This window comes from Dendrobates tinctorius, unplaced genomic scaffold, assembly GCF_039654945.1.
Source record: "Dendrobates tinctorius isolate UK_male_01 unplaced genomic scaffold, ASM3965494v1 ptg000014l, whole genome shotgun sequence".
Taxonomy (NCBI): Eukaryota; Metazoa; Chordata; class Amphibia; order Anura; family Dendrobatidae; genus Dendrobates; species Dendrobates tinctorius.
The window spans coordinates 18257796-18329884 of NW_027361682.1; the positions used below are offsets into that span (position 1 = coordinate 18257796).

At 44.9% G+C, this 72089-nt stretch overlaps 1 protein-coding gene across 1 annotated transcript; it reads left to right on the plus strand.

Moving 5' to 3' along the window:
- The first annotated feature begins 3726 nt into the window (after positions 1-3726).
- LOC141072471 (uncharacterized) lies at positions 3727-50904 on the plus strand. Its single transcript, XM_073559750.1, has 6 exons — positions 3727-3874; positions 37711-37817; positions 39856-40164; positions 40935-41192; positions 47168-47323; positions 48364-50904. Exons 2-6 carry the CDS (start codon positions 37742-37744, stop codon positions 48420-48422), a joined length of 858 nt encoding a protein of 285 aa, XP_073415851.1. The 5' UTR covers positions 3727-3874; positions 37711-37741; the 3' UTR covers positions 48423-50904.
- The last annotated feature ends 21185 nt before the right edge of the window (positions 50905-72089 follow it).

A 72089-nucleotide genomic window follows, 5' to 3' on the forward strand; every position in this document is an offset into this window, starting at 1 on the left:
GTAGCATGTAGTATGTATGTAGCATGCATGTAGTATGTATGTAGTATGTATGTAGCATGCATGTAGTATATATGTACTATGTATGTAGCATGTAGTATGTATGTAGCATGCATGTAGTATGTATGTATGTAGTATTTTTTTTTTTTTTTACATTTATCACATTAGCCGGATGATGGGACTACTACTGTCCCATCATTGGCTAATGTGTCAATCACTGTCATGGTAGCAGGCACCGCCCGATGGGACTTGTAGTCCCATCGGACGATGCCTGCACAGACTACCGGAGCCTGCACAAACCCCCCGGCAGGCCGGCACAGCCCCCCCGGAGCCTGCACAGCCCACCGGCAGGCCGGCACAGCCCCCCGGCTGGCCGGTACAGACCCCCACAGGGTGCACAGCCCCCCGGCAGGCCGGCACAGCCCCCCGGCAGGCCGGTACAGACCCCCACAGGGTGCACAGACCACCGGCAGGCCGGCACAGCCCCCCTGCAGGTCGGTACAGACCCCGGGCAGTCCACACAGCCCCCCGGCAGGCCGGCACAGCCCCCCGGCAGGCCGGCAGAGACCCCCGGAAGGCCCGTACAGACCCCCGAGAGGCTGTACAAGGGCAGGAAAGGGTTTTTCCAATTCCGATACCGGAAGTCTCATAGACTTGAATGGGACTTCCGGTATCGGCATCGGCGATACCGATACTTTTTTTAAAGATCGGCCGATCCATTCCGATCCGATATTTTGAAGTATCGGACGGTATCGCTCAACTCTAGTGATAGCTCTATGAGCATATTGCTCCAGTCTGGATGCACTTCTCCTACATCTCTCTGCCTCTGAACACAGGATGTGCGGGTGCCATCTTGGATGTCTGATACACCCGCTCCTTCCTCCCTGATCTTTCTTCTTCATGTCATCTTCATCACCACAGTTTGAAAAAAGCACCTGCAGGAACCATCAGCCACTGGGTAGACATCTTTTCTACCCTAAATTGCAGCTTACAGGATGTGCCTTACAGGATGAGTACAACGGGATCTCTCTGGAGACACGTCCTCACTTTATGCACAGTAGGCCATGACCCATCTTTTCCCATTTTTAACAATTCATTTTATTTTACGACTGATGGGTGTTCTGTATGGTACTTTGAGTTAAGTGGGACCACGACCACCGTCAGTTCCAGATCAAACGATTATGATTACACTGATCGTCTCCGTCCCTTGTGTCATATCTTCTCTTTCTCTGTCTATAACGTAACACTAAGATATTTCTCTCTCTGTTCATATACCCTTTGGCATTTTAATAGCATAATTTACTCCCATAAATTACTGTGGTATGTAAATCCAAGCCCCATAAGGTGCCCAGTAGTCTCTTCTTAGATGTAATTATCCTGAAGGGAGTGTACATTAAGGCATTTCAGCAAGCAGTAACAGAAAGTTACAAGCAAGTATAGAAAAACATGTTACAGACAAGTATAGACAGACATATTGTAGTGTAATTGCATTCTGATGATGCATTTATTGTTTTGGTATACTAACTAAACCTCATGGCTTTCACAACATCCCGTCCCACAGTACAATTGGCCACTATGCTTTCCTGCACCTTGAACAGAAAAGTGCCATCAAGCTGTGTGACTTCATTTTAGGGCAGCATGGTGGCTCAGTGGTTAGCGTTGCAGCGCTGGAGTCCTGGGTTCGAATCCCACCAAGGACAACATCTGCAAGGAGTTTGTATGTTCTCCCCGTGTTTGCGTGGGTTTCCTCCGGGTTCTCCGGTTTCCTCCCACATTCGAAAGACTTACTGATAGGGAATTTAGATTGTGAGCCCCATCGGGGACAGTGACGATAATGTGCGCAAAGTGTAAAGCGTTGCGGAATGTGTTAGCGCTATATAAAAATAAAGATTATTATTATTATATTTGGAACTCCAGCTGAAAAACAGGGAACATATTTGTAGAAAATGGGACTCAAGACAATTTTCTGTATAACTAACATAGATTTATATGACATGTCATTTTTACTCCATTGATAATTCAAAATTATTCCATCCATTGCCAAATATTGGTTCCATACAATGCCCATCCCAGGCAATAAACAGATTCTTGAATAAACCCCACGATGGATTGAGGCAGTAGAGGAGTTGGTGGGTAAACTGAAGTTGCTCCTGGAAGCTTACTAGGCAATTTCCCAGTTTATCACCAATTACAAATGACTCTACACCATTTAGAGCTGTAATATTTGCCTTATTGGATAATATAACTAAAAAAACTGATAAAAGAGGACAACTTCTGTAACAATGTACATTTCTAAGGAATACCTCTGCATGATTAGGAACATTGAGGTGAGAAGCAGAAGAAAGGGGGTTCATTTAATTCTTCGTTATGGAGCACACTAATATTTATGTGCACTCCTGTTGTGGACATACAACAGTAGTTTGGATAATAACCACTACAAGAAAACTCCTCTTTCTGTAGGAAGATGTGTTGATGAAGAAGAATGTTCTCAGATAGTGGAGATGAGAATAATAAAGGAAAGAGAGAAGTAAATGGATAACAATGAAGGGCAAGTAGGGGACAACAATGAGGACCGACCTCAATTGTGCCAATATTGGTGGCCACAAAAGTCTCTGGTTAAAGAGTGAGACATTTTTTTACTTAAGGTGAATTGGTTTGTGGCTACATACGTGACCTTGTTTGGAGATGCTGTGTCTCACCTGGAGAAGTGCATACTCAAAGCCTTTATTTCAGAAGAGCAGGATTACCCACCAATGTAACATAGATGCAGAATGCCACCTACCTGAATACTCATGTGGTGTCCTGCAGGCAGAGCCGGCCTGCGAAAGTGATATCACAGGGGCACACCAGGTTGATCATGGAAACCCAAGTGGAGAAGAGCAGAGGGAGACAACCAAGACACACAGAGGACACCACTTCAAAATGTATCATGTTTATACAATCCCATTTCCCAAATAGTTGTGACGCTGTGTAAAATGTAACGAAAACAAGAATGCAATCATTTGGAAGTTTCTTATATGCAAATTGCGTTCCCAACAGAATATAGAATACAACTCACAGTTCACAGACACTGATTTCTGGACATATCCCATATTTTTTTTGAAAAGTACCATGATTGCTAATAACTGTAATGGGTTCAATAGTGACCTTTTCAAAAGAAGTACAGATAAAAATAGTTTGCTACACTTCAATAGTGAGCAGCTGTATTAACCGAAAAGGGCGATACCTAAATCCCAACTTCAAAGGATCCAGAGAATTGTTACTGACCCAATATTGTGTGAACATACACTGACAGAAATGGAATCACGTTTTAATGCTAGGGGTTGTCCAACACACCCTTTGAAAAATGCAGGTTCTCGCAGACATAGGTAGTGAAGTTAAAATTCCGCAACAATTATTTTATTCAACCAGAAAAAATGTTACATACCCCTCTCTGAATTTTGCACATATGTCATCATTTTGGGGAAAGGGACTTATGGACCATCTATGCCTGGGGTACATATAGGGTTATCTGTGGCTTTGAGAGAACTTTTGGTTACAGCACCTATGGGGGCATTGTGAGGTGCAGTATTGGGGTTATAATGTGACAACTTTCCAATTCTAAATGTGTTAGTGCAGGAGACAGTCCCAGACTGAAATCCACAGAAATATGTGAGGGTTGTTACACTGTGTTATGACGCGCAGGAGAAACAAGAAGGAAAGTGAAATCAGTAGTAGAACACTTAATACTCCCGAGAACGTCAGAACACAAACCAGTCTGGTGACGAGAAATTATCACCTGCAGAGCTCCTGTGTAATCCTGCACTCTGCAACGGACCCTCACAAGGGAGAAGTAAATCCCATATCCTCTCGCCAGCACTGATCACACACATTTCAGGTAAGATACATGGAGTGTGACTTTGCAGTGAGGACACTAAACCTGCACAGTGATTAGCTGCAGCGCAGTATGAGTGGTATAATCAGACCATGTCCCTGTATGTTCAAGCACGGCCATTACACAGTAAACCGCAGCACAGGAACATTTTTTTTTAATGCATTCAATTGTGGAACTAATTTTTAGTTCAAGATTTAATGATTATAATGAACTTTGTTCGTGGAAAAACCCCTTTAACCCCTTTACCTCCAAGGGTGGTTTGCACGTTCATGACCGGGCCAATTTTTACAATTCTGACCACTGTCCCTTTATGAGGTCATAACTCTGGAACGCTTCCATGGATCCCCGTGATTCTGACATTGTTTTTCTCATGACATATTGTACTTCATGGTAGTGGTAAAATTTTATTCATATAATTTGTGAAAAAAATGGGAATTTGGAGAAAATTTTGAAATTTTACAACTTTGAATTTTTATGCCCTTAAATCACAGAGATATGGCACACAAAAACTTAATAAGCAACATTTCTAACATGTTTATTTTACATCAGCACAATTTTGGAACCAAAATTTTTTTTTGTTAGGTAGTTAAGGGTTAAAAGTTGACCAGCGATTTCTCACTTTTACAACACCATTTCTTTTTTAGGGGACCACATCACATTTGAAGTCACTTTGAGGAGTCTATATGATAGAAAATACCCAAAAGTGACACCATTCTAAAAAAACTGCACCTGTGACGGTACTCAAAACCACATTCAAAAAGTTCATTAACCCTTCAGGTGCTTCACAGGAATTTTTTGAATGTTTAAAAAAATGAACATTTAACTTTTTCACAAAAAAATTAATTCAGGTCCAATTTTTTTTATTTTACCAAGGGTAGCAGGAGAAATTGGACTGCAAAAGTTATTGTGCAATTTGTCCTGAGTTTGCTGATACCTGATATGTGGGAGGGAACCACTGTTTCGGCGCATGGCAGAGCTTGAAAGGGAAGGAGCGCCGTTTGACTTTTTCAACGAAAAATAGGCTGGAATTGAGATCGGACGCCATGTCACATTTGGAGAGTCCATGATGTGCCTAAACAGTGGAAACCCCCCACAAGTGACCCCATTTTGGAAACTAGACACCCCCAAGGAACTTATAGAGATATGTGGTGAGAACTTTGAACCCCAAGGGCTCCACAGAAGTTTATAACGTACAGCCGTACAATTAAAAAATCATTTTTTCCCCAAAAATGATCTTTTCACCCCCAATTTTTATTTTCCCAAGGGAAACAGGACCCCAAAAGTTATTGTGCAATTTGTCCTGAGTACACTGATACCTGATATATGGGGGTAAACCACTGTTTGGGTGCATGGCAGAGCTCGGAAGGGAATGAGCGCCGTTTGACTTTTTCAATGCAGAATTGGCTTGATGTCATATCGCATTTGGAGAGCCCCTGATGTGCCTAAACAGTGGAAAACCCCCACAAATGACACAATTTTGCAAACTAGACCCCCCCTAGGAACTTATCTGGATTTGTGGTGAGAACTTTGAACCCCCATGGGCATCACAGAAGTTTATAACGTACAGCCATAAAATTAAAAATCATATTTTTTCCACAAAAATGATCTTTTCACCCCTAATTGTTATTATCCCAAGGGAAACAGGACCCCAAAAGTTATTGAGCAATTTGTCCTGAGTACGCTGATACCCCATATGTGGGGGTAAACCACTGTCTGGGCGCATGGCAGAGCTTTAAGGGAGGAGCGCCGTTTGACGTAAAATTGGCTGGAATTGAGATCGGGCGCCATGTCTTGTTTGGAGTGCCCCTGATGTGCTTGAACAGTGGAAACCCCCACAAGTGACCCCATTTTGGAAACTATACCCCCCAAGGAACTTATCTACAAACATGATGTTTTAGTCCCCAACTTTTTTATTTTCTCAAGGGTAACAGGAGAAATTGGATCCCAAAAGTTGTCCAATTTGTCCTGAGTACACTGATACCACATATGTGGGAGAAAACTACTGTATGGGCACACATCAGGGCTCGGAAATGAAGTAGTGATGTTTTGGAATGCAGACTTTGATGGAATGGTCTGCGGATGTCATGTCACGTTTGGAGAGATCCTGATGTGCCTAAACTGTGGAAACCCCCCACAAGTGACCCCATTTTGGAAACTAGACCCCCAAGGAACTTATCTAGATGTGTGGTGAGCACTTTGAACCCCCAAGTGCTTCACAGAAGTTTATAAAGTAGAGCCATAAAAATAAAAAAAATATTTTTTTCAACAAAAATGATATTTTTGCTCCCAATTTTTTATTTTCCCAAGGGTAACAGGAGAAATGGAACCCCAAAAGCTGTTGTGCAATTAGTCCTGAGTAGGCTGATACCCCAAATGTGGGTGTAAAACACTGTTTGGGCGCATGGCAGAGCTTGGAAAGGAAGGAGCACCATTTGACCTTTTCAACGCAGAATTGGCTGGAATTGAGATTAGATGCCATGTTTGGAGAACCCCTGATGTGCCTAAACAGTGGAAACCCCCCCAATTCTAACTCCAACCCTAACTACAACACACCCCTAAACGTAATCTCAGCCCTAACCCTAGCCCTAATGGGAAAATGGAAATAAATACATTTTTGTAATTTTGTTATTTTTCCCTAACTAAGGGGGAGACAAAGGGGGGTTTGATTTACTATTTATGGCGGTTTTTATGTTTGGCAGATGTCATACGCTAAAAGACGCTTTTTATTGTAAAAATAATTTTTGCATCACCACATTTCGAGAGCTCTAATTTTTACTTATTTTGGCCCACAGAGTCATGTGAGGTCTTATTTTTTTGCGGGACAAGTTGACTTTTTTATTTGTACCATTTTCGGGCACGTGACATTTTTTGATCACTTTTTATTCCGATTTTTGGGACGCAGAATGAACACAAACCAGCATTTCATGAATTTATTTCGGGGGGGGCATTTACACTGTTCCACGTGTGGTAAAATTCATAAAGCAGTTTTATTGTTCGGGTTAGTATGATTACAGCGATACCTCATTTACCGTATTTTTCGATGTATAAGGCGCTCTGAATTATAAGACGCACCCCAAATTTTGAAGAGAAAAAAAGAAAAAAATATTTTTTTAATAAAATGGTGGTCTTCTTATAATCCATGCGTCTTATTGCTTACCAGGGGTGGTGACTGCGGTGAAGCAGGGCCCCAAGGTCACTGCTGGAGGAGGCAGGAGTGGGGTGATACTGCATGCCGCAGGAAGGGATGAGAGGGTCCTCCGATGTGCAGCGCACTGCCAGGGGGTCTTGTGCTGCAGTGGGTCTGTGCTGCTGCCAGGGGGGCTTGTGCTGCTGCCAGGGAGGCCTGTACTACTGCCAGGGGTGCTTGTGCTGCTGCCAGGGGGGCTTGTGCTGCTGTTGGGGGTCTGTGCTGCTGCCAGGGGGGCTTGTGCTCCTGGGGGTCTGTGCTGCTGCCAGAGAAGCTTGTTCTCCTGCCAGGGGGGCCTGTGCTACTGCCAGGGGGGCTTGTGCTGCTGCTCGGGGTCTGTGCTACTGCCAGGGGGGGCTTGTGCTGCTGCTGGGGGTCTGTGCTGCTGCTAGGGGGGCTTGTGCTGCTGCTGGGGGTCTATGCCACTGTGAGGGGGGCTTGTGCTGCTGACAGGGGGGTATGTGCAGCAGCCCGGGGCTCTGCCGACATTTACCGGGTGTAGGCCGCAGGGGTGTCCTGGTGTCTCTGGGTGTCCGGCTGGCTGTGGGTGTCTCTGGGTGCCCAGCCGTGTCTCCACGTGCCCAGCAGTGTCTCCGGTTCCCATCCCAGGGCTCTGACCACAATTGGCGACAAGCCAGAGCCCCGGGGCTCTCTCTCGGTTCCCTCTGTAATGACCCCGGCAATATGGCGGCGCATGCGCTGATGGTGATCTCGGGACTGACATCTCAAGAGATGAGATCTCTGAGATCTCTCGAGATCTGTCCCGAGATCACCATCAGCGCATGCGCCGCCCCCGGCGGCGGCCGCCATATTGCCGGAGTCAATACAGAGGGAACCGAGAGAGAGCCCCGGGGCTCTGGCCTGTCGCAAAATGTCGGCAGAGCCCCAGGATGGGAACTGGAGACACCGTTGGGCACGTGAAGACACGGCTGCGCACCCGGAGACACCCACAGCACCACCGGACACCCGGAGACACCCGGACACCCCTGCGGCCTACACCCGGTAAGGCATGTCCGCTTTGTAAGACGCACCCCCATTTTACCCCCAAGTTTGGGGGAAAAAAGTGCGTCTTACAAAGCGGAAAATACGGTATATCATTTTTTATGTTTTGGCGCTTTTATACATTAAAAACAATTTTATATAAAAAGTAATTATGTTTGCATCGCTGTATTCTGCGAGCTATAACTTTTTGATTTTTTTCGCTGATGACGCTGTATTGTGGCTCGTTCTTTTGGCGGGACAAGATGTCGTCTTCAGCGGTACCATGGTTATTTATATACTTCTTTTTCATTGCACGTTATTGCACTTTTTGTGCGGCAGTATGATGATAAAGCATTGTTTTTTGCTTTGATTTTTTTTTTTTTTTTTTGAAGGGGTCACTAAAGGGGTTAACTAGTGGGACAGTTTTATATTGTCCCAGGTGGGGACATTACTATAAAGTGTCAGATCGCTGATCTGACGTTTTGCAGTGCACTGTGTCAGATCAGCTATCTGACAGGCACTGCAGGGGCTTTCTCAGTGCCTGCTCTCAGCAGGCACTGAGAAAGCCACCTCTCTGCAGTACCCTGAAGACCCCCGCAGCCATATTGGATCTGGGGGCCTGCAGGGAGGAGGCCCTCGGAACTGCGCAATCACATCGCGCTGTTCCGAGGGTCTCAGGGAAGCACGCAGGGAGCCCCCTCCCTGTGTGATTCTTCCCTATGCCCCCGCTACACTGCGATCATGTCTGTTCGCAGTGTGCCAGGGGTTAATGTGCCGGGGGCGGTCCGTGACCACCTCTGGTACATAGTGCCGGGTGTCAGCTGTGATAATCAGCTGACTTCCGGCCGCGATCAGTGGCGCTCTCCCTGTGAGCGCCGCTGATCGCGGTGATGTACTATCCTGTCCATGGACCCACGGGCCCGGGTCACATCAACGGGATAGTACATCACATGTCAGAAAGAGGTTAAAAAATGTTACAGGCTTGAGTCCACAAATATGCAAATTGCATGAATGCAGTCACGGGTCTGTTCACTCGCAACTGCAAACCCGGGGAATCCTGACTGTGCGCACACAACGCTCTGTCCCATTTCAGAAGTCTCCAGTCATATAAAGAGCTTGCAGACGTTTATTTCAAAGCTGGACAACCCCTTTAAGCCTGGTAATGCTGCATGAATCCATCATTCATCATATACAGTACATATCTAATATATAAAGCTCAGTGTGGGTGTGTATGTTTGTGTGTGTGTGTGTATGTCCGGGATTGGCATCCGCACCGTCGCAGCTACAGCCACAAAATTTGGCACAATCGCACGTCTGGACCCCGAGAGCGTCATAGGCTATGTTGTGAGGCAAAATTTTAACCCCGCGCGTTCCAATTCACCAAACAATTTTGCTCCTATCTGCATTCTACATAATGGGGAAAAAGTGTGTGTATCAAGCCCCGCCCCTCATTATGATGTCATAATGGTTGCCATGGCGACGCTGATGTCATCATAGGTTGCAAGCCCCACCCCTCATTAAGATGTCATAATGGTTGCCATGGCGACACTAATGTTATAATAGGTTGCAATGGCGAAGATGCTGCCACAATGGTTGTCATGGTGACAATGATGTCTTAATAGGTTGCAATGGTGACGGTTATGTCTTAATAGGTTGCAATGGTGACGGTTATGTCATAACGGTTGCCATGGTGATGATGATGTCATAATGGGTATATGGGCACGGGACTATGGGATGGAGGATGTGTGATGGGTATATGGTCACTGGGATATGGGATGGAGGATATGTATGATGGGTATATGGGCACGGGACTATGGGATGGCGGATATGTATGATGGGTATATGGGCATGGGACTATGAGATGAAGGGTGTGTGATGGGTATATGGGCACTCGACTATGGGATGGCGAATATGTATGATGGGTATATGGGCATGGGACTATGGGATGAATGATGTGTGATGGGTATATGGGCATGGGACTATGGGATGGAGGATGTATGATGGGAATATGGGCACTTGACTATGGGATGGAGGATATGTATGATGGGTATATGGGCACGGGCCTATGAGATGGTGGATATGTATGATGGGTATATGGGCACGGAACTATGGGATGGAGGATAATTATAATTTGTTATAACTAACCACAGTTAGCTCCTATGCCCAGGCAACGCCGGGCTCTTCAGCTAGTATATATATATATATATGTGTATATATGCACTGCTCAAAAAACACTAAGATACCACATAGTAGATATCACTGAATTAAATATTGCAGCTGCAAATCTTTATTCATTACATAGTGGCATGCATGGAGAACAAGAAAACATAAAAATGATCAATGTAAATTAAAATGAATATCCCATGGAGGACTGGATTTGGAAGGATACTCAAAATCAAAGTGGAAAATCAAATTACAGGCTGATCCAACTTCAGTGGAAATGCCTCAAGACAAGGAAATGATGCTCAGTAGTGTGTATGGCCCCCACGTGCCTGTATGACCTCCCTACAAAGCCTGCAAATGCTCCTCATGAGACAGCGGATGGTCTCCTGAGGGATCTCCTCCCAGACCTGGACTAAAGCATCCGCCAACTCCTGGACAGTATGTGGTGCGTTGGTGGATGGAGCGAGACATGACGTCCCAGATGTGCTCAATTGATTTTAGGTCTGGGGAACGGACAGGCCTGTTCATAACTTCAATGCCTTCATCTTGCAGGAACTGCCAACACACTCCAGCCACATGAGGTCTGGCATTGTCCTGCATTAGGAGGAACCCACGGCCAACCGCACCAGCATATGGTCTCATAAAGGGTCTGAGGATCTCATCTCGGTACCTAATCGTAGTCAGGCTACCTCTGGCAAGCACATGGAGAGCTGTGTGGCCCTCCAAAGAAATGCCACCCCACACCATTAGGCTAAGTGCACACGTACCGGAACTCTCGCGGAAATTACAGCGAGAATTCCGGAATTCCATTCCGCGGGAAAATCGCATTTTAAATTCCCGCGGAAAAACTAGCATTTTACAAGCGTAATTAGCTTGCAGAATGCTAGCGTTTTTCAAGCGATCTGGAGCATCGCTTGGAGAACTGATTGACAGGTTGGTCACACTCGTCAAACATAGTGTTTGACGAGTGTGACCAACTTTTTACTACTGAGGCTGCCTATGCAGCATCAGTAGTAAAAGATAAAATGTAAAAAAAAATAAAAAATGGTGTTATTCTTACCTTCCGACGTCCCTCGCATCCGTTCCCAGTACTCCTTTGCGAAAATGCCGGCGTTGACGTCCGATCTCGCGGGATCGCGATGTCTCGCGGTCATTCGCGATGACGTCGCGCGAATGACCGCGAGACTTCGCGATCCCGCGAGAACGGACGCCATCGCGGGCATTTTCGCAAAGGATTACTGGGATCGGAAGCGTGGAGAGAGGAGGGAAGCCTGCGCGGGACGCCGGAAGGTGAGAATAACAATATTTTTTATTTTAAATTCTATTTTTTACAGGGATATGGTACCCAAAGCCCGGAGGACAGTCTCCTCTCCTCCGGACCGTGGGTACCATCCGCAAATGTTCTGCTTACTTTCCGCATGGTGGGCACAGCCACATGCGGGAAGTAAGCGGAACAATGCATTCCTATGGGTGCGGGATCGCCGCGATTCCGCAAATTAATGAGCATGCTGCGGTTTTTACCGCGAAGCGATTCCGCCGCGGTAAAAACCGCAGAATTAGCACAGCATTGCGGAATCCCACAGGAATGCATGGGATGCTTATTTTTCGCATTTTCGCGGCAAAATCGTGCGGTTAAAATCGCCGCGGAAACGTGAAAAAAACGCCACGTGTGAACTCAGCCTTACTGATCCACTGCCAAACCGGTCATGCTGAAGTATGTTGCAGGCAGCAGATCGCTCTCCACGGTGTCTCCAGACTCTGTCACATCTGTCACATGTGCTCAGTGTGAACCTGCTTTCATCTGTGAAGAGCAGTGGCAAATTTGCCAATCCTGGTGTTCTGTGGCAAATGCCAAGCGTCCTGCATGATATTGGGCTGTGAGCACAACCCACATCTGTGGACATAGGGCACTCAGACCATCATCATGGAGTCGGTTTCTAACCGTTTGTGCAGAGACATGCACATTTGTGGCCTACTGGAGGTCATTTTGCAGGGCCCTGGCAGTACTCCTGCTGTACCTCTTTGCACAATGGCTGAGGTAGCTTTCCTTCTGCTGGGTTGTTGCCTTCCTATGGCCCCCTCCACATCTCCTGGTGTGCTGGGCTGTCTCCTGGTAGCGCCTCCAGCCTCTAGACACTACGCTAGCAGACACAGCAAAGCTTCTTGCCACAGCTCGCATTGATGTGCCATCCTGGATGAGCTGCACTACCTGAGCCACTTGTGTGGGTTTTAGAGTCCGTCTCATGCTACCACGAGTGTGAAAGCACAACCAACATTCAAAAGTAACCAAAACATCAGCCAGAAAGCATTGGTGGTACTGAGATGCGGTCTGTGGTCCCAACCTGCAGAACCACTCCTCTATTGAGTGTGTCTTGTAACTGCCAATATTTTCCATCTGTTGTCTATTCCATTTGCACAACAGCATGTGAAATTGATTGTCAATCAGTGCTGCTTCCTAAGTGGACAGTTTGATTTCACAGAAGTGAGAATTACTAGGAGTTATATTCTGTTGTTTAAGTGTTCCCTTTATTTTTTGAGCAGTGCGTATATATATATATATATATATATATATATATAAAACACAGATGCATTTAAAGCAATCAACCATTTTATACTAAGGAACGTACAACACATTGTACAGGCTTCCCTTAAAGACTCCACCAGCAGAATAGTGAGTGCAGCTCTGGAGTATAATGCAGGATGTAACTCAGGATCAGTATAGGATAAGTAATGTAATGTATGTACACAGTGACTGCACCAGCAGAATAGTGAGGGCAGCTCTGGAGTATAATACAGGATGTAACTCAGGATCAGTGCAGGATAAGTAATGTAATGTATGTACATAGTGACTCCACCAGCAGAATAGTGAGTGCAGCTCTGGAGTATAATACAGGATGTATCTCAGGATCAGTACAGGATAAGGAATGTAATGTATGTACATAGAGACTGCACCAGCAGAATAGTGAGGGCAGCTCTGGAGTATAATACAGGATGTATCTCAGGATCAGTACAGGATAAGTAATGTAATGTACGTACATAGTGACTGCACCAGCAGAATAGTGAGTGCAGCTCTGGGGTATAATACAGGATGTAACTCAGGATCAGTGCAGGATAAGTAATGTATGTACACAGTGGCTCCACCACAAGAATAGTGAGAGCAGCTCTGGAGTATAGTGCAGGATGTAACTCAGGATCAGTACAGGATAAGTAATGTATGTACACAGTGACTGCACCAGCAGAACAGTGAGTACAGCTCTGGGGTATAATACAGGATGTAACTCAGGATCAGTACAGGATAAGTAATGTAATGTATGTACACAGTGACTGCACCAGCAGAATAATGAGTGCAGCTCTGGAGTATAATGCAGGATGTAACTCAGGATCAGTACAGGATAAGTAATGCAATGTAAGTACACAGTGACTGCACCAGCAGAATAGTGAGTGCAGCTCTGGAGTATAATGCAGGATGTAACTCAGGATCAGTACAGGATAAGTAATGTAATGTATGTACATAGTGACTGCACCAGCAGAATAGTGAGTGCAGCTCTGGGGTATAATCCAGGATGTAACTCAGGATCAGTACAGGATAAGTAATGTAATGTATGTACACAGAGACTGCACCAGCCGAATAGTGAGTGCAGCTCTGGGGTACAATACAGGATGTAACTCAGGATCAGTGCAGGATAAGTAATGCAATGTATGTACACAGTGACTGCACCAGCAGAATAGTGAGTGCAGCTCTGGAGTATAATACAGGATGTAACTCAGGATCAGTACAGGATAAGGAATGTAATATATGTACACAGTGACTGCACCAGAGGAATAGCGAGTGTAGCTCTGGGGTATAATACAGGATGTAACTCAGGATCAGTACAGGATAAGTAATGTTATGTTTGTACACAGTGACTGCACCAGCAGAATAGTGAGTGCAGCTCTGGAGTATAATACAGGATGTAACTCAGGATCAGTACAGGAGAAGTAATGTAATATATGTACACAGTGACTGCACCAGCAGAATAGTGAGTACAGCTCTGGGGTATAATACAGGATGTAACTCAGGATCAGTACAGGATAAGTAATGTATGTGCACAGTGACTGCACCAGCAGAATAGTGAGTGCAGCTCTGGGGTATAATACAGGATGTAACTCAGGATAAGTACAGGATAAGTAATGTAATGTATGTACACAGTGACTGCACCAGCAGAAAAGTGAGCGCAGCTATGGGGCATAATACAGGATGTAAGTCAGGATCAGTACAGGATAAGTAATGTAATGAATGTACACAGTGACTGCACCAGCAGAATAGTGAGGGCAGCTCTGGAGTATAATACAGGATGTAACTCAGGATCAGTACAGGATAAGTAATGTAATGTATGTACACAGTGACTGCACCAGCTGAATAGTGAGTGCAGCTCTGGAGTATAATACAGGATGTATCTCAGGATCAGTACAGGATAAGTAATGTAATGTATGTACACAGTGACTCCACCAGCAGAATAGTGAGTGCACCTCTGGAGTATAATACAGGATGTATCTCAGGATCAGTACAGGATAAGTAATGTAATGTATGTACATAGTGACTGCACCAGCAGAATAGTGAGTGCAGCTCTGGGGTATAATACAGGATGTAACTCAGGATCAGTACAGGATAAGTAATGTAATATATGTACACAGTGACTGCACCAGCAGAATAGGGAGTGCGACTCTGGGGTGTAATACAGGATGTAACTCAGGATCAGTACAGGATAAGTAATGTAATGTATGTACACAGTGACTGCACCAGTAGAACAGTGAGTGCGGCTCTGGGGTATAATACAGGATATAACTCAGGATAAGTAATATAATGTATGTACACAGTGACTGCACCAGCCGAGTAGTGAGTGCAGCTCTGGGGTACAATACAGGATGTAACTCAGGATCAGTACTGGATAAGTAATGTATGTACACAGTGACTGCACCAGTAGAATAGTGAGTACAGCTGTGTAGCATAATACAGGATGTAACTCAGGATATGTACAGGATAAGTAATGTAATGTATGTACACAGTGACTGCACCAGCAGAATAGAGAGTGCAGCTCTGGTGTATAATACAGGATGTAACTCAGGATCAGTACAGGATAAGTAATGTAATGTATGTACACAATGACTGCACCAGCTGAATAGTGAGTGCAGCTCTGGAGTATAATACAGGATGTAACTCAGGATCAGTACAGGATAAGTAATGTAATGTATGTACACAGTGACTGCACCAGCAGAATAGTGAGTGCAGCTCTGGAGTATAATACAGGATGTAACTCAGGATCAGTACAGGATAAGTAATGTAATGTATGTACACAGTGACTGCACCAGCAGAATAGTGAGTGCAGCTCTGGAGTACTTTATAATACAGGATGTAACTCAGGATCAGTAGAGGATAAATAATGTAATGTATGTACACAGTGACTGCACTGGATAGTGAGTGCCGCTCTGGGGTATAATACAGGATGTAACTCAGGATCAGTACAGGATAAGTAATGTAATGTATGTACACAGTGACTGCAGCAGCAGAATAGTGAGTGCAGCTCTGGAGTATAATACAGGAGGTAACTCAGGATCAGTACAGGATAAGTAATGTATGTACACAGTGACTGCACCAGCAGAATAGTGAGTGCAGCTCTGGAGTATAATACAGGATAAGTAATGTAATGTATGTAAACAGTGACTGCACCAGCAGAATAGTGAGTGCAGCTCTGGGGTATAATACAGGATGTAACTCAGGATCAGTAGAGGATAAATAATGTATTGTATGTACACAGTGACTGCACTGGATAGTGAGTACAGTATTAGTTAGTATCAAACAGGATGTAGCACAGAATCAGTAATGTGATTTGATAAAAATGTGAATTCTGCCCCTATACAGATCATGGAGACTATATTAAAGTTCCCAGTTCAAATTCGCTGCTAGTTGAGCTCCTGGAAACCCCCATATAGATTATTCTGTACTTAGGAGTCCAAAGTCTACATCTACCTTATCATGATAATAGTCTTCTTGAATTGTTAAAGGTAGAAGTAAAAGGTATGAAAGTCTGTACATCTCTACATGATTGCAACACTGGTCTATAAAACACTATTTTCACAGTGTGAATGTAAAGATAATATGTCTGAGTAGAATGTGCCGTACTGTACAGCACTAATTATAATTATAAAATGGCTCCTAGGGTGTTAAATCAATACACATCTCACAATAATATTCCATAGAGTGACCGAATACTACATACACGGAATAAAGCTGTGATGATCAGTGCCTTGCAATGCATAGATGCAATACTACATTCTGCAAAGGAAAAAGTCAACCACCAAATTAGGCTGGGTTCACACGTAGCGGAACTCTCGCGGAAATTACTGCGAGAATTCCGGAATTCCATTCCGCGGGAAATTCGCATTTTAAATTCCCGCAATTTTCCCGCGGAAAAACTAGCGTCTTGCAAGCGTAATTAACTTGCAGAATTGCTAGCGTTTTCCAAGCGATCTGGAGCATCTCTTGGAGAACTGATTGACAGGTTGGTCACACTCGTCAAACATAGCAATGGCAATGGTCTCCTAGCAGGAAGCTAATAACATTAACAACTGGATAGTAAACAAAGGGTTAATGTGACAGTCTGACATGTCAATGGCACTTATCGTGGTCTTCTCTGGTCTTCTTTCGAATACAGTCTGATTTGGGGTTGTAGTACCAGCAACGGCAGGCGTGGCATCCTTAGGTGGATCCAATAAATCACGGTCCAGCTTCTGGCGACAACGGGCAGTCACGGGTTTTACCCGTTGAGCCCCTATTCCATATATCTGTGCAGCCAATATAAGGAGCGCTGCAGGAGTGTCCATCCAACATGTGTGCTGCTGTTGCTTGTCTATCGGTAGAGGGGGACACACCTTGGGACCCTGCACCTGGGGTCCTGCCGGGTGCGCAGCGCTCTGCACACTCACTGTCTGCCTGGAGCGCTCTCTTAATCATCGCCGCGCTGTCTGCCACCCTGCAGAGCACGCCGCATGCCTCCTACTGTTCGCGCTGCCAACCGGCGACTAACTGCTGCTTCACTCACTTTCAGCTCTGTTTCCGGCTTAACCATGCCCCCTCTTCCTGGGTCATGCGGGTCATGGGACCTGTCTGGTCCCCTATTCCTTCCCCCGGGCAACATGGGACTCAGCCTTGACAGTTCCAGACCCAGCTCTATGCAGGCTCCTGCAGAGATCGCCCAGGGGAAGGGGGGTTGACTTCACTCACCTCGGGGGAAGGCGGAGAAGGACCCAGCAGGGATCGGCTCTCTGGTGCCACCACTTGCCCCAGGTCAGTCAGGGAACTGCACCGAGGGTAAATAGTCCGCGGAAAGGCTTCCCTTAGAGGTACGAGTTATTGGGGCACTCTCAGTGGTGGTGGGGGATATATATCACCAGTCCAGGCTGGGGATATATATACACATATATATATATAAACCGCCCGTCTGTCACTGCCAGAGTTCCTCACTAAAATAGTACTGTCTGCTGCCACCAGTTCTTCGTTCGAAATTAGACCCGCCCATCAGCGGGCATATAACAGGTCAGAAACCAACCCAGGTAGCGTATAATAACCAATGGAGCATGCAGACGTGGGGATTCGTGTATCGAGATAAAACAGCAGCCCAAGATTAATTTTATAGTTAATCACTGAAAGGAGCCCTAGAAATATACAGGCATATATTTACAGAACAGTATACAGGTATACAGTAAAGAGTGTAGTACAAGGATAGGGAATAGATAGGTTGCAATTACCATGTTATGTAGCATGTGACCACAGGGAGGCACTGATGAATCACAGGTCCAAATCTTACGAAGCAATCACTGACCTCCGGGAGACCAGTCACAGAAAACACTGCAGCAGCCGGCAAAGGCGCTCAATCACAGTGAAATCCTAGGTGCAATGCTCCCTGGGAAATACAAATATGCAAATAAAGTCCGTGGAGCCTCATTTAAGAGTCTCAAACACGGGACTAGCCAGATCTCCTTCCAGGGAAGGACCCAGACAAGGGGTGGCTCCTTTCGGAAACCACCATTACCACCATATTAAGTGGCCCTTTAAGTCAATATCCATCTCTTTACGAGTTTACAGATATGACAAGGGAAATACCAAGGCCAGGTATCCATCCACAAACAGCTGTTTTGGGGTGTTGCCCCTCATCAGTGTGGAGTAGGATTCTGGCTAGGTGGGAGCAATGCCTAGTAGACCAACATTACGAAACAATCACCGACCTCCGGGAGACCAGTCAAAGAAAACACTGCGGCAGCTGGCAAAGGCGCTCAATCACAGTGAAATCCTAGGTGCAATGCTCCCTGGGAAATACGAATATGCTTAAATGAGGCTCCACGGACTTTATTTGCAAGTCCAAATCTTAGTTATGGGCTTTCCTGGCCACGTCAGGTAACAGATCCTCCTGACAGTAGAAAACTAAGCTTAAGATGAAGAGCTGCCTCTTATCTCCTAGGCTACTCCCTCCCACACTCGTGTGTCCACCCGTGGGCTTGTGCAGCCTCTCTCCTCCCATATCTGAGAGTATGATTTCTGTCCAGAATCATGGAGGCTCATAATTTTCTGCCCGAAGCTCTGAATAGAATGGCAGCAGTGCCACAAGATTCTGCTGGATTTTATCTTTTATCTGTGCAAGGAGACCAAGTTTGCCTACCGTATTTGTAATTCCTGGAAGCTATGATTCATAACTCCATAACACAGTGGTCTACAGGTGGCTGCCGGGCATGGGCGTGTGGGGAACGGAATGCCGGTTCAGAGAAACATGCTCGGCTAGGTTCAGAGATATTGCATTCTGTTATTATAGGTCATTTTCCAGATTCAATACCTCAGAGCCTTGCTCTGTGGTGCTCTTGTCACAGAGCTTCAATGGGCTTGCTCCTGGAGTTTATATAAAGGAAAACAATGATCGTGTGGAATCCCAAGGTCATTTCAGGAGTGGAGGGACATCTCCGACTTCCCTCTCACCCGGTCTTCCTCCTTACACAATAAAAAGGTTTAAAATCCTGCAGGTCTTGCAAGGTCCCACTGTTCAAGAAGGCACATGTGCAGGCCCGTCTGAAGTTTGCCAATGAACACCTGGATGATTCGGTGGGTGATTGGGAGAAGGTACTGTAGATGAGACAAAAATTGAGGTCTTTGGCATTAACTCAACTCGCTGTGTTTGGAGGAAGAGAAATGCTGCCTATGACCCAAAGAACACTGTCCCCACTGTCAAGCATAGATGTGGAAACATGTTTTGGAGATGGTTCTCTGCTAAGACTACTTCACCGCTTCAATGGGAGAATGGATGGAGCCATGTACCGTGAAATCCTGAGTGACAACCTCCTTCCCTCTGCCAGGACATTAAAAATGGGTCGTGGCTGGGTCTTCCAGGAAGACAATGACCCAAAACATACAGCCAAGGCAACAAAGGAGTGGCTCAAAAAGAAGCACACTAAGTTCTTGGAGTGGTCTATCCAGTCTCCAGTACTTAATCTCACAGAAAACTTATGGAGGGAGATGAAGCTCCGAGTTTCCAAGCGACAGCCTCAAAATCGTAAAGATTAAGAGATGATCTGCAAAGAGGAGTGGACCAAAATTCCTCCTGACATGTGCGCAAACCTCATCATCAACTACAAAAAATGTCTGACTGCTGTGCTTGCCAACAAGGGTTTTGCCACAAAGCATTAAGTCTTGTTTGCCAGAGGGATCATATACTTATTTCTCACTGCAAAATGCAAATAAATTTATATAATTTATTCAATGTGATTTTCTGAAGTCTATTATTGATATTCTATCTCTCAATGTTAAAATTAACTTACCCTTAAAATTATAGCCTGTTTATGTCTTTGTCAGTGGGCAAACTTACAAAATCAGCAAGGGATCAAATATTTATTTCCCCCACTGTAGGCACACAACCCCCAAAAATATTGTCATATATTACTCAACTACTATAACTGTTTCCTTTCCCAAACGCTGTAAATACCCAAATAATATAATCCACTAGTAATACCATCATATGTTGCCCAACTATTATAATTTCCAAATAATTTAGCCACATAATATCTAAATAATACAGCTATACAATATGATTCATTGCCCAAATAATGCAAATATAGAGATACTATTATCACTCCATCATCCTACATTGCGTTAGTGGTTGCACCATACCTTTGAAATATACTGGGAACCTTTTCTACCTTTATGTGGTCACCTTGGGGAATTCTTGTATATGTAATTTTTGGCACTCTGGACCATTTCGATGATTGCTATAATTGACAGGAGTTGCCCTTCATACATATTCACCAACCATTAGAAGCTCCTTGTAGATAGATCATCACATTCACTAGACATTGATGGTCAACCACTGAACCAGCAGGAGGTAAGCATTTACAGATGAGCTAAGACACAGTCAATTTTAACTTCTTTTCATGCATGAATATTGATTTCTAAGGAACTTTTTGTCTTTTCATTTGGTTTATTAGGTTCATTGGGTCAGAATTATGATGGTGGCCACCACTTCTCCCACTGAATATAGAGATCGCAAACTCCACTTTCCTCAAGACTATTTCCACTTTTTTTCTGGCCAATCTGCTGAGTATCTCGTAAGGTGTCAAAAGTCAATAATTTTTCCTGTTTAGTCATACTCAGTGGAAGTATCTATGGAGAGAAATCTAGATACCTCAAAAATATGTATTATTTTGCAGGTAGTAGGTAGCAAAGATAATCGTTTTCTCCATGTATTTATACCTGACTCCTATGACCCAGAAAAACTGTACTAAAGTAAACTATGTGCCACATAATGTGTCCTTTAGACACTAACTTTGTGCACATGGATTACTGTTTTGCACTATAATTACTATGTATGTGAACCTTAACATATTGCTTCGTACTGGGCGCACCAGACCCCCCCCCCCCATTTAAATTCAAATTTCAAACTTTAGATCTTGATTACGTTAAATTCTTTTTTTTTGAGTCCGGGCATATGGACATGGCTTGTCTTTATTGTTTTTACTTTTACCTTTCTATTCAGGTTCATCATCTTCCCAACAATACTTTCTTTGCGCGTGCAAGCTCTTGCTCATCTAACTGCATGTATATACATTTTTTGTCTGTGCGCTTTGCATTTGTCTTTACGTATGCTCTTTATTTATCTCACTCATTTTGTTGAATTATTCGGCGCACAAGCGATGCATGTTGCTTTGGCGCATGCGCATTGTATGTCTCATTGACGTCTGCGCAGCAGTGTTTTCTCTCTTACTGTTGAAATCTCTGGCGCATGCGCAATGTACACTATACTGGCACGTGCGCAATACATGTCCTTTCGGCACCTGCGCAGTATTGGTTTTTTTATGTATGGTACACGGGCACATGCGCATTGCATACTTTTCCGACACCTGAGCAGTATCGGTATCAAACAACTTTGTAGACACCTGGAATACCATCATATTGACAAGATGTCCGCAATGGCGTATTTCTCTGGTTAGTAAATTCCTCTTTGATTAATTAATTGGCTTCCATACACCAATGGAACATATATAATTTGCACATGCAAAGCCTAGCACACCACTTCCCCTGAAGAAGCCATAGTGGTTGTGGCGATACGCATGCGGCTTAAACCCCCCTGTATTCCCTTTAGCATTTATGGCTCTTCCCCTGACTTTTTTCACAACTACACCAATGGATCTAAATTCCTGGCTGCCTTCCCCGCACTATTCCATAGGAACTGGTTTGGTTCTTTATCTCATTATGTGTGGTCATTTAGTGGGCTAGCCTTTTATACTTGCAAATTGTGACACGAGCACATATAGGAATTTATTTTCCATGCTCTAACATATAGTCACTCATATGGTGCTGTGAATAGGAATATCAGCTTTGTAATAGATTGGGTCTATTGACATTATAAGGTTTTGTACTTCATATATTCATGTATTCGTCTAGAGCGTTATTTTGATTGATTTTGTGCTACGTGGGATTTAGTGTGGGAAGGTCGTTGCCATACCCTGGTCATGATTAGACATTGTCTCATTGCGTGGGTTTTTTATTGTTTTTATGATGCTGTGTGTTTTCTTTCTCTCGTGTGCTTTGGGACTTACAATAAAGGATTGTTACCTCTGTTTACTCAATTTTGGATGTTCACAATTTTGTGGGCATATTGAGGTAGGTTTTACAAGAAAAGGTAGAAAAGGGCCAGAATAAGGTATGGCGACAGACAGGTTGTAAATAAAAACAAGCTGAAGGCATCAGGAATAGAAAATTGGTTATGGTTATAATTTGTGATAAGTTGCCAACACCTTTGCAGGTTTTCTAAGAAAAGATGGGCACAGGAAGAAAGGTGAATAAATGGTGATAAGTCTTAAGTACAAAGGCAAAATTAAGCTGGATTGAGGCATTAGGTATGGAGTATTTGCTACTGATATATTGGGTGCCAGGTCGCCAATTTGTACCTTTAGGCCGGTTTCACATTTACGTTAAAGGCCGCAGCATCGGCCTGCGCACGGCCGCCGATAAGCCCCGCGCCCTGCCACGCCTCCGCCAGTAGCGCCACCTCCGGGCGCATGACGCTCCATGCTTCATGCGTCCCCTATCTTTATCACTGAGGACGCAGGCCGTGCGCAGTATGCGTTTGGCGGCACCTGCATCCTTTTGACGGTGAGCCGAGCGCAACCAAATTGCAACAGGTTGCGTTTGGCGCTGGTTGGTGCACTGTCAAAAGGACGCAGGCGCCGCCAAAACGCATACTGTGCACGGCCTGCGTCCTCAGTGATAAAGATAGGGGACGCATGACGCATGCAGCGTCATGCGCCCGGAGGCGGAGCTACCGGCGGAGGCGCGGCAGGGGGCAGGGCTTAGCGGCGGCCATGCGCAGGCCGACGCTGCGGCCTTTAACACAAATGGGAAACCGGCCTTATAAAAAATTATTTTATTAATAGGAAACCCAATTCCGATTCCTATTAAAATAAATGTTTATATTTTTATATTGTGGAGTTTTAAATGACATGATTGTATTGTACTGAATCTCACTAATGCCACTCTTTATGTGTCATATCTTGTGGGACTTGACTGAACTATGATATTTGGTCATGTGTTTCATTCTTTTGGCGCTCACATTCAAAATATTAACCTATATAAGTGAAGAAGTAGCTTTTTATTTTGAAAAGCATCAAAATAAACAATCATTTTACTTTACTACACTGGGATGTATGTGTTAATCCTGTCCTTGTTACCTATTGATATTATAAAGAATTAGCAGAGGCGTATCATGAAGCTTGTGGACCCCAGTGCAGAATCAGTAATTATAATTATTTATTTATATAGCACCATTGATTCCATGGTGCTGTACATGAGAAGGGGTTACATACAAATTACAGAAATCACTTACAGTGAACAAACTAACAATGACAGACTGATACAGAGGGGAGAGGACCCTTCCCTTTCGGGCTTACAAGCTACAGGATGGTGGGGAAGGAGACAGTAGGTTGAGGGGTTGCAGCAGTACCGGTGTTGGTTGAGGTGATATCTCCAGTAGTGGTGAGGAGGTAGTCATTGCAGGCTCTAGGCTTTCCTGAAGAGGACGGTTTTCAGGTTCTGTCTGAAGGATCCGAATGTGGTTGATAGTCGGACGTGTTGGGGCAAAGAATTCCAGAGGATGGGGGCTATTCGAGAGAAGTCTTGGAGGCAGTTGGGTGAGGAGAAAATAAATGTGGAGGAGAGAAAGAGGTCTTGGGAGGACCGGAGATTACATGAGGGAAGATATCGGTAGATTTGTTCTGAGATATATATGGAGGAGACAGGTTATAGATGGCCTTGGAGGTTAGTATTAGTAATTTGAACTGGATACGCTGAGGGAATGGGAGCCAGTGAACAGATTTGCAGAGGGGAGAAGCGGAGTAGTGAGGAGAGAGATGAATTAGTCGGGCAGCAGCGTTAAGGATGGACTGGAGAGGTGCGCAGGTGTTAGCACGAAGGCCACAGAAAAGGATATTGCAGTAGTCGAGGCGGGAGATGATGAGGGCATGCACAAGCATTTTAGTAGATTGAGGGTTGAGGAAAGGACAGATTCTGATAATTCTGAATGATGTAATGTTGGGCCCTCAAACTGACACGTGCACAGATTATGATTACTGTAACTCACGTTACAGCTAAACTGTGGTGTAAAAGTCATGAGAGGCTATCCTAATGATGGATACACCTTTTCTAAATATCTGACAGATCTTAGAAAAAGTAGCTGTGGTCAAGGATGAGAAATGTGAGAGGTGGTAAATAAATACAATAGCAAAGTGAAGCAAGAGCAAGGCGTAAAGACGTAAAGAATGATTTTTAATATAACTGGTGCCACGTTGCCAACACCTTAAGTAAATATCCCGCAGGTTTTCGAAGAACAGATGAGCACGGGCTAGAAGGTGGCATTTAGTAATAAGAAGATTTTTACTTGGCATCTAATGTATCTCTATTAGAAATAATTAGTAAAGGTGTAACTTGAATCTCCGAAGCTCCAGTGCAGAGTCTGTGAAGGGGCCCTCGAGGTCCTATGGGCACGGCATAATTAACTTACATGACCCAGATAAAGTCTGTGAAAACCTTTACTAGATATTTGATGGATCTTCCAAGGAAAGGTAGGAACTGGCAGAAACGAGATATGGTGACAGGTGGTAACTAGTGGAAATACAGGAGCAACAAGAAACAGGCTCAATGCATTAGGGATAGAATAATGGTTACATGCTTTCCAACTTTTAGAAGTTGGCATCAAGAAACCAGTCAATATCACAGAATCTAAAGTGCCCTGCCAGGAATTGTGGTTGGCTATGACACCAACATGCCTATTCTTTGCCCCTCCATGTATATCCCCCCCACTCCTTACATATTCTTTACACTTCAAAGCCTTAGTCCTTGCCCCCTGAGAAGCCAGGACACATAAAACATCTAGAAAATCTTATTTTCTGAAGGTTTCATCTGGGTACAGGAGATTTGCCAACTTTTCTAGAATTTAAAGACGTATACCTTTTTTGTAGGCGCCTCCTTGAAATTTCAAGAGAGTTGGCAAGTAGGGATATAATGGATGCCAGGTGGATAATTGGCACTTTTTAAAATCTGTAATCAGTTTGCCTTTGGATGAAACTCAAAGTTCCTCGGGTCTGGTGTAAAATCTGTTTCACAGTCCCCACCTACCATGTGCAATTTGTTATAGTGACATCTGTTCCAAAGGGCCATTTGGTCACATCAGAAGCCAATGATGCCAACTGTTAACTCCAGCTACAGCAACTGGTAATAAGGAATGAATTAGCAAACGGCAATAAATGGCACACCACAATCAAGATACTTGGGAGAGAGGGTGCAAATCGATTTGAAGGACCAGTTCCGGTGGCCAAATCAGTTGGGAGCCCTGGGAATCTCCTCTTACCTACCAGCATCTGTGGCTCTACTTTTTATTAACTGGTGCAACGTCACATGTGCGTCACGCCTCAAAAATGAGGTCACATTAGACTGGATAACCAAAAGACGAGCTGAGGATGCCATCATGTAATGGCTCCCTTTTGACAGCCACAGATCACTGCAAATTGATTCGCACCATCGCTAACACTTGGACTTAATTAACTGAACATGGGTTGGACCTAAAGATTAGCAATTTCCTGGGCCAATTTACCAGCTGCTAAAAATTTATGGAAGCTCAATGTGAGACGGAAAATTAACAATAGTCATTAACGTGCAAGACCCTAGATCCTACCAAAAGGTTAGCTGAAGACAAAGGTATACTTCGTGCCAGGGTACAAAGTTAAGGCCCCGTTACACATAACGATGTCCCAGTGATCCCACCAACGATCCGACATGGATGGGATCACTGGGACATCGTTAGGCTGATCGCTGGTGAGCTGTCACATAGACAGCCCCTCCAGCAATCAGGACCAGCGAGCAAGCTGGTTTCCAATGTAAACAGCTGGTATCCAAGAGCCGCGCAGCTCTTAGATACCTGCTGTTTCCATTGGAAACCAGCGTCGCTGATCGCTGGTCTCTCGCTGCCACACGCAGCTATGCGTGCTGGCCAGCGGGAGACAAACAATCAAAAAACAGCCCAGGACGATCCTGCATGATCAGCGATACTGGCAGGGGGGCTGGTCGCTGATCCATGTCACACACAGCGATCTCGCTGGCAAGATCGCTGTGGCATCACAAAATCAGCGATCTCGCTGGCGAGATCGCTGTGTGTGACGGGGCCCATATCAAGTCCTTGTATATATAAAGATTGCTAGATCGAAGGCTAAAACCTTTATAAATCGGCTACCAATGTGTGACTGAATAGATGTGTTCTTGATTAGTTTCTCGAGGCACAGGTAGCGCCAACTAATAAATAGTTTTTTTACTTGGCACCTTCTGTATCTTTGTTGTAATGAATCTGTAGAGGAATAATTGGAATATGCAACAGTAGATAATCCCAGTGTTATAGAGACACATTTTCTATTGGCGTTCCAATCTGTCAGTAGGTTTTTGCTGTTTTATCTGAGAGCATCATAACGTAGGGACAGAGACCTTGATTCCAGTGATTTGTCACTTACTGGGCTGCTTGGTGAAGTTTTGATAGAATCCCGGTTTTCTCTGCTGCAGATCTAGCAGCGCTCTGAATGCTGAGCTCTGTATAACCCCTCCCACACCACTGATTGGTAGATTTCTGTGTACACTGTGCATAGGCAGACAACTGAGAATTAGTTGTGAGGGTGAGGTTACACAGAGCAGGGGACTACATTGCACATGACATCTGTGATAATCTCCTGATGATAAAACACTGATTTTATTGAACCTATAGTAAGCAGCCTTTTATGTGAAAATAAAATATATATATATATATATATATATATATAAATTTCTTTTTACATTTTCCCTTATTTTTCTAGTACCTAATAGGACTGCACTTGATTATTGTACTATATACTGCAAAGCCTAAAGGCCCTGTCACACACAGAGAGATTGCTAGCGAGATTGCTGATTTTGTGACGCCACAGCGATCTCACCAGCGAGATCGCTGTGTGTGACGGGGATCAGCGACCCTGCCCCCTGCCGGGTATCGCTGATCGCGCTTGATCGACCTGGGCCATTTTTTATCACTGGTCTCCCGGTGGCCAGCGCGCATCGCTGCGTGTGGCAGCGGGAGCCAACGATCAGCGAGCTCCCAGCACTCTAAGCAGGCGCTGGGAGCTGGTATCCAAGGTAAATATCAGGCTACTAAGCAGCGCGCATCACTTAGTTACCCAATGTGTACCTTAGAAACCTGTGTGCTGGTAGCTCCCGGCGCGAGCACGCCGGTTTCAGGTTTCTAAGGTACACATCGGATAACTAAGTGATGCGCGCTGCTTAGTAGCCTGATATTTACCTTAGATACCAGCGTCCTCGCTGGTGCTGATCGCTGGTGAAATCTGCCTGTTTGGCAGCTCACCAGCGATCATGTAGCGATGCACCAGCGATCCTGACAAGGTCATATCGTTGTCGGGATCGCTGGTGCATCTTTATATGTGACGGGGCCTTTAGTATACAAATAACAATCTCCTATGAAGCCCTGAACAATCAGCACATTATCACACAGCAGGTACAATCTTGGCGCAATACCTTAATGTTATGTCTATGTGAAGAGGAAGTGTAGTACAGTAATTAGCATTGTATTCTCTCCCCTCCCCGACAAACATGACAGTCTGCCACAACAACAAAACTTGTCAGACGGCATCCGACTATTCTGTTTCCACAACTCCATGGTACAAATTAGAGGAAACTGAAAAACATTTACATCCCCATAATACATAGATATGGGACAGATAGATAGATAGATAGATAGATAGATAGATAGATAGATAGATAGATAGATAGATAGATAGATAGATAGATAGATATGAGATAGATAGATAGATATATAGATAGATAGATAGATAGATATGGAATAGATAGATAGATGGAATAAATAGATAGATAGATAGATAGATAGATAGATAGATAGATAGATAGATAGATAGATAGATAGATATGGAATAGATAGATAGATGGAATAAATAGATAGATAGATAGATAGATAGATAGATAGATAGATAGATAGATAGATAGATAGATATGGAATAGATAGATAGATAGATATGAGATGGAGAGATAGATAGATAGATAGATAGATATGGAATAGATAGATAGATGGAATAAATAGATAGATAGATAGATAGATAGATAGATATGGAATAGATAGATAGATAGATATGAGATGGAGAGATAGATAGATAGATAGATAGATAGATAGATAGATAGATAGATAGATATGGAATAGATAGATAGATGGAGAGATAGATATGGAATAGATAGATAGATAGATAGATAGATAGATAGATAGATAGATATGGAATAGATAGATTGATAGATAGATGGAATAGAAAATGAAACACCACAGTACCATATGGTAGGTGCCCGGGCCTCCTCAGCAATAAATCCAATACTTGCCCAATCCAGACAAAAGCAAAAAGGAAGGCAGCTCTCCAAAATTTCAAAGGTGAAAAAAGTGGACTTTAATTAGACCCTCATAGCATGGCGACGTTTCAGCTCATACTGAGCCTTTATAAAGCATGAGAAAGACTCAGTATGAGCCGAAACGTCGCTGCAGTAATCGCAGGTACGTGGGATACAGTGACAAGACGAGAGTCAGACTGAATTTAGGAAGTAACTTTTATATATGAATTTACAGCGCCTTGCAAAAGTATTCGGTCCCCTGGAACTTTTCAACCTTTTCCCACATATCATGCTTCAAACATAAAGATACCAAATGTAAATTTTTGGTGAAGAATCTACAACAAGTGGGACACAATTTTGAAGTTGAACGAAATTTATTGGTTATTTAAAATTTTTGTGGAAATTCAAAAACTGAAAAGTGGGGCGTGCAATATTATTCGTCCCCTTTAACTTAATACTTTGTTGCGCCACCTTTTGCTGCGATTACAGCAGCTGCAAGTCGCTTGGGGTATGTCTCTATCAGTTTTGTACATCGAGAGACTGAAATTCTTGCCCATTCTTCCTTGGCAAACAGCTCGAGCTCAGTGAGGTTTGTGGAGATCGTTTGTGACCAGCAGTTTTCAGCTCTTTCCACAGATTCTCGATTGGATTCAGGTCTGGACTTTGACTTAGCCATTCTAACACCAGGATACATTTATTTGTGAACCATTCCATTGTAGATTTTGCTTTGTTTGGGATCCGTTGTCTTGTTGGAAGACAAATCTCCGTCCCAGTCTCAGGTCTTTTGCAGACTCCAACAGGTTTTCTTCAAGAATGGTCTTGTATTTGGCTCCATCCATCTTCCCATCAATTTTAACCGTCTTCCCTGTCCCTGCTGAAGAAAAGCAGGCCCAAATCATGATGCTGCCACCACCATGTTTGACAGTGGGGATGATGTGTTCAGGGTGATGAGCTGTGTTTTCTTTATGCCAAACATATCGTTTGGCATTGTTGCCAAAAAGTTCGATTTTGGTTTCATATGACCAGAGCACCTTCTTCCACATGTTTGGTGTGTTTCGCAGGTGGCTTGTTGCAAACTTTAAATGACAAAATGACATTTTTTATGGATATTTTTGAGAAATGGCTTTCTTCTTGCCACTCTTCCATAAAGGCCAGATTTGTTCAGTGTACGACTGATTGTTGTCCTATGGACAGACTTTCCCACCTCAGCTGTAGATCTCTGCAGATCATCCAGAGTGATCATGGGCCTCTTGGCTGCATCTCTGATCAGTCTTCTCCTTGTTTGAGATGAAAGTTTAGAGGGGCGGCCGGGTCTTGGTAGATTTGCAGTGGTATGATACTCCTTCCATTTCAATATGATCGCTTGCACAGTGCTTCTTGGGATGTTTAAAGTTTTGGAAATCATTTTGTATCCAAATCTGGCTTTAAACTTTTCCACAACAGTATCACGGACCTGACTGTTGGGTTCCTTGGTCTTCATGATGCTCTCTGTGCTTCAGAACCCTAAGACTATCACAGAGCAGGTGCATTTATACGGAGAATTGATTACACACAGGTGGATTATATTTATCATCATTAGTCATTTGGGACAACATTGGATCATTCAGAGATCCACAAAGAACTGCTGGAGTGAGTTTGCTGCACTGAAACTAAAGGGGCCGAATAATATTGCACACCCCACAATTCAGTTTTTGAATTTCCACAAAAATTTAAAATAACCAATAAATTTCGTTCAACTTCACTTTTGTGTTCCACTTGTTGTTGATTCTTCCTCTTTACAAAATTTACATTTGGTATCCTTATGTTTGAAGCATGATATGTGGGAAAAGGTTGAAAAGTTCCAGGAGGCCGAATACTTTTGCAAGGCACTTGTGAGAATCATGTGGGAATAGTGGATGAGGGCAGGTATATCTCGCCCAGATTCCTTTCCTATGTGGCCTAGTCTGGTCAGTATCGCACCTGCTTGCTAATGAATAATGGGAGGTGGATGTATAAGGATGCCAGGTGGTTGTGTGAGTGTCTCCGCCTGGGAACACAGAGAGCCTGTCTGTGTGAGAGACACACGTGAGTCGAAGCAGTGCCCACTGCAACTGTGGTTTGGCTGGACGGGAGAAGCCCGCCAGTTGGTAGTTAGGTTGTCCATTGTTTAGTTAGTGCCGGACAGGCAAGGATTTGTTTTATGTTTTATTTCCTTTTGCATTGCTTTCACCGTTAATAAACCTGACCCAGGGTCAGTTACACCCGAATCCCAGCTCTGCACCTGAGTTTCATGTTGAATGCACGTGACCTTTGACCCCAGCAAAGGCGATCCCGGAGTGTTTTATCACACACTGTATATCTATTAAGGGCTATCTTGAGTAATCGACAAGCTAACAACAGTTATCCTCGCAGGGATCAAAACAATAATACACAGATAACTCGAACACGACTACCCGGTGGGAACCGGTAACTATAGGGCCGCGGTATGGCCGACTACGGGTCCCAAAAACAACGGGTTATTAACTACAACGTGTCACTTATCCTCCTCTGACGTCCGGCAGAGTGGTGTTCGGTGTCTCTTCGGCGTCTCAGCCGCTGGGCCCAGCCAACAAGGATCTGGCTCAGGCTTCTGGCGTTCCTACACCCAAGTGGAGTGTGAGCACAACAGGCCCTTGGAGAGTTCCATTGCATTGTGCCCCCCGGCAGAGGCGGGATGGCGCTGGCCGGGGCCAGGGGTGTGTGGGCCGCAACCACAGGCTGGGGCCGGGCAGTAGTGGCCGCGGGTGGCAGCGGGCAGGCCGCAGCCGTGGACTGAAATCGGGCTACGGTGGCCACGGGTGGCAGAAGGCAGGCCACAGCCACAGGCTGGAGTCAGCCTACGGCGGCCGCGGGTGGAAGCGGGCAGGCCGCAGCCGCGAGCTGGAGTTGGGCAGTGGCGGCAGCGGGTAGGCCTCAGCCGTGGGTTGGAGTTGTCCTGCGGCAACCGCGGGGGCTGGAGTTGAGCTGTGGTGGCAGCAGGCAGGCCACGGCCACGGGTTGGAGTCGGGCGGTGACGGCCGCAGGAAGCGCGGTTGTGCAGTCAGTGTCCCTCAGCATTCTGTAATACTGTAGATATGCCCCCAATGAAACCTGAAAGATAAGAAAAACAAGTTAGATTATACTCCTGCGCACTGCAGTACTTTACTCTGCCCTCAACAGGGCAGAGCAGTGCGCCTGCACAGGAGCCACGGCAGATGGAGGACGTCATCTCTAGAAGATGCGAGGTGCCGGACCGGACCGCGACACCCACCGCCCCCGACCCCGGTGAGTATAATCTAACTCCTTTTTCTTCTCTTTCAGGTTACATCAGGAGCTTATCTACAGCATTACAGAATGCAGCTTATAGGCCAAAAATTGGGTGACAGATTCCCTTTAAAGTCTACTTTTTTCACCTTTGCGGGGGCTCTAGGCAGCTGCCTAGTCTGCCTGCCTCTAATTCTGGCCCTGGGTATGAGGAGCACATCTCAAAATGGTGAATTTTGTGAGTAGCCCTGCACAGAAGTGCAAATCTCGTTGCACATATACTTGTCTTAGGGGTTTTAATTTAATTTAAGTATGGTACACTGGAGACAGGATGATACTACCTGTCATAGGAAGTGTGTTGGGAGTGCAGGATGGGAGCATACTCAATGGGGTAATTGTGGGGACCACTGGATCTTGTTATACTGATTCGGGGGGGATTTTTGTGAAAAAGCTTTGGTTATCATTATACCCATCATGGGGGCTCTGGTTGCCACTGCTGTGAGGGGGGGGGAGGGAGCTGGATGTGGCTCGCGACCCTCTCTCAGAGCTGAAGGTGGCTCTGTAGGTCAGAAAGGTTGGGGACCACTGCTTAAGGCTATGTGCACATGAATGCAGAAAATTTTTGCATGAAAACTGGACTCCTCCCCAGAAAACGTGCGCTTTTTTCTGTGAGTTTTCTGCACGTTTTCTGGGCGTTTTTTGCGCAAAAACTGCACACCTTTAATGCGTTTTTTTCCGGAGAGGTCCCCGCCTCATAGAAAATAGCTAGAAATGCGGAATTTTCCACGAAATTAATAAGCATGCTGCGTTTTTTTCCGTAATGCGTTTTTTTCGCCGAAAAAAAGCATCAATATGCACAAAAAGTGCGGAATTCATTAAAATGAATGGGAAGCTTCTTGTAAGCGTTTTATTCGGTAAAACCGCGAAAAAACGCATACGTGTGCCCATACCCTTAAACTAAAGTAAGCTCATCCCATTGTTATCAGTGGGTCCAGGCTACTTATTCTACCATAAAGTGTATGTGAGCTTCAACTCTCACCCAACAGATATCAAAGGAAAGACTTTTCCAGCCTGTTGGATTTCCAAAGGCCAATTCTTTTGTTCTCTGGGCAATTAGCCACTGCCATAAAGAACAAAGAAGCCCAGCATTTCTGTGTATGGGGGACTGCAGAGAGATGTCTGCTTTGTTGACAGTTATCAAGGCATTTTAACTAAATAGCTGGAGTGTTTTCTGTTCACACCAATAAAGAAGAGATTCTGGATTTTCCTGGAGCTGAATTTTCTTTCTTTACAATTATTTACGTCCAAGGCACAGACGCTTTCTTTGCTCCAGACCTTCAAATCGTGAATCCGGGTGAGCTGGCTTCTATCTTTCCCACTATAATACTGAGAATATAACTACTATAATACTGCTCCCTATATTCAAGAATATAACTACTATAATACCGCTCCATGTACAAGAATATAACTACTATAATACTGCCCCTATGTACAAGAGTATAACTGCTATAATACTGCCTCTATGTACAAGAATATAACTACTATAATACTGCCCCTATGTACAAGAATATAACTACTATAATACTGCCCCCTATGTACAAGAATATAACTACTATAATACTGCCCCATGTATAAGAATATAACTACTATAATACTGCTTCCTATATTCAAGAATATAACTACTATAATACCGCTCCATGTACAAGAATATAACTACTACAAGGCCGGATTCACATATGTGCTTTAAAGCGCAGCAACGGCCTGCGCACGGCCACCGCTAAGCTTTTGAAGGTGCGCCGCGTGTGCCGAAATTCAACTTGCTGCATTCGGCGCACACGGGCGCACCTTCAAAAGTGCGCAGCGCACGGCAAAATCCTGCTAGCGCACGGCCAGCGCATGATCTGCGCACTCTATGCTAAAGATAGGGTGCGCAGATCGCAAGCATCCATGTGCGCTAGTAGGCGGCGATGACCGGAATGGGCGGGCAGGGATCCGGCAAGGGGTGGGGCTTAGCGGCGGTCGTGCGCAGGCCGTCGCTGCGCTATAAAGCGCAAATGTGAAACCAGCCTAATACTGCCCCTATGTACAAGAATATAACTACTATAATACTGCCCCTATGTACAAGAATATAACTACTACAATACTGCCTCTATGTACAAGAATATAACTACTATAATACTGCCTCCTATGTACAAGAATATAACTACTATAATACTGCTCCCTATGTACAAGAATATAACTACTATAATACTGCCCCTATGTACAAGAATATAACTACTATAATACTGCACCTATGTACAAGAATATAACTACTATAATACTGTGCCCTATGTACAAGAATATAACTACTATACTACTGCACCTATGTGCAAGAATATAACTATTATAATACTGCCCCTATGTACAAGAACATAACTGCTATATACTGCCCATATGGACAAGAATATACCTACTATAATACTGTCCCCTATGTACAAGAATATAACTACTATAATACTGCCCCTCTGTACAAGAATATAACTACTATAATACTGCCCCTATGTACAAGAATATAACTACTATAATACTGTCCCCTATGTACAAGAATATAACTACTATAATACTGCCCCTATGGACAAGAATATACCTACTATAATACTGTCCCCTATGTACAAGAATATAAGTACTATAATACTTCCCCTATAGACAAGAATATAACTACTATAATACTGCTCCTATGTACAAGAATATAACAACAGGGTTGGCCATTTATATGGATACACCTAAATAAAATGAGAATGGTTGGTGATTTCAGCTTTCTGTTTGTGGCACATTAGTATATGGGAGGGGGGGAAACTTTTCAAGATGGGTGGTGTCCATGGTGGCCATTTTGAAGTCAGCCATTTTGGATCCAACTTTATTTTTTCCAAAGGGAAGAGGGTTATGAGACACATCAAACTCATTGAGAATTTCACAAGAAAAACAGTCGTGTTCTTGGGTTTAACGTAACTTTATTCTTTCATGAGTTATTTACAAGTTTATGACCACTTATAAAATGAGATCAAAGTGCTGCCCATTGTGTTGGATTGTCAATGCAACCCTCTTCTCCCACTCTTACATCCTGTATTATACTCCAGAGCTGCACTCACTATTCTGCTAGTGCAGTCACTGTGTACATACATTATATTACTTATCCTGTACTGATCCTAAGTTACATCCTGTATTATAACGCAGAGCTGCACTCACGATTCTGCTGGTGCAGTCACTGTGTACATACATTACATTACTTATCCTGTACTGATCCTGAGTTACCTCCTGTATTATACCCCAGAGCTGCACTCACTATTCTGCTGGTGCAGTCACTGTGTTCATACATTACATTACTTATCCTGCACTGATCCTGAGTTACATCCTGTATTATACTCCAGAGCTGCACTCACTATTCTTCTGGTGCAGTCACTGTGTACATACATTACATTACTTATCCTGTACTGATCCTGAGTTACATCCTGTATTGTACTCCAGAGCTGCACTCACTATTCTGCTGGTGCAGTCACTGTGTACATACATTACATTACTTATCCTGTACTGATCCTGAGTTACATCCTGTATTATACTCCAGAGCTGCATTCACTATTCTGTTGGTGCAGTCACTGTGTACATACATTACATTACTTATCCTGTACTGATCCTGAGTTACCTCCTGTATTATACTCCAGAGCTGCACTCACTATTCTGCTGGTGCAGTCACTGTATACATACATTACTTATCCTGTACTGATCCTGAGTTACCTCCTGTATTATACTCCAGAGCTGCACTCACTATTCTGCTGGTGCAGTCACTGTGTACATACATTACATTACTTATCCTGCACTGATCCTGAGTTACATTCTGTATTATTCTCCAGAGCTGCACTCACTATTCTGCTGGTGCAGTCACTGTGTACATACATTACATTACTTATCCTGTACTGATCCTGAGTTACATCCTGTATTATACTCCAGAGCTGCATTCACTATTCTGTTGGTGCAGTCACTGTGTACATACATTACGTTACTGATCCTGAGTTACATCCTGTATTATACTCCAGAGCTGCACTCACTAATCTGCTGGTGGTGTCATTGTGTACATACATTACATTACTTATCCTGTACTGATCCTGAGTTACATCCTGTATTATAGTCCAGAGCTGCACTCACTATTCTGCTGGTGCAGTCACTGTGTGCATACATTACATTACTTATCCTGTACTGATCCTTGGTTACATCTTGTGTTATACTCCAGAGCTGCACTCACTATTCTGCTGGTGCAGTCGCTGTGTACATACATTACATTACTTATCCTGTACTGATCCTTGGTTACATCCTGTGTTATACTCCAGAGCTGCACTCACTGTCCTGCTGATGTGTCTTACTCCATGGATAAGTGGATCATTCTATGAATCTATGAAAAATGTTATAACTCCCATCTAAGAGTCAGGCTTCACCAATAAGTGTTTGATATACTGTATGTGGAGACATGATCAAAGTTAGAATAACAAAAAAGATCACTATGAAAATAGGTCATGTTTGTAGCATTCCCACCAGGTTCTAAACTGCCTCACACACCTAATAATTGTGGTTAATTATTGCAGATATAGCCATGGCTTATAGCCTAAGATAGATAGAAATTGGGAAATAGGCAACCCGTTCTTCTTCTATATGGTGCATTGTCATACAAGCACTGTGCCGTAAATGTCATCTATGGGACTCACATTTATCTTAATGAAGATGTCATAAACCTGAAGATAAAAAGCGGACGGCACCGCTGTTACCGTGTAACTTCAGATGATGTGCGGCATGCCGAAGTCCAACAGCTGGGAATCTCGGGTGTCAGACCTGGAAACAGTCAATCCTGGGAATCCATGCAAAGAAGAAAGGTCGCACTCTTCGAGATTGAAGTTTCACTGATTTATTGACATATCACGTACATATCAAGTCGGGGGAGTGACATAAGGAGTGCGGGAAAGGCTGACAACGGCCGTTTCGCGCTGCTCGAGCGCTTCAACGGGTATGGACCCGTTGAAGCGCTCGAGCAGCACGAAACGGCCGTTGTCAGCCTTTCCCGCACTCCTTATGTCACTCCCCCGACTTGACATGTACGTGATATGTCAATAAATCAGTGAAACTTCAATCTCGACGAGTGCGACCTTTCTTCTTTGCATGGATTAATGAAGAGGTGGCCAATGCCACACATGATCTTAGTATGTCTGATATGTTCAGTCCCCCTATCGATTCCTTGTGTACCCTCTTGGGTATTTATCCAAATCCCATTTCCCATTAGGTACCGTCTAAACCCAATGAGATCTGGCACTCACCAAGGTTTTCCAGGTGATGATATTCTTTTCTATTTACCCATTGTACAAGTCTAGTCCCAGTTAAAGTTGCTGCAAATCGATTTGCACGTCCCAGTCCATCGGCCACAAATGAGGTCAGTGGGCTCTGGACACCTCTTATCTGTCGGCCCATGGCTCCGTTTTTCATTACCCAGCCTGGCACAACATCACAGCAGCAATGACGTCAATGATGTCGCACCAGGCCGGCTAATCAAAAGAAGCGTTGCCGATGTTGTCAGCTAAGAGGTTATTCTTCTGCTCCCATCCAGTGGCCACTGTCCTTTATCGTGACCAATGGACTGGGACGTGCTAATAGAATTGACACCAACTCTACTCCCAGCCTATACGTTTTGTTCTGTGCAGCATCACTGAATGTTTTTGTGGGGTTTTTGTGTTCCCTTTGCAGTTCCTTATCTACAAATCAAAAAACATCTGGAATGTTTTGGGATCAAACAAGATCACTTCTGCTATTGATCATCATCATCATCATCCATGGAGAATCCTGTAATAGTCGTAAGTATGCTTCTGTGAAACAGTTATAAAAATGGCGGAGGTTGGGGTTATGTGTGGTGCCTGGTGTCTAAAGGAAGATAAATGTGTATCTGGTGCATAGCAGGACCAAGGAGCAAGACATGGGCAGTGATTGAGTTACCATATTATGGTAATGGTGCAAATAAGTGATAATATTAGACCGCATACAGGGGGATATACCTAAAAATGAGGAATCTTTGGTTTAGTTCTTTAGGTAGTCCCAGGAGCACTGAGCCTCTGTGTTAATAGTAACATAGAGGATCAGTATCAATGCTGGAGTATGTCTTTCATTTTCTATACAATGACTGGTGACACATTCAAACAGCTCAACTCTTGTAGTTGGGTTCAGCCTTATTCATTTGAAGGTGGCTAAACTGCATTACCGGACGGAGCCTGTGATGAACAGAGGCACTGTTTAGAAAATTTAAAAAAAAAAGGACAGGTCCTGAGATATTGCCAACCAGAACCCAACCCTGTCATTGGGATGAGTCTAAATATGAATGTGACAAAGCTTTTTTATGTTTTAGTCATTGACGTACAGTGGATCCACCTATAGGGGGCAATAGAGAGACAGTTTTCATATTTTTTTTCATAATGGTGAGAATCACGTTAGTCTGTGCTGTGGCAAATGAGGAACCTTGGACCTTCAGATAAGGTTTATATTTGTACCAACGAGTTTCGGCACCAGACCTTGAGAAAGGCGCCAGTCCAGCACTGAAATGCATTGGTACTTATAAAAACCTTATCTGAAGTGCCTATGTTCCTCATTTCTCGCAGCTCAGCCCATGTAAGCTGATTTTCTGCATTCTGGTAAATACATATGTGGAAGATATCTCCTCCAGCCAAAGGGCGGCAGCAGCAGCTATTCACGCTTACACAGGTGTCTGACGTCTGTTATGTGGTGGCTGCTTAAAGGGAATCTGTCACCTCATTTTTGGCCTGTGAGATGTGGCCACCGCCATCAGGGGCTTATCTACAGCATTCTGTAATGCTGTAGATAAGCCCCCGATGTAACCTGAAAGATAAGAAAAACGAGAGATTATACTCACCCGGGGGTCCGGTCCAATGAGTGTCGCGGTCCAGCGCCTCCCATCTATAGCGATGACGTCCTCCTTCTTACTTCTGCCGCAGCTCCTGCGCAGATGTACTATATCTGCCCTGTTGTGGGGAGAGTAAAGTACTGCAGTGCGCAGGCATCGGGAAAGGTCAGTGAGGCCCGGCGCCTGTGCACTGAAGTACTTTACTCTGCTCTCAACAGGGCAGATATAGTACACCTGCACAGGACACGTGGCAGAAGTAAGAAGGAGGACGTCATCGCTAGAAGATGGGAGGCACTGGACCCGGACCGCGACACCCATCGGACCGGACCCCCTGGTGAGTATAATCTAACTGTGCGGTATCTCGGAATCTGATAACTGGTAATCTCGGGTGACCCGTTGAAGCGCTTAGTTAGCGCGAAACGGCCGTTGTCAGCTTTTTCTGCATCTCCTTGTCACTCCCCCGGCCCGACATGTGAAATATATGTCAATAAACCAGTGATATTTCTTCAACTCGATGAGTGCGACCTTTCTTCTACGTTGGATTTCTTATCTTTCATATTACATTGGGGGTTAATTTACAGCATTACAGAATGCTGTAAATAAGCCCCTAATGGCGGGGGCCGCATCTCATAGGCCAAAAATGAGGTGACAGATTCCCTTTAAAGGGAACCTATTATGTTGAAAATACCATACACTTTATAAACACCAAATTTAGGAACTAAATGCACTGAAAAGTTTGATATATATTTTGTGGGTACAGGTTTAGCAAAACTGGTCATAAATGTATTTGAATTTCTGATTATTCTAGGGTTAGGAGTCCAGTTGATGCTCAGTCAATGATTAGGACCACCCACCGGTCTGCTCAGCTCTTGCTGCTCTGTAATTTGGTACCTGAAAACAGGACTGCAATTTAAACAAGATGGATTATCATTCCTAACCATTAGGAGATTAATGTTTCTCCTCCTTTTCCTTTTTTCCAGTACTTGAAGCCAATTGCAGTACAGGGAGCTGCTTGTGTGGGGAATCAGTGACCATCACATGCAAGGCCACACACAAACTTGAGAAAATCAGATTGGAAGAGAATGAGACCTCTCCTATCCTTGACTGGGTTTTGCTTACAAAGAAAAATCAGACCACAGAAAATGGAAAATTTTCCATTAACTATACAGAAGACAAAGTGATGGTGACCATCTCCAAAGTTAGGTTTTCTGATGTAAAGGAATATTGGCTGTTTCTAAAATCAATTAACTCCAGTAATCTCTTCAAATTCATCACCATCAGTGTTTCTGGTAAGAATCCTCCTTTTTTTACTCTCAAATTAAGAGGAACTTGTCAGCCAGGACTTCAAGCTCTTTTAACAGGACATATTAGAAAGTGCTGCCCCCCATAGAAAAACTGACAATGTCCATGAGCATTTGGTGTTTGTACATAAGAGCCAGCCAAGTCTAATGAACTCTCCCACACTATGAGACTGGGACTACTGAGTCCTCTCTAGACCTCAGATCAGCTACTCTTTCCTGTTCTCCGGTTGCTCTCGACTTTGGGTCTGGCAAAACCTAACAAGACACTGCCCTCTAAAAGTAACAGATCTCTCTCTCTCTCTCTCTGAGCTCACCAGTTCCTCATGGTAGCAAGACCCTGGTCCCTCTCTTTGCCCAGTATCACTCGGACACTAACCCCAGGAATCACCCCTGATCTTTCCTACCAGCTTTGTGAGGCAGATCTCACCACCACAATGCTTACCACTTGCTTGGTATTGCGGCCCTACTAAGAATAGCGGTCTACCAAGCCAAGGCCTACAAGGTTCCACAAAGAGTAGAGGTAAATTCTAAAAAAACAGTATACTATAAGCAAACATGGTTCCAGGGGACTTGGGTGGGGAAGTGGTCAACCTCAGGTCTCCTCTTTTTACTGGAAGCCTACTGGATGTTTTCTGAAAGTTGGTAAGTAATTTTCTCAGAATTAGGGAAAATGTGAAGCTTACTCCCTTAACACAAATGGCACTACCCCAGTGCAAATTATCTATCATGTCATTCATTTGTTTCCTTTTTCTCCCCAGGTATATGTAAACCAGAGATTTCTATAAACAATGCAAACGAGTTTATATGTGAAGCAGAGGGTATGTCACAGAATGCAAATATACACTGGATGGTTAATCATAGTCATGTGTACCAGCCGACCAAAATAGAAAAACTTTCTGAACATAAGTCACGGATTTCTCTGAACTTGACTGAGAACAAGGACCAGGACATCTGTTGTGTTGTTTCACACAATAAAGATGGTGTCTATGAAGAAAAAAAGAAATGCTTAGGTGAAGGTGAGGAGACATAAAGAACTAGAGGAAGACATACATTCCATGTTTAAGATACAAAATCTCAGATGCAGATAATGATAATTTTATTATACAAAATAGTACTATACTATGGGCTATGCCCTATGGAGCGTCCACTTAACATTAAACATACAAGAACACGGAGCGTATCAACCACCAAAAGATATGTAATGATTAAAAAGATATCATTTCAATAACAAATTGAATCAAGACAATCAATAACGTATATTTCACAGGACAATTTTGTCAAGACAGAGCTATTTGAATCCGGTTAGAGGCGCACCAATAAATATGGTCACATCACAGACATAAAATATGGGGGAAGAAAATCACAGAACCAAAACCCCTTTATAACAGTATATGTATAAAGTGACAATGCAACAATTTGTATTGAGAGGGTGGCAAGCTCACTACCACTACAAGGGTAAAAGTGTTAATAGTGTCATTAATCTACTCAGGTCAGTGACCATTCAATTAAAGGGCTTAAGCAGCTTAACAATCCTATTGTTGGTTCTTACCCATATTCATGTCCGTGAGTGTAGGCACACGCCCCTACATGCTTTTCCCACTGGCTTCCCTATGATTTAGCACTGCTTGGGTATGGTATAAACAGAAGATATGACAATAGCATACCCAAGCAGTGCTAAATCCGCATAATAGCATTTATCTCCATATACACTAAGGCACTGGGAGTGGCCCTTCTAATTCCAAATGAAAACAAATCAAATAGTTTTTAAAATATAAATGAAAAAAGAAATAGGCTGCTGAAAAAAATAGCAGTATCTGCATTTTCAATTATAAATCTGAATATTTACAGCATAAACTTAAATTTGTTTCCAGACTTTGCTGTACGGTTAATCACGGAACTAATATTTTGTTGTATAACCTTTATTTCTGACACCTGCTTTACATCTGTATGGCCTGGAGTCAACTAACATCTAACACCTGCGAACAAATATTCCAGCCCACGCTGACTGCTCTACATTCCACAGTTCTTTTGTATTCTTAGGTTTTGCATCAAAAACAGCATCTCTCCACAAATTCTCAATCGGATTGAGACTTGGGGAATGGGCTCGCCACTTCATAACATCAATCTTGTTTGTCTGGAACCAGGATGTTACCCAGTCGCTGATATGTTTGGGGTCGTTGTCCTACTGCAACACCCATTTCAAGGGGATTTCTTTTTCAACATAACTCAACATGACCTCTTCTAGTATTTTGAGATATTCAAACTAGTCCACAGTGCCTGATATGTGATAAATGGGCCTAAATCCTTAGTTTGAGGAACATCCCTAAGCCATCTTGCTTGCACTTCCATGTTTTACAGTCTTCACAGTGGACTGAGGCTTGAATTCAGTTTTATGCTTTGTCTCACAATCTGTGTGTGGTCTTTAGACCCCATAGGAACAATTTTGCTCTTATTTGGCCGTAGAATGTTTCACCTCTTTTCTTTACTTCTTCTGAGTAAGACCCAGAAGGAGTTCAGGGAATGCAGTCTCATGTGCTTTACAGAAACCTGGTTGCATGAGGACGTCCCGGATTCAAGTATATCGGTACCGGGGTTTCAAATGGTTCGGGCTGACAGGGACAGAGTGAAGTGCGGTAAGAAGAAGGGTGGAGGAGTGATACTGTACATTAACAACAGATGGTGTAATCAGGGGCATGTAACAGTAAAGGAGAGACATTGTTGCCCAAACATTGAACTATTAGCAGTGGGCCTCAGGCCTTACTATCTGCCTAGAGAATTCTCTCTTGTTATTGCAGTGATGTCGTATATACCACCATCTGCAAATCCAGAGGCAGCTGGGGATGTACTGTCTGGGGTGATTGCCCGGCTTCAGACGAAACACCCTAACTCTCTAACTGTCATTTCTGGGGATTTTAATAGAGCCAAGATCTCATTACCAAAATTCTATCAATATGTCAAATGTTCTACAAGGGACAATTATATATTGGATCTCCTCTATGCCAGTGTTAAGGATGCTTACTCATCATCTGCATTGCCCCCCCTGGGGAAATCTGACCACAATCTCATACTATTGTCTCCAGCTTATCAACCAGTTGTCTGCAAACAACCAGCGACAATTAAACGGATAAGGAAATGGTCTCCGGCAGCTGAAAAGACTTTACAAGACTGCTTTGAATGCACAGACTGGGAGGTGTTATGTGCCAGGGAACCTAATGATGATGTTAATGAGGTTACCAGGAGAGTTACTGATTACATCAACTTTTGTACTGACAATATTGTACCTATTCATGAGGTTCGGTGTTTTGCAAACAATAAGCCTTGGATTACAAAAGAATTGAAACATCTACTAAACAGGAAAAAAAAAGCTTTTGAAAGGAAGGACAAGGAGGAAATGAAAATTGTTCAGAGAGACTTAAAGGGGAAAATTAGGATTGCCCGTGAAGCATTCAGAATTAAATTGGAAAATAAATTGTCACATAACAACTCCAGAGAAGTGTGGGCTGGAATGAAGCTTTTGACTGGGTTTAAGGCAAGGTCAGATCAGGGGGGTGGGGGGCTGATCATGGCTAATGAAATGAATGTTTTTTTCAACAGATTCAACAATAAATGTGCCATGTCAACAGAGGAGAGGGCCGGGGAGAGACGAGCAATATCAACTGGGGGGAGGAAGTCGGAGTCTTTCTTGATCTCCGAAAATGATGTGAGGGAACAGTTTAGTAAGCTGGTCATGGGTAAAGCAGCAGGGCCTGATGGTATCTGTCCACGTGTCCTCAGAGTGTGTGCGAATCAGTTGTGCACTGTCTTCCAGCACCTGTTTAACTGGAGCTTACAATCACAGAGAGTACCAGTTCTATGGAAGACTTCTTGCCTGGTGCCGGTTCCCAAGACTACCTTCCCGAGCTCCCATAATGACTATAGACCGGTGGCCTTAACATCGCATGTGATGAAGTCCTTGGAGAGAATTGTACTTGCCTACTTGTGTCCGAGGGTGTCTGCTTTTACGGACCCCCTTCAGTTTGCGTATCGGCAGAGTCTGGGGGTGGACGATGCTGTAGCGTATCTACTACAAACAGTACATTCCTTTTTGGACAATGATAGAACCACTGTGCGTGCCATGTTCTTCGATTTCTCCAGTGCATTCAACACCTTACAGCCACTATTATTACGTAAAAAGCTGGTTGAAATGGCGGTTGATGAGGGACTAGTGAATTGGATCATTGATTATCTGTCGGACAGGCCACAGTTTGTGAGGTTGGGGGCGGCCGTATCGGATAGTGTGCGGAGTAGTGTTGGAGCCCCTCAGGGAACGGTGCTGTCGCCATTCCTTTTTACGTTATACACAGCTGATTTTCAGTATAAATCAGACCTTTGTCACCTTCAGAAGTACTCTGATGACTCAGTGATAGTCGGAGGTATTGAGAGAGACCGGGGGGAGGAGGAATACAGAAGGGTGGTTTTGGACTTTGTTGACTGGTGCCAGGCTAACCATTTAGAACTCAACGTAAAGAAAACCAGGGAGCTGGTGTTGAGTTATGGAAGGTGCATGAAGGATTGCTTACCTATCACTATTGATGGTCAGGATGTGGAGATGGTGGAGAATTTCAAATATTTGGGGGTTCACCTGGACAGCAAGCTTGATTGGAGGTGCCATATGGAGAAGGTTTGCAAGAAAGGGATGAGTAGACTTTACTTCCTAAGGAAGTTAAGGTCGTTTAATGTGTGTAGCAAAATGCTTGAAATGTTCTACCAATCCATTGTGGCGAGTGCAATCTTTGATGCAATTATATGCTGGGGTAGTAGTGTGCGCACAGCTGACGCGAATAAGCTGAATAAACTTATCAAGAAGGCTAGTGCGGCGGTGGGTCTACAACTCAGGACTTTCGAGGAGGTATTAGAGGATAGAATTACTAAGAAATGCAAGGCTATAATGAGCAACAATACACACCCGCTCTATGAACTGTTTGCGAAGCAAAAGAGCACATTCAGCAAGCGTCTACTCCAACTAATGTGTAAAAAGGAAAGATATAGAAAATCGTTTGTTCCGACAGCTGTGGGGATGTTTAACAAATGTATAAGTGTAAAGCATCCCAAGACTAAATGAAGTTCAAAGTGTATGGGGGGGAATTGGTGAGTTACAAGTACCAGTCTATCCGCATCTGCTGTCCATATAGACTTATTTTGTAAAGTGTGTATTGTTCTTGTAATGTTCTTGATCTTTGTTCTGCTGCTGTAATACTGTAATTTCCTCCGGGATCAATAAAGTTTATCTAATCTAATCTAATCTAATTTAGGCCATTCAATGCGTTCTTTGGCAAACTGTAACCTTTTCAACACTTCTTTTTTTAGCAATTGTACATTATGAGGGTTTCTTGCAATTAGTGTGGCTTCACGTAGGCATCTTCTGATGGTTGCAGGACCCATAAGTAACTGAAGATCTTCTTTGATCTTCCTCGAACTGATATTGGATGCTTTTTTGCCATTTTTGTGGTTCTATGATGTATGTGAATGATAGTATTTCTTTTCCTACCACATGTTTCGGGTTTTGTTTGACATTTTAAATAACTGGAAATCTTTTTAGCTAAGCCGCCAAGAATTTTCTGCACTTCTTTATATGTTTTCCCCTCTCCAATCAACTTCTTGATCAAAGTTCTTTCTCCTTTGGTACAATGTCATGAACAACCCATTTTATTCACTGAGCAAGGGCTAAAACCAGAAGGTACAACATTTTCAGCCCTTCTTCTTTAAATGAGGGCCATAATTGATACCTGCTTCTTCACTGAACGAATTACCTCAGTAATTGAACTCCACACTGCTCTTAATTAGACCACCCCCATTCATTAAATGTGTAGGTATAACCCAATTAGCAGCTGGCATGTCATAACTGTTGATTCTGTTTTTTGCCCATTACTTGGCTACACCTAGTATTGAAACTCTTCCCATGATGTATGATTTTTTTTGCCCCAATGCAGTAATTTAACTGTTATTACAGTCCCAACACTCTCACCTGGGTAACATTTAAACCAGGGGAGAGGCAACAATTGCACACAACAGGTTCCTGTTCAGACTAGGAAAGTCCCTAATTTGACCCTCATCTCTTCCTGCCTGAACATGGAGGTTGGCACCCTAAGATTATGAAATGGCGCCCCAACTTAGTGTCGACTGACCCCGAGTATCCTTAAGTGCACCGTCTCTATAAATAATGTTCAACACAAAATCAAGTATAATTATGAAATTAAATACACATAAATCAGGGGATGATGCACAGGCCTAAGAACGAGTTCACACAGTCACACAGGAAAGACGGAGGAAAATAAGAACCAAAAAAAGACAAATGAAAGATGTGGAAATCTTCCAGACTCTAAACGTGAAAAAAGGAAAGGGTGCTGGGAAGGAAAGAAGACTCACAAACAAACCTCAGGAACAGCGCTTAGCCATGAAAAATAATCCCTAGCTTAGGAGCTGGAACTCAAAACACCATCTACCTTGAAGTATAGCCTTCAAAAAAGGCAGATGAGTATAAAGGTGAGTATAAATAGACACTCCCAAGAAGTGATAAGATAAAACCAAATAGGTAAGTGAGAAACACATGCATAGAAGCAAACTAAAGAAAGGAAAGAAAAGAGGAAAAAACCATCAGCCGTTGGACAGAGACCAAACAGGCTGTAGCTTAGCAGAAAGGAAAACCGAGACCATGCAGCAAAAAGTCACCAATTCAAGTCCCAAAACTGAGGCATGACATAAACACATTAGTGATATTAGACTGTTATTATTTTGCACAAACTGTAAGTAGAAACATACTACAGTTTGGTGCCCAAATAATAATGCCATACACTAGACAAAAAACACTTTCATACAGCTGTCTAAATAAAAAAAGTTAAATATTACCGCCACCTGTATACATTGCACAGTGCTTGGTACCATAAGTAACTAAAGACCAATGGACTATAGTGAATAGATAAAAGTATTAAACAAACTGAACCTTTCTTTTCAGCAACACCATCTTCATTAAACAGCTTTTCATCAACAACATCTCCATCAAAGACCAAGAATTCAACTGTCTTAGTAGTCAAGCTATTTCTAATTGTTGCTTTGTTCTCTCTTGCACTTGGATACTTGATATACAAGCGAAATAAGAACGTTATCAGAGGTAAATATATTCTACATTTTACAAAATTTTGAAATATTCCAAACTTTAATACTAATAAGCTTTCATTGGTTTTAAGGGATTTTCTATAGTAGTAATGGATTTCTCTTAGGTAAAGTCATCATTACCTGATTGATGGTGGTTTAATTTCCGACATCCAGGGCCACTTGGATATTGATTTAAAATGTACAAAAAAATCATGTTGCAAGAAGTAAAACCCAATACAAAAATACACATTTTTTATTTGCTTTATTATCACTACTATGTTTAATTCCTTCTGGCTCGTTGTCTTTCTCAAGCACCCCTCATGGGTCGTTGTCTTTCTCAAGCACCCCTCATGGGTGAGTACCACAAATAACATAATTTAACCCCTCAAAGAACAAGTGGGGTTAAAAAGATTCCCCTACATTGGAGACATCATGGTGTTCACCTGATTGCTGCTGGTCCAGCTACAGTAAACAGCTAATTTTGTAAGGATAAACTAGACATGAACTCTGCAGTGGCCAAATTAGTAGTTCATGACCCCATTTTTTGGTGTCCATATCAAAATGCCTCATGTTTTGGACAATTCTCCAAAAAAAAATCTTTCAAACCATGAGGAACACCTGACAAGAAAGGCGATCACTAGAGTTGAGCGACTTTAGTCGGATCGGGTTTCATGAAACAAAATTTGTTTCAGATGAAACTGGTCCGACTCGGGCAAAAAAAGTCCGATTTTCGGCCGAAACCCGACCCCAATGCAAGTCAATGGGAAATAAAAGTCGGCATTGAGCGAGTGACATTCATCCACTCAATGCCGACTTTTATTTCCCATTGACTTGCATTGGGGTCGGGTTTCGGATGAAACTCCGACTTTTTTTGCCCTAGTCGGACCAGTTTCATCTGAAACAAATTTTGTTTCATGAAACCCGATCCGACTAAAGTCGCTAAACTCTAGCGATCACTGAAAAATGATGCTTACAAGTGATTAATGACTCTATTGCAGAATATTGGCAGCTCATGTTACCTCTCACTTGCCTAATGATATGTTCCTTTCTAAACAGATGTACCTGAAGAAGAAAGCACAACCAAACCACCATTACTGCCGCCACAAGCTGTCTAATGGAGATCACCTCTGAGTAATCAAAGGAGAAATATGGTTAATCTAAGAAGATGTCATGTGTGACACATGCCAAGTGGGCAGAAAATATCCATATTACACTGGACTAAAGAAGAAATACATAGGACTTTTGACCCTAAATGGTGTAACCTTTTTCCATAAGGCCAATAAATCCCTACTTTTAGTTAAAAAAACACATTTTCCATTTGCCATCTCATAGTGTCCCCTTCATCCACCCTCTTTAACGACACAATGGTTTAAAGGGGTTGGCTGGTGAAAACAAGTTATATCTATCCCTAGGACATTGATTCTTGGGGGTCTACTTCTGAGAGGTACATTGATTTGCAGAATTGTTAACTTTTATTCTCTGTTATAATTACATGTATGTAGCAGTGTGACCTGTGCTCCATTCATTTCTCATGGGCTTCCAAGTGCTGAGCTTTCATTTATACTGCTGGCCCATAGAGAAAGAGAATGAATGGAGTCATGGTTGGACATATGACCTGATTTTGGAATGAGAATAGCATTTTCCCATTGGGGATAAAAGTTACATAGCGTAGTGGTTCAATATTGTACAGTGAAGTATTGTATGATAATGCCTTAGTTTTGCATTAGTTTTAATATTTGGCAATACATCTAGTGTCTGCTGATCAGTTGGTGTTCGTAATATGATAAGTCATAAGATGTAGGATTTCCCACGAAAGTTAGAGAATCTTGCCTCAATTACATAGTACATACAGAATCTTAATGCCGTTAAATGGTTTTATAAACTGAAGTCATATATCACTATTTTTCATGTGTTGCAAAAGTGAAAGCAATATTTTTTATATTAATATGAAATAATGTGAACGTGAAAGGGTGTTGTCTTCGGCTCTCGTCTCACCATGTAAATGGGGTAGCAATGTAAACCTGTTATTGTAGCTAACCGCAGCCAACAAGTATGTATGATAGGACCAACAGACGTGCCTTCCTTAACTTGTTCCTAAACCTCAAATGATTGCCCTCAAATACATCCAACAGATGCCATCTATCGGCCATCCATCACCTAAAACCCCCATGTTATAAAAAGGTAGATGTACATCGTTTTGATGAATGCCTCTACTGGATGCCATTTCTCGACTAATGGCCTCCCAGAGGCTCCCATGTAATAAAAAAAGCATATATTAATGTATATTTTTTGAATGAATGGAGCAAGATAGTATCAAATCAAACTGTATTACTTGAAAAGTTAAGGGCAGACTCATCTATAAAACACGCAGTAGGGCAATATAATTATCCCTGAAGGTTTGGACATTGTAGTAGGCATAAGACATATGGTGGGGAAAAAAGTACCGTATATACTCGTGTATAAGCCGACCAGTGTACAAGCCGACCCCCCCCTAATTTTGCCACAAAAATCTGGGAAAACTTATTGACTCGCATGTAAGCCTAGGGTTAAATGGTCCAAGAAGATGCTCCATAGATAAAAACCCACCCATATGCTGCTGCACAAGGGTTAATGCTGGCCCAAGAAGATGCTCCATAAATACCCCCCATATGCTGCTGCACAAGGGTTAATGATGCTCAATAAATACCCCCCATATGCTGCTGCACAAGGGTTAATGCTGGCCCAAGAAGATGCTCCATAAATACCCCCATATGTTGCTGCTGTGGAAGGGTTAATGCTGCCCCACAAATACCCCCATATGCTGCTGCACAAGGGTTAATGCTGGCCCAAGAAGATGCTCCATAAATACCCCCATATGCTGCTGCACAAGGGTTAATGCTGGCCCAAGAAGATGCTCCATAAATACCCCCCATATGCTGCTGCATAAGGGTTAATGCTGCCCCATAAGATGCTCCATAAATACCCCCATAATATGCTGCTGCACAAGGGTTAATGATGCTCCATAAATTCCCCCCATATGCTGCTGTACAAGGGTTAATGCTGCCCCCATAAGATGCTCCATAAATACCCCCCATATATTGCTGCTGCCCCATAAATACCCCCATATGCTGCTGCACAAGGGTTAATGCTGCCCCATAAATACCCCCCATATGCTGCTCCACAAGGGTTAATGCTGCCCCATAAGATGCTCCATAAATACCCCCATAGGCTGCTGCTGCAATAAAAGAAAAAATGACATACTCACCTCTCCATCGCTGGGGGGCCAGGTTCCGGTGTCTTGAGCCCCCGGCACCGGCGATATTCACCTGTCCGCGTTCCAAGCCGTCCACCGCTCTGTCTCCCGGTTCTCTGCAGTGACAGCAGAGGGCGCACACTGACTACGTCATCGCGCCCTCTGCCGTCACAGCAGGAGGAGTCGGAGACCCAGCGGTGCAAGGCTTAGAATGGGGACAGGTGAATATTGCTCTGCTCCCGTCATATTTACCCCTCCTGGCCGCACGGTCTTCTCTGCAGCGGCAACTCCTGCTTCTCCCTCTGCCGTCTGCTTCCTGCCTTCAGCGGTCACGTAATACCGCTCATTACACTCATGAATATGTGAATATGCGCATATTCATGAGTTTAATGAGCGGTACCACGTGACCGCTGAAAGCAGGAAGCAGACGGCAGAGGGAGAAGCGGGGGGCTGCAGAGAAGTGCCAGGAGAGGTGAGTATGGTCTCTGACACCCCCGCTCCCCCTCCCCCACCCACCCCCTCGGTATATGACTCACGTATAAGCCAAGAGGGGGACTTTCAGCCCATAAAAAAGGGCTGAAAATCTCAGCTTATAAATGAGTATATACGGTATTTAGTCAGCCTCCAAGTGTGCAAGTTCTCCCACTTTAAAAGACAAGAGAGGCCTGTAATTGACATCATAAGTAGACCATAACTATGAGAGTCAAAATGAGAAAAAAATCCAAAAACCCTTGTCTGATTTTGCAAGATTTATTTTGCAAATTATGGTGGAAAATAAGTATTTGGTCATTAACAAAAGTTCATCTCAATATTTTGTTATATATTTGTTGGCAATGACAGAGGTCAAACATTTTCTGTAAGTAAACACAAGGTTGGCACACACTGTTGGTGATATGTTGGCTGATTCCTCCATGCAGATCTCCTCTAGAGCTGTGATGTTTTGGGCCTGTCGCTGGGCAACATGAACTTTCAAATCCCTCCAAAGGTTTTCTATGGGGTTGAGATCTGGAGACTGGCTATGCCACTCTAGGACCTTCATATGCTTCTTATGAAGCCACTCCTTCATTGCCCTGGTGTTGTGCTTTGGATCATTATCATGCTGAAAGACCCATCCATGTTTCATCTTCAATGCCCTTGCTGATGGAAAGAGGTTTGCACTCAAAATCTCACGATACATGGCCCCGTTCAGTGTTTCATGTACACGGATCTGTCATTCTGGTCCCTTTGCAGAGAAACAGCCCCAAAGCATAATGTTGCCACCCCCATGCTTCACAGTAGGTATGGTGTTATTTGAATGCAACTCAGCATTCTGTCTCCTCCAAACATGACGAGTTTTGTTTCTACCAAACAGTTCTACTTTGGTTTCATCAGACCATATGACATTCTCCCAATACTCTTCTGGATAATCGAAATATTCTCTAGCAAACGTCAGACAGGCCCGGACATGTACTAGCTTAAGCAAGGGGATACGTCTGGCACTGCAGGATGAGTCCCTGGTGGCGTAGTGTGTTACTGATGGTAGCCTTTGTTACAGTGGTCCTAGCTCTATGCAGGTCATTCACTAGGTCCCCCCATGTGGTTCTGGGATTTTTGCTAACCGTTCTTGTGATCACTTTGACCCCATGGGGTGAGATCTTGCGCGGAGCCCCAGATCGAGGGAGATTATCAGTGGTCTTGTATGTCTTCCATTTTCTTATTATTGCTCCCACAGTTGATTTCATCACACCAAGCTGCTTGCCTATTGCAGATTCAGTCTTCCCAGCCTGGTGCAGGGCTGAAGGGCTAAAATTTTGTTTCTTGTGTCCTTCGACAGCTCTTTGGTCTTCACCATAGTGGAGCTTGGAGTGCGACTGTTTGAGGTTGTGTCTTTTATACTGATAACAAGTTCAAAACAGGTGAGATTACTACAGGTAGTGAGTGGAGGACAGAGGAGCCTCTTATAGAAGAAGATACAGGTCTGTGAGAGCCAGAAATCTTGCATGTTTTTAGGTGACCAAATACTTATTTTCCACCATAATTTGCAAAATAACTCTTGCCAAATCAGACAAGGTGATTTTCTGGATTTGTTTTCTCATTTTGACTCTCATAGTTGTGGTCTACCTATGATGTCAATTACAGGCCTCTCCCATCTTTTTAAGTGGGAGAACTTGCACAAATGGTGGCTGACTAAATAATTTTTTCCCCACTGTATAAGTATAGGAATCCAAGATGTGATTTTTTTGTATTAATAAGTGGTCTATAAAACTGTAATATATATATATATACACTGTGTTCCAAATTATTAAGCAAATGATATTTTTCTCTGATTTTCCTAAATAGTCGGTACAAATGACAGTCAGTCTAATAAAGGTTATCACCGGTTAGAGTATACATCAAATTTTATTGAAGAAACCTCCCAATAATAACAGTATAATCTCCAAAATGAATAAAAACTCAAATTGCACTGTTCCAAATTATTAGGCACATTAGAATTTCTAAACATTTGATATGTTTTAAAGAACTGAAAATGCTCATTTGTGGAATTTGCAGCATTAGGAGGTCACATTCACTGAACAAAAAAGCTATTTAACTTCAAAACATCCTAACAGGCCAAGTTACATGTTAACATAGGAACCCTTCTGTGACATCACCTTCACAATTCTTGCATCCATTGAACTTGGGAGTTTTTGGAGAGTTTCTGCTTGTATTTCTTTGCATGAAGTCAGAATAGCCTCCCAGAGCTGCTGTCTTGATGTGAACTGCCTCCCACCCTCATAGATCTTTTGCTTGATGATACTCCAAAGGTTCTCCATAGGGTTGAGGTCAGGGGAAGATGGTGGCCACACCATGAGTTTCTCTCCTTTTATGCCCATAGCAGTCAATGACTCAGAGGTATTCTTTGCAGCATGAGATGGTGCATTGTCATGCATGAAGATGATTTTGTTCCTGAAGGCATGTTTCTGCTTTTTATACCATGGAAGACAGCTGTCAGTCAGAAACTCTATATACTTTGCAGAGGTCATTTTCACACCTTCAGGAACCTTAAAGAGCCCTACCAGCTGTTTCCCCATGATTCCGGCCCAAAACATGACTTCTCCACCTGCTTGCTGACGTCGCAGCCTTGTTGTGACATGGTGGCCATCCACCAACCATCCACTACTCCATCCACTACTCCATCCAGGGTTGCTCGACACTCATCAGTAAACAAGACTGTTTGAAAATTAGTCTTCATGTATGTCTGGGCCCACTGCAACCGTTTCTGCTTGTGAACACTGTTTAGGGGTGGCCGAATAGTAGATTTATGCACCACAGCAAGCCTTTGAAGGATCCTACACCTTGAGGCTCGAGGGACTCCAGAGGCACCAGCAGCTTTAAATATCTGTTTGCTGGTTTGTAATGGCTTTTTAGCAGCCACTCTCTTAATCCGATGAACTTGCCTGGCAGAAACCTTCCTCATTCTGCCTTTATCAGCACAACATGTCTGTGCTCAGAATCAACCACAAATCTCTTAACAGTACGATGATCACGTTTAAGTTTTTGGGAAATATCTAATGTTTTCATCTCTTGACCAAGGCATTGCACTATTTGATGCTTTTCAGCAGCAGAGAGATAATTTTTCTTTCCTAAATTCCTTGAAACATGTGCCCTGCTTAATAATGTGGAACATCATTCTTAAGTAGTTTTCCTTTAATTGAGCTCATCTTGTAAACTAATTATCACAGGCGTTTGAGATTGATCTCAGTGATCCAAAGAGCCCTGATACACAATACCATCTATGAGTTTATTTGAAAAACAAAAAATTACATCTTTAGGACACTTAAATCCAATTTGCATAATAATTTGGAACACAGTGTATATATATATATATATATATATATAAATATATATATATATATGAGTGGAATAACTTATCAAAAAAATAAGTCAAATATATAAAGACGGGTTTTTCAAAAATCATCGGGTCAATGATTAATATAGGACACTGAATATACATGTATATACACTGTATTGTGAATGTATATAAGCAGGCACATGTATGTAGGATGTATGGTAAATAGGAAATCTCACATGAAAACATTTTTGTATATGTTTTTCTACTGAATATGAATAGAATAAAATGAAATATTTTATTTGTTTCCATTTTTTTTCTTCACATTTCCTTAAAATTCATGGGGGTAATGATTGATTATTTTTTAATAGTATTGTTGCTAACAGTCCTGAGTTTACCAGGACTGTTTTAAATTTTGGGGGAAAAAATGGGCATTCCTGGGGGCAGACCCAATGTTGGTAAATATGAAGGCGCTGTTCTACAGTATATCATAAAGAAACAACTTAATATACACAGTTGTAAAACTTCTAATTACAGTACTAAAAGTAAATTGAGACAATGTTGGCGGAGTTATCAGTTATATAAAGAGAAGATCATTCAGTACCCATATTAAGAAAAAACATTTCATTGCCCCTTGTCACAAGTACTTTAGCTAACTGTACTTTTAGATTTTCATTTTTGATTTTTCATTTGCAGATATCCCCTTGTCTCCATTTTTCCGAAAGCTGGTTAAATTGCTTTCTTCAGAATATCTTACTTATACTAAAGACCTTCTCCTGTGTTTCAAAATTATATTTAATTCAACTAGCAAACTATTTTATTCCTCTATTAGTGTTCTTGTCTGGAGGATGCTTTCTAATCCTACAACATGTCTACTCTCTGTGTGCTCCGCTGATCAGTAACAATTTGCCTTTTGATCATGCACCCCTTTTCCACTTTTCCAACACTCCAAAATGTCCCTGATTATGTAATTGTTCCTCATCTGACCGAACTGCCCCCCCAGGACCAGAAATTCACATGTTACATCTTCTCTCTGTGAGCCAAAATTAAGACTTATGGGAGCAAAAGTGGCAAAGTTTATGTAAATTCCACCCAAAATTGGGTGGTTTTGCTCCAGTTCTGTTGACGGGACTTAGAAAGGACTTCACCTCTGGTTTAACCAGTAGCCTTCCATTGTTGACCTACATGAAGGTAACACAACATCATGAGGCAGTAGACGCTCATCTTGAAACTCAAGCAGCAACAATAAATAATTACTACCACCTCATAAACCACATAATTATAACAAAGCTTCACCGGCCACCCCTCTAAAAAATCTCTCAATTGTATTTAGGATTGTAATCCAGCTTACTTGCTCCATCTTGATGGTAAAAACGACTGATTGCAGGCAGCAGCTTTGCTAACCACCACCGCGACTAGGTGTACATCAATCAGGATAGTCCTATACTTTCTCTGATATTTAAACCTTAAGATACTATGTGCCAAAAAAGACCTTAATGTGAATAACGATTGAGCAGGACCAGGGCCCGACTGAACACCCAGGCATGGGAAGCAACATAGATGCTATGCCCAGCTGAAAGAAAGGGATACCACACCCTTGATTGTACTGGGTACAAGAACCTAAAGCAAAAAAATGAGAAGGAGCATAAGTCGGTATTAGTGTTGAGCGATACCACCCGATATTGAAAAATATCGGATCGGATTGAATCGGCCGATATCAAAAAAGTATCGGGTATCGCCGATTCCGATCCCGGAAGTCCCATTCAAGTCAATGGAACAGAATTATCGGAATTAAAAAAAATCCTTTCTTTCCTTGTAGTTTAATTCTACATGAAGAAAAACAACTAAGAATAATGTAGAATGTATTGGGGGAGGTGGAAGAGATATTAAAGGCATAGAGGTTTAGCCCAATCAAATGGAATAGAAGGAATAAATTTTTTTTTTTAAAGATGTTCGGAGTTACAAAGATATTGACTATGTTAACCTTTTGTATATTTTGTTAGATATGTATGTTTCACTACTTCCATGCTCTTCACCTTCTTTTTTACTTCTCCAACACTTTCTCCTTCATCATCCTCAGCAGCAGCATCTTTTTCATCAACTTCTTCTTCACCTTATTCATCTTCTTCTTCTTCACCTTCTTCCTATTATTCTTTTCTTTTACATTCTTCATATTCTTCTTATTCAACTATTAATCTTCTTCATATTCTACTTCTTCATCTTCTTCCGATTCTTCTTCATCATCATATTCTTATTTGTGACAGGCATTCCTGTAGTTGTTATTTATAAAAGTTTGAAGATTACACCTTCCGTTCTGCCTGTCACAAAAGATTTACAACAGGATTTGTCCGCATTCAGTTTGGCCTGCAGCAGCAGGCATTTTCCAGGGGCACCACGAGGAGGAACGGACTCACCCCCATACACTGCTTAGTCTTCTTCTGCTTAGAATTTAGATAATATCTTTTGCTCTGATTTTTAGTCTTATGCTTAATGTTCTTCTGCTTTTGGTCCTTCTGCTTTTTGTTCTTCTACTTCTTCTGTCTCTTGTTGTTCTGCATCTTGGTGGTTGTCTTCATGTTCTTTGTCCTCTTGGTCATCTTCTTCAGGGTCATCTTTTTGGTCTTCTTTGGTGTGGTCTTCAGGGTCGTCGTCTTCAGGGTCGTCGTCAGGGAGATCCAGAGTGAGAACCAAAAACCATTTCCACAAGCGTGAACCTTGAAAAGTAGCAGAAGGTACAAGAAGGCTGAGGAACTGCCGAGAACCAGCTGATGGTACTGGAACCCGGATGGGCAGCAGAAGGATCAAGAGCCAATGGCACAACCGTGGACCAGCTGATGGTGGTGGACCAGCTGAACGTGCTGGAACCCGGTTACTAAGCAGGAGGTACCTGTGCTATAAAGCACTACCAAGGACCAGCAGACGTTGCAGGAACTCAGATACCGAGAAGGAGGCACCTAGGCCAAAGGCACTGCCAAGAACCAGCTGACGGTACTGGAACCCGGATGGGTAGCAGAAGGAACAAGAGAAAATGGAACTAGCGAGGACCAGCTGACTGCTGGAACCAGGAGGGGCAGCAGAAGGAACAAGAGCCAATGGCACAACCGTGGAGCAGCTGACGGTGCTGGAACACGGTTACTAAGCAGGAGGTACCTGTGCTACAAAGCACTACCAAGGACCAGCAGACGTTGCTGGAACTCGGATACCGAGAAGGAGGCACCTAGGCCAAAGGCGCTGCCGAGAACCAGCTGACAGTACTGGAACCCGGATGGGTAGCAGAAGGAACAAGAGCAAATGGAACTAGCGAGGACCAGCTGACGGTGCTGGAACCCGGAGGGGCAGAAGATGGAACAAGAGCCAATGGCACAACCATGGACCAGCTGACGGTGCTGGAACACGGTTACTAAGCAGGAGGTACCTGTGCTACAAAGCACTACCAAGGACCAGCAGACGTTGCTGGAAATCGGATACCGAGAAGGAGGCACCTAGGCCAAAGGCACTGCCGAGAACCAGCTGACGGTGCTGGAACCCGGATGGGTGGCAGGGGCTACAAGAGACAATGGAACTACCGAGAACCAGCTGACGGTGCTGGTACCCAGAGTGGCAGCAGAAGGAACAAGAGCCAATGGCACAACCATGGACCAGCTGACGGTGCTGGAACATGGTTACTAAGCAGGAGGTACCTGTGCTACAAAGCACTACCAAGGACCAGCAGACGTTGCTGGAACTCGGATACAGAGAAGGAGGCACCTAGGCCAAAGGCACTGCCGAGAACCAGCTGACGGTGCTGGAACCCAGATGGGTAGCAGAAGCTACCCCTGAAAAACAACGTTGCAAGGCCGCGAGCCGGCCGCAGTTACCGAAACCCACAGTCCTACAGGGGGTGCTTGTCCTATTGGCACTACGGAACCAGCTTTTATTACCAGAACCCGCAGCCCACATAGGAAGCACCTAAACTGCAGGCACCATAGACTCGGCTAACCCGACCGCAACACGACTGGACAGCGTTTTGGTGGCAAAGTGACATTGACACTACCCGGAAACAGCAGGCGTGCTGGAACCAGGTTGGGCAGGAGGGAGTACCCGTGCCAAAGACACTGCCGAGGACCAGCTGACAGTGCTGGAACCCGGATGGGTAGCATAAGCTACAAGAGTCAATGGAACTACCGAGAACCAGCTGACGGTGCTGGTACCCAGAGTGGCAGCAGAAGGTACAAGAGCCAATGGCACAACCATGGACCAGCTGACGGTGCTGGAACATGGTTACTAAGCAGGAGGTACCTGTGCTACAAAGCACTACTAAGGACCAGCAGACGTTGCTGGAACTCGGATACCGAGAAGGAGGCACCTAGGCCAAAGGCACTGCCAAGAACCAGCTGACGGTACTGGAACCCAGATGGGTAGCAGAAGCTACCCCTGAAAAACAACGTTGCAAGGCCGCAAGCCGGTCGCAGTTACCGAAACACAAAGTCCTACAGGGGGTGCTTGTCCTATTTGCACTACGGAACCAGCCTTTATTACCAGAACCCGCAGCCCACATAGGAAGCACGTAAACTGCAGGCACCATAGACTCGGCAAACCCCACCGCAACACAACAGGACTATGTATTGGTGGCAAAGTGACGTTGACAATCCCCGGAAACAGCAGGCATGCTGGAAGCAGGCTGGGCAGGAGGGAGTACCCGTGCCAAAGACACTTCTGAGCAGCAACTGGCGATGTTGGAGCCCAGGGACAATCATGCAGCAGGCTGAGGCCTACTTGGAGTGAGTAGTAAATAAGATGTAGTGTGATTTTGGAGGCAGCAGGAGACTTTGTCGTCAACACAGCAGGGGAGCAGCTTGCGTTACTGAACCCCACTAACACTGGAGCATGTGTTTTTCTCTGTGCAGACGGCACTTCCGAACAACAACTGGCTGTGTTGAAGCCCAGGATCAATCATGGAGCAGGCTGAGGCCTACTTGAAGCAAGTTTTATATTGGTTGTACACTACTACTGATTGTAACCGTGCACCACTTAGGCCTCTGGCTCTACTGTCTCTAGTATTTCCCCTGGCCTCCAACCCCGCCAGTTGCTGCTCTGAAGTGGCATCTGCACAATCCACACTTGTTCCTGGGTTACAAGGGCTCAGTCACGTCAGTTGATCCCCTGATGTGTGTCCGGCAGGGGAAATACTAGACACAGTGGAGCCAGAGGCCAAAGTGGAGCGTGGTTAAAAATCTGTAGTAGTGTGACTGTGTAGGCAGCAGGAGACTTTGCCATCCACACAGCAGAGAAGCAGCTGGCGTTACTGAACCCCACTGACACAGGAGCTAGTGTTTCTCTCTGTGCGGACGGCACTTCCAAGCAACAACTGGCTGTGTTGAAGCCCAGGATCAATCATGGAGCAGGCTGAGGCCTACTTGGTGCGAGTAGAAAGTAAGATGTAGTGTGATTTTGGAGGCAGCTGGAGACTTTGTCGTCCACACAGCAGGGGAACAGCTGACGTTACTGAACCCCACTAACACATGAGCTAGTGTGTTTTTCTCTGTGAAGACGGCACTTCTGAACACGAACTGGCGTTGTTGGAGCCCAGGATCAAGCATGGAGCAGGCTGAGGCCTACTTGGAGCGAGTAGAAAGTAAGATGTAGTGTGATTTTGGAGGCAGCAGGAGACCCCACACAGCAGGGGAACAGCTGACGTTACTGAACCCCACTAACACAGGAGCTAGTGTGTTTTTCTCTGTGAAGACGGCACTTCTGAACACCAACTGGCGTTGTTGGAGCCCAGGATCAAGCACTGAGCAGGCTGAGGCCTGATGGTTTTTGAATGTGGAGGCAGCAGGAGACTTTGTCGTCCACACAGCAGGGGAACAGCTGACGTTACTGAACCCCACTAACACAGAAGCTATTGTGTTTTTCTCTGTGAAGACGGCACTTCTAAACACCAACTGGCGTTGTTGGAGCCCAGGATCAAGCATTGAGCAGGCTGAGGCCTGATGGTTTTTGAATGTGGAGGCAGCAGGAGACTTTGTCGTCCACACAGCAGAGGAACAACTGACGTTACTGAACCCCACTAACACAGAAGCTAGTGTTTTTCTCTGTGAAGACGGCACTTCTGAACACCAACTGGCGTTGTTGGAGCCCAGGATCAAGCATGGAGCAGGCTGAGGCCTGATGGTTTTTGAATGTGGAGGTAGCAGGAGACTTTGTCGTCCACACAGCAGGGGAACAGCTGACTTTACTGAACCCCACTAACACAGAAGCTATTGTGTTTTTCTCTGTGAAGACGGCACTTCTGAACACCAACTGGCGTTGTTGGAGCCCAGGATCAAGCATGGAGCAGGCTGAGGCCTGATGGTTTTTGAATGTGGAGGCAGCAGGAGACTTTGTCGTCCACACAGCAGGGGAACAGCTGACATTACTGAACCCCACTAACACAGAAGCTATTGTGTTTTTCTCTGTGAAGACGGCACTTCTGAACACCAACTGGCATTGTTGGAGCCCAGGATCAAGCATGGAGCAGGCTGAGGCCTGATGGTTTTTGAATGTGGAGGCAGCAGGAGACTTTGTCGTCCACACAGCAGGGGAACAGCTGACGTTACTGAACCCCACTAACACAGGAGCTAGTGTTTTTCTCTGTGCGGACAGCACTTCCGAGCGACAACTGGCTGTGTGAAGCCCAGGATCAATCATGCAGCAGGCAGAGGCCAACTTGCAGCAAGTTTGATATAGGTTGTGGACTACTACTGATTGTAACCGTGCTCCACTATGGCCTCTGGCTCCACTGTCTCTATTATTTCCCCTGGCCTCCAACCCTGCCAATTGCTGCTCTGAAGTGGCGTCTGCACAATCCACACATGTTCCTGGGTTGCTGGGGCTCAGTCACGTCCGTTGATCCCCTGATGTGTGTCCGGCAAGGTCTCCGGCTCTGTCCACTTTCCCACTACTAGTAATGGGAATGTGGACAGAGCAGGAGAGATTGCCAGACACACATCAGGGGATCAACTGACATGACTGAGCCCCAGTAATACAGGAACAAGTGTGGATTGTGCAGACGCCACTTCAGAGCAGCAACTGGCGGGGTTGGAGGCCAGGGGAAATACAAGAGACAGTGGAGCCAGAGGCCATAGTGGACCACGGTTAAAAATCAGTAGTAGTTCGATTGTGGAGGGAGCAGGAGACTTTGCCATCCACACAGCAGGGGAGCAGATGGCGTTACTGAACCCCACTAACACAGGAGCTAGTGTTTTTCTCTGTGCAGACGGCACTTCTAAGCGACAACTGGCTGTGTTGAAGCCCAGGGATTACAGTTCAGGTGGTAGAAACATGAACACAACAGGAGACCTGGATACTGTTGCCAACCAATTATTTAATCTGGAAGAGGACTGGCAAATTCTGGCGAGATCCAGGCCTTGTTCATTTTCAGAAAAGTAAGCCGGTCAACGTTATCGGAGGATAGTCGCGTGCGACGGTCTGTTAGTACACCACCTGCGGCACTAAAGACGCGTTCCGATAATACACTGGCAGCAGGGCAAGCCAGCACCTTCAATGCATACTGGCTAAGCTCTGGCCATGTATCCAGCTTAGAGACCCAAGACTTGAAGGGGGAAGAGCCATCTGGGAGTACACTGACAGGGCAAGACATGTAGTCTGTCACCTTCTGACGGAAACGTTGCCTCCTGCTGACTGGACCCGTCTGTGATGGTGTAGACATTTGTGGCGGGCACACAAAACTTTGCCACATTTGGGCCATAGTGGTCTTGCCTTGTGCTGAGGCGCTGCCTCTGCTCCCTCTTTGTGCCGAGCTTCCTCCACTGCCTCGACGCACAGAGCTGCTTTGTAAAGCACTAGCAGCACTGCTGTCGGGTGGAATGGAGAACATGATGGACTGCACCAGTGTGTCTTGGTACTCCCGCAGTTTACGCTCCCGGTTCAACGGTGGTATGAGGCTTTGTAAGTTGTCCCGGTAGCGAGGATCTAGGAGGGTGTACACCCAATAATCAGTCGTGTTGAGAATGTGGGCGATGCGGCGGTCGTTTCTCAGGCACTGCAGCATGAAATCAACCATGTGCTGCAGACTCCCAAATGCCAAAGAAACACTGTCCCCTGCTTGAGCCGTCATCTCTGCCTGCCCTGCATCACCCCACCCTCGCTGTACATACTGACTAGAGCATTGTGGACCTCCCTCCTCTGGAGAGATGTCTTCCTCCTCCATTGACTCCTCCTCATCCTCCTCACAAAGTGTCCCCTGCCTAGGCCTTAGTGAGGAACCACGTAGCGCAGACTGTCCAGAAGCAGATGGCATTTGTGACTCCTCATCCTCCACCTCTTCCAAAACCTCCTCCCTTAGTGCTTGCAGTGTTTTTTGAAGCAGGCAGATAAGGGGGACAGTCATGCTGAATAGTGCATCATCTGCACTCGCCATCCACGTGGAATCATCAAGGCACACAAAACGAGGCAGATGTCCTTCATAGAGGCCCACTCAGTGGTACTGAAGTGTGACCTGCGCACAGTGCGACTTGTTTGCGCCTGATGCAGCTGGTACTCCATGACTACTGCCTGCTGCTCACACAACCGCTCCAACATATGTAACATTGAATTCCACCTGGTGGGTAGGTCACATATAATGCTATGTTCCGGAAGGCGTAATCGGCGCTGCAGAGCAGCAAGGCGCGATTTTGCCATGCTGGAACGCCGCAAGTGAGTGCACTCTATGCAGACCTTGTGCAGCAGTGCATCAAGATCCGGATAGTCCCTCAGAAAGCTCTGCACGACCCAGTTCAGCACATGTGCCAGACATGGGATGTGAGTGAGGTTGTCTAGGCCCAGAGATGCCACCAGATTTCGGCCATTGTCACACTCTAGCAAGCCTGGCTGGAGATTCGCTGGCACAAACCACATGTCGCTCTCCTGCTTGATGGCATTCCAGAGCTCCTGCGCTGTGTGGCTTCGATTCCCCAAAGAAATTAATTTCAGTACGGCCTGTTGACGTTTGGCCACGGCTGTGCTCATATCGGTCGTAACAGGCTCCTGCAGCGCTCTTTCTGAGGAACTTGAGTAGGAGGAGGAGTCAATGTGTAGAGACTGGATTCCTGAAATCCGTGGAGTTGGCAGAACACATGCAGCGCCACTCTCCAGATCTGTACCCGGCTCCACAACATTGACCCAATGGGCAGTGAGGGAAAGGTATCGTCCCAGTCCATGGTTACTGGTCCACGCATCGGTGGTTAGGTGGACCTTGCTACTGACGGCGTTTAGTAGCGCATGTATTATTTTTCCCTCCACATGTTTTTGCAGGGCAGGGATGGCTTGCCTGCTGAAATAAAAGCGGCTGGGCATGGTGTATTTTGGGACTGCCAATGCCATGAAGTTCCGGAAGGTGTAAGTCTCCACCAGCCTGAATGAGAACATTTAAAGGGCCAGTAGTTTGGCAATGCCAGCATTCAGAGCCTGTGCTCGGGGATGGTTTGCCGAGTATGGCCGCCTTTTATCCCATGCCTGTGCTACCGATGGCTGTAGAGTGGCCTGGGAGTGTGAGGATGACTGGGAACGTGGTGCTGTGGGTGGAATGTCACTGGGTCTCCGGACAACAGTGCCAGAGGTTCTTCCTTGGCGATCCTGTGAGGAAGCCGAGCCAGCTGTGTGTGAGCTGGAGGAAGAGGCCCCAACACGAGCTGAAGAGGTGGTAGGTGGTGCTGTACGTTGGCCTACGTCTTCTGTGTGTCTGTGTAACTCCACCTCGTGCTTGGTCCGCACATGTTTCCACATATTTGCGGTATTGAGGTTGCTGACATTTTTCCCTCTTTTGACTTTCTGATGACACAGCTTGCATTTGACAAAGCAAATGTCATCTGCCATGTCAAAAAAGGACCACACACTGCAAGTCTTGGGAGCACCCATTTTGGCTTTTGAAAGAGGAATGCTCCTAATGGGTGCCGAAGTGGAGGCTACAGGCAACCAAGTCTGCCCCCTCCCTCTCCCTCCTGTTTTGGCCATTCGGGGAATCTCTTCCTCAGAGCTGCTCCCACCACCTTCCTGTTCCTCACGCCATGATGGGTCAAGGACCTCATCATCTACACTCCCCTCTTAAAACACCTGCTTCTCCTGGGTTGTCTCGCCAGCACCATACGTACCAGAAAGTGGCACCTGAGTCTCGTCATCATCTGATGCTTACTGAGGTGTGCTGACCATAGGCACTGGCCCACCCGCCTCTTCAGATTCCGAGGGACAAAGAAGTTGCGCATCACTGCATACTCCCTCTTCTTCACATTCTTGAATGCTGCTTGGCTGGCCCCCTCTTTCCAAGCCAACAGATTCAGAGAACAGAAGTAGAGACTGTGATGGCTCCTGTCCAGGGCTCTCTGACTGCCTGGGCACTTTGGCAGGTGGTGAAGAGACAGATGGTTGCTCTTCAGTAGAGTTGAGCGAAACGGGTCGAAAAATTTCAAAAGTCGCCGACTTTTGGCAAAGTCGGGTTTCATGAAACGAAACCCGACCCTAGGATGAGGTCGGCCACGAGGTCGGCGACTTACGCGCCAAAGTCGCGTTTCAAAAGTTTGTTTTGCGCTCTTTTTCAGCCAATCAGGATCCACGGACACTGTGGGCAATGTGATGACATAGGCAGGGGTCACCACCATCTTTCAGAAGGGCATGCAAGTGATTGGCTTGCTTTGGTGGGCATCACAGGGGGTATAAAAGGGCGTGCACGCCGACCGCCATCTTACTTCTGCCGATCTCAGTATAGGGAGAGGTTGCTGCTGATTCTGTAGGGAGAGCGTTAGGCAGGGAAGAAGACAAAAAAACTGCTTCTGCTGCTAGCGATTTGGCCTGCACAACACACCAGTCACTGTGTGTGCAGTGCAAGGGGAGGCTATATAGTGGTGTATCAGTGGTGTTGGTTGTTGGGCTGCCTTCTAAGGCTTCCTGACATTCCTGCATTGCTGTTTACCCACTGCTCTGCAAACTGCTTTTTTAAAAGTAATCCCAATTTTTTTTTTTGTCCTGCTGAGAAGAAAAAAAAACTGCTTCTGCTGCTAGCAATTTGGCCTGCACAACACACCAGTCACTGTGTGTGCAGTGCAAGGGGAGGCTATATTGTGGTGTATCAGTGGTGTTGGTTGTTGGGCTGCCTTTTAAGGCTTCCTGACAGGCTGGCAGTGCTGTTTACCCACTGCTCTGCAAACTGCTTTTTTAAAAGCAATCCAATCTCACTTATCCTCTAGTCACTTTTGTCACAGCTGTGCCATCGAGCCTGTGACATAGCGCTCAGATATCAGTGGGCCTCACACAATCCAAAAGTGCCCAGTGTCCACAAGTGTCTGCAGAAATTCAAATTCTCCCTTATCCTCTAGTCACTTTGGTCACAGCTGTGCCATCGAGCCTGTCACATAGCGCTCAGATATTCATTGGGCCTCACACAATCCAAAAGTGTCCAGTGTCCAAAAGTGTGTGCAGAGATTAAAAATCTCCCTTATCCTCTAGTCACTTTGGTCACAGCTGTGCCATCGAGCCTGTCACATAGCGCTCAGATATTCATTGGGCCTCACACAATCCAAAAGTGTCCAGTGTCCAAAAGTGTGTGCAGAGATTCAAAATCTCCCTTATCCTCTAGTCACTTTGGTCACAGCTGTGCCATCGAGCCTGTCACATAGCGCTCAGATATTCATTGGGCCTCACACAATCCAAAAGTGTCCAGTGTCCAAAAGTGTGTGCAGAGATTCAAAATCTCCCTTATCCTCTAGTCACTTTGGTCACAGCTGTGCCATCGAGCCTGTCACATAGCGCTCAGATATCAGTGGGCCTCACACAATCCAAAAGTGTCCAGTGTCCAAAAGTGTGTGCAGAGATTTAAAATCTCCCTTATCCTCTAGTCACTTTGGTCACAGCTGTGCCATCGAGCCTGTCACATAGCGCTCAGATATTCATTGGGCCTCACACAATCCAAAAGTGTCCAGTGTCCAAAAGTGTGTGCAGAGATTCAAAATCTCCCTTATCCTCTAGTCACTTTGGTCACAGCTGTGCCATCGAGCCTGTCACATAGCGCTCAGATATTCATTGGGCCTCACACAATCCAAAAGTGTCCAGTGTCCAAAAGTGTGTGCAGAGATTCAAAATCTCCCTTATCCTCTAGTCACTTTGGTCACAGCTGTGCCATCGAGCCTGTCACATAGCGCTCAGATATTCATTGGGCCTCACACAATCCAAAAGTGTCCAGTGTCCAAAAGTGTGTGCAGAGATTCAAAATCTCCCTTATCCTCTAGTCACTTTGGTCACAGCTGTGCCATCGAGCCTGTGACATAGCGCTCAGATATCAGTGGGCCTCACACAATCCAAAAGTGTCCAGTGTCCACAAGTGTCTGCAGAAATTCAAAATCTCCCCTGTCCTATAGACACCTTGTACCTTGTTTTACAGTACTATATAGTTTGTTGGATTTTGTCTACATTTCTACCAAAAATGAGGAAGGCTGGTGGAAGAGGCCGTGGAATTGGGGGGGGGTTGGCAGCTGGTAATGATGGTGTTGGTGGTGGATCTGATGGTAGTGGCAAGAGCAAAATAGGACCGAATGCAGGAGGTGCTGAGCCTGCGTCATCGTCTGGCTACATAAGGCCTCGAACGCTTAGTTTTCTAGGAGTTGGAAAACCGCTTTTAAAGCCAGAGCATCAGGAAAAAGTTTTGTCTTACATTGCTGACTCAGCCTCCAGCTCTATCGCCTCCTCTTCTTCAGTTGTAAAAAGTAAAAGCACTGAGTCGTCATTGGAGGCTCATGTTCATGAACCACACCTTTCCTTGTGTCCTTCACCCCAACCAAGATTGAAGGATGATGCAGGCCATACTACTGATTACTCCATGGAGCTGTTTTCACATACCATGCCTGGATTATCAAGTGAAATGGTGAATTACCCAGGCCAAGATGAATCTGACATGGAGTGCACTGATGCACAGCCGCTGATGGATGATTCTGCTGGTACATTCACTCAGAGCACTACATTGTCCTCGCAGTGTACAGAGCCAGATTCTGACCCTGATGAGACTCAGGTGCCCCTTCCCGCACACTATACCACCATACACGGTGACACAGAGGAAGGTGCACATGACATAGAAGAGGAGGTGATGGATGACCCAGTTGTTGACCCAGATTGGCATCCATTGGGGGAAGAGGGTGCTGCTTCCAATAGCTCAGATGAGGAGCATCCACAGCAGACATCGACATCGCAACAGCTGTTATCTGGCAGGCCCGGAGCACTCCAAAGACAGGTTCCAAACATCAAAAGAGTTGCTGGACAGCTTGTCCAGAGGATCAAAAGATCACAGCGTGCTAGGCAGCAAAATGTCTGCCAAAGTAGGAAGAGTGCAGTGTGGCACTTTTTTGAACAAAATCCTCATGATCAGGCCAAGGTTATCTGTAAGAAGTGCGCAAAGACCTTTAGCCGAGGGAAAAATCTGAAAAATTTGAATACCAGTTGCATGCTTAGACATTTAACCAGCATGCACTTGCAAGCGTGGACACAACACCAAACCTCAAGTGCCACATGTGCAACTGATCACAACGAAGGTAGTCAGCAACGCTACATTGTTTCCCCCACTGTAAGCCCACCGGTTAGCACAGCAGCAAATGTTGAGGTGTCGTTGCAAGGCCACAGCAGTCAGGGAATCCCACTGTTATATCAACGAAAGACTGATTCTAGGCCATCAGAAAGAACACCAACTCCATCACCATCATCAACCCTCTCTCAGTCCGCCCTGTCCACCGCTACTTCCACCATATGCAGCTCTCAAGTCCAGCTCACCCTCCCAGACACTATGAGTAGGTCAAGAAAGTACTCAGTCTCTCATCCGCGTACACTGGGTTTGAACGCCCACATTGCCAAACTAATCTCGTTTGAGATGATGCCCTTTCGGTTGGTGGAAAGCACAGCTTTCCGCGAACTCATGGCCTATGCAGTACCACGCTATGACCTACCCAGTCGCCACTTCTTCTCTCGCAAAGCCATCCCAGCCCTCCACCATCATGTGAAAGACCGCATTGTCCATGCACTCAAGCAGTCAGTGAGCGGAAAGGTGCACCTCACAACTGATGCATGGTCCAGTCGGCATGGCCAGGGCCGTTACGTGTCCATCACTGCGCACTGGATTAATGTGGTGGATGCAGGGTCCACAGGGGACAGCGGTGGTGGGACAGTGCTGCCTAGCCCACGGTATAGGAAACAGTTGGCTGTAGGCGTTCGACCCTCCTCCTCCTCCTCCAGAAGCGAAAGCTCGTCCACAGAGCGCAGTCGTACGAGCACTCCATCTGCAGCTGCCACTGTTGCACACGATGTGTCCCCCTATCGAGCAGCTAGTGGAAAGCGTCAGCAGGCTGTGTTGCAGATGATGTGTTTGGGCAACAGACACACCGCCGAGGTGCTGGCCGAGTACTTGAAGCGACAAACTGAGTCATGGCTGGGCAGTGTACATCTTGAGGCAGGCAAGGTAGTTAGTGATAACGGCCTTAATTTTGTGGCAGCCATAGCCCTTTCAAAACTCAGCCATATACCGTGCTTGGCTCACACCTTGAACCTGGTGGTGCAGTGCTTCCTCAAAAATTATCCGGAGTTAACAGCCCTGCTCCAGAAGGTGCGAAGACTGTGCGCGCACATCCGCCGGTCGCCTGTACACTCCGTCGTATGCAGAAGCTGCAGCGATTGCTCCACCTTCCCAACCACCGCCTCATTATCGACATTGCAACAAGGTGGAACTCCACCCTGCACATGGTGGAGCGGCTGTGCGAGCAGAGGCAGGCCATAATGCATTTGTGGGAGGATACACGGCCAGGCACTTTGAGAGCAGACATGGAGTTGACAGGTGTGCAGTGGTCGAAGCTGAAAGACCTCTGTAAAGTCCTTCAGTGTTTTGAGGAATGCACACGGCTGGTAAGCGCAGACGACGCCATCCTAAGCATGAGCATCCCACTTATGCGTCTGCTCATGCAAACTTTGACGCACCTTAAGGAGCAGGCGTCTGCAGCCAATGTTGATGAGGAGGAAGAGGAGGAGGGAATCCTTGATGACATTCAGCCATTGTCTGCTCAGGGACCTCTCCTGGACGAGGTGGAGCAAGAAGAGGAGGAGGAGGAGGATGATGGGGATGATTACTTAGGGAAGGAGGATGCATCTCATGGGGCAAGTGAAAATGTTGGCGTGGCAAGGTCTGGTACAGGGTTTGTGCGTGACTGGAGGGATGTGGATTTGCCAGAAAGTGCTCCTCCACCCAGCACTCGCAGTGCATCATTGACACCGGGAACATTGGCCCACATGTCAGATTATGCCTTGCAGATCCTAAAAAGGGACGCACGCATTGCCAAAATGATGAACGATGACGACTACTGGTTGGCCAGCATCCTGGATCCACGCTATAAAGGCAAATTACAAAACATCATGCCACAGGAGAACCTTGACCTAATATTGGCTAATAAACAAGCAACTCTGGTAAATCGGTTGCTTGAGGCATTCCCAGTACACAGCAGCGGTGATGGTTCTCACACGAGCCGTACGGGCCGGGGGCAGCTTGGCAGAGGTGTTCGTGGTGCACACAGCAGAAGTGGCGTTGGAGACAGGGGTTTCATGACAATGTTGTGGACTCATTTTTCAAGTACCGCTCACACAACTGGTAATACTGCATCGATGGAAAGTGACAGGAGACAGCAGTTGTCAACTATGGTTACAAACTACTTTTCCTCCCATATCGATGTTCTCCCACACAGGTCATTCCCCTTTGACTATTGGGCCGCTAAACTGGACACCTGGCCTGAATTGGCACAATATGCCTTACAGGAGCTCACTTGCCCAGCTGCAAGTGTGCTATCGGAAAGAGTCTTCAGTGCAGCTGGATCAATCCTGACAGAAATAAGGACCCGTCTGTCAACCCAAAATGTGGATGACCTAACCTTCATTAAAATGAACCACGCATGGGTTTCCAAGGATTTTGTCCCACCTTCCTCTGATGACACATAGGGTGACAGAAAAATGGCTTGCTTTGGTCCACCTCTTCCTGGGACTTGACCTATTTCACCTTTTGCATCAGCTGAATGTCCAACATCAACATATGCCACTTTCTAAAACTCCCTAACTGTGCTGCCTCCCCCCCCATGGCCGGGGTCACCACTTAGCGCACGACACCGTGCGAGTGCCGTTGCCCTGGACAGGTGGGTAGGCCGACTCTTGGGCGCGGACACTGGTAGAGGGTCCTTCATAGTGCAATCAAGTGTCTCTGACGGTGGTGGTGCACACCCGCCGTCAGACACACCGCCGTACTATGAGGGGCCCAGTGCCAGTACCGACGCCCACGAGTGGGCCCCCCTTGCTTGGGCAGGGCCCCAGCATTTGCAATCTTTACCTCTCCCTGCTCCTCCGCTGTGTAGTTTGGGCCGTCAAATCCATACTGTGCCTGACACCGTCTGAGCCTGCCTCCTATGTATAGACATATATTTTGAATGTGTACGCTATCCATACATGTTATCCGGGGATACGGTACCCTTTCTAACCTTTGTGCAATCACGTGCAATCCATACTGGGCCTAACACCGTCTGAGCCTGCCTCCTGAGACATATATTTTGAATGTGTACGCTATCCATACATGTTATCCGGGGAAACGGTACCCTTTCTAACCTTTGTGCAATCACGTGCAATCCATACTGGGCCTAACACCGTCTGAGCCTGCCTCCTGAGACATATATTTTGAATGTGTACGCTATCCATACATGTTATCCGGGGATACGGTACCCTTTCTAACCTTTGTGCAATCACGTGCAATCCATACTGGGCCTAACACCGTCTGAGCCTGCCTCCTGAGACATATATTTTGAATGTGTACGCTATCCATACATGTTATCCGGGGAAACGGTACCCTTTCTAACCTTTGTGCAATCACGTGCAATCCATACTGGGCCTAACACCGTCTGAGCCTGCCTCCTGAGACATATATTTTGAATATGTACGCTATCCATACATGTTATCCGGGGAAACGGTACCCTTTCTAACCTTTGTGCAATCACGTGCAATCCATACTGGGCCTAACACCGTCTGAGCCTGCCTCCTGAGACATATATTTTGAATGTGTACGCTATCCATACATGTTATCCGGGGATACGGTACCCTTTCTAACCTTTGTGCAATCACGTGCAATCCATACTGGGCCTAACACCGTCTGAGCCTGCCTCCTGAGACATATATTTTGAATGTGTACGCTATCCATACATGTTATCCGGGGAAACGGTACCCTTTCTAACCTTTGTGCAATCACGTGCAATCCATACTGGGCCTAACACCGTCTGAGCCTGCCTCCTGAGACATATATTTTGAATGTGTACGCTATCCATACATGTTATCTGGGGATACGGTACCCTTTCTCACCTTTGTGCAATCACGTGCAATCCATACTGGGCCTAACACCGTCTGAGCCTGCCTCCAGAGACATATATTTTGAATGTGTACGCTATCCATACATGTTATCTGGGGATACGGTACCCTTTCTCACCTTTGTGCAATCACGTGCAATCCATACTGGGCCTAACACCGTCTGAGCCTGCCTCCTGATGTATAGACATATATTTTGAATGTGTACGCTATCCATACATGTTATCTGGGGATACGGTACCCTTTCTCACCTTTGTGCAATCACGTGTAATCCATACTGGGCGTGAGAACGGCTGGCGAGCTGTTAAGCAAGCTACAGCACCTGTGTTTTGCACACGTAAGTTTTTCATTTTTTCAGGAATGACGGTTAGGCCT

Excerpts from the sequence above, each read along its gene's own strand:
- LOC141072471 (XM_073559750.1), top strand. The coding sequence starts at position 37,742 with ATGTTTTGGGATCAAACAAGATCACTTCTGCTATTGATCATCATCATC. Across the intron at positions 40,165-40,934 it reads CATCACCATCAGTGTTTCTG|GTATATGTAAACCAGAGATT; the intron begins GTAAGAATCCTC and ends TTTTCTCCCCAG. Across the intron at positions 47,324-48,363 it reads AAATAAGAACGTTATCAGAG|ATGTACCTGAAGAAGAAAGC; the intron begins GTAAATATATTC and ends CTTTCTAAACAG.